Below are 71,318 nucleotides of genomic sequence, written 5' to 3' on the forward strand. Positions count from 1 at the left end.
ATTGGTCCTCTATCAGATGTAGGATTGATAAAGATCTTTTCTCAATCTCTTGGTTGCTGTTTTGTCCTAAAGTACAGTGTCCTTTGCCTTACAGAAGCTTTGCAATCCCCTTTGTCTATTCTTGGTCTTAGAGCATAAGCCATTGGTGTTTTGTTCAGGAAATTTTCCCCAGTGCCCATGTGATCGAGACTCTTCTCCACTTTTTCTTCTATTAGTTTGAGTGTATCTGGTTTGATATAGAGGTCCTTGATCTACTTGGACTTAATCTTTGTACAGGGTGATAAGAATGGATCGGTTTGCATTCTTCTACATGCTGACTACCAGTTGAACCAGCACCATTTGTTGAAAATGATGTCCCTTTTTCACCGGATTGTTTCAGTTCCTTTGTCAAAGTGACCATAGTTGTGTGGGTGCATTTCTGGGTCTTCAATTCTATTCTTGATCTACCTACCTGTCTTTGCACCAACACCCTACAGTTTTTAAACATGATTGCTCTGTAATACAGCTTGAGGTCAGAGATGGGGATTTCATTGAGTCTGTAGATTGCTTTCAGTAAGATGGCCAGTTTTAGTATATTAATACTGCCAATCATGGGAGATCTTTCCAACTTCTGAGGTCTTCTTTGATTTCTTTCTTCAGAGACTTGAAGTTCTTGTCATACAGATATTTCACTTGCTTGGTTAGAGTCACACCAAGATATTTTATTTTATTTGTCACTATTGTGAAGGATATGATTTCCCTTATTTCCTTCTCAGACTGTTTATTCTTTGAGTAGAGGAAGGCTCCTGACTTGTTTGAGTTAATTTTGTATCCAGCGACTTTGCTGAAGTTGTTTATCAGGTTTAGAAGTTCTGTAGAGGAATTTTGGGGGTCACTTAAGTATACTATCATATTATCTGCAAATAGCGATATGTTGACTTCTTCCTTTCCAATTTGTATCTTTTTTCTTTTTTTTGAGAACTATATTGAGAAGGTAGGATGTTGTGGGAAATTCTAAAACTACACCATCCTACACTACACTGGGCACTGGTGGGTCTCATGACACTGGCAGGCTGTTTTTATCTTGGCAGACTGTCTGGCCTGGAGCTCCTGAAAACTTTCCACCCGATTCACTAAGTTCCCATGGTGCATCACTACCACACCAGCCCCATGTATCCAAATTCTGCAGCTGGCTCGGGTGCTCTGTACCTTTTCTCTGGAACTCAGTTTATTCACAGTGTGAAGGAAAATACCACTCAAACTTAGTTTAAAATCAACAGGTAACTCAATTGCTGGGAGCAACTACTAACATCCTAATTAGTAAGTCAAACTATATTAAATCCTCCGATGGTGGATCCACAAGGATCCTAACCGGGGGCTTCTAGTTCATTATATCTTCCACCCCAAGCTCTCCCTCTGTCCCTTTTCTCCTCCTCTCTTCCCACCTCCAACCTGGAATTTGTGCCTATTTCTTGCTCAGTGACTGGTCTTCTGAAATCTTTATTCATTAGGGGAAGCTCCTTGCCATGTCTCACCCTTTCTGCGCAATTAAAAAGGAACTTTTCTCTCAAGTGTAAACTGAGCACAACTTTACCATTCTGAAATTTACAAAGTACAAAATATGCCTAACACCCAGTCCATCATTTTTGTCAACTAAATAGAACACTCTGTTATCTATCCTAACTTAAGAAAGACTTAAAATCTATGTTGTGTCCTGGCTAGCTTATATACTATCTGAAAACTATCGAGTTAAATATGTTTCTCAATGCTAAATAGCCTGGGTAAGCTATGAGACTATAATTAGTCTTCATCAGAAATCTGAGAGCGACTAATATTAACTGAAAATAAAGGAAACCTAACACAGCTTCTAGAACTGAGACAAATTGTAGAGATAGCTGCCTATCTATACAGTCCCCTGTTAGCAACACATTGGAGCATCAGTCTTCAGCCTTCTGGTCCAGGATCATCTGACAGACCTCATGAAACAAGAATTATTAAGGACTGGCTTAGTCTGTCTTGGCAGAACTAAGCTGTCCTATCCTGTAACTGTGTGCTCTCATGAACAATATAGGTCTGTAGAAGAAATAGGCAATTTCTGCTCAGTGGCTACCTTGCCACAATGTATAACCTCACCTGGAGGGAGATGATCAGTTTCTTCTTTGAATCTATGAAAGGGGAGCTGTTAGGAACAGATATGTTTCAATAAATGATAAATAACATTAAATGTCACATTCTATGGATTTCTGACATTTTTGAAAACTATCTATGTAAAGTAATCTGGACTGTTGTCCATTAACTACTCTCAGCTGTTTTTTGTTTTTGTTTTTGTTTTTGTTTTTTTTAAGTTTACTTTGTATCTTTTTTTAAGATTTATTTATTTTACATATATGAATATACTGTAAATTCAGACCCACCAGAAGAGGGTATCAGATCCCATTACAGATGGTTGTGAGCCATCATGTGGTTGCTGGGGATTGAACTCAGGACCTCTGGAAGAGCATTCCGTGCTCTTAACTGCTGAGCCTCTCAGCTGTTTTCAAATAAAATATCTATCAAGAACCCTAGCAATTGACTCAGAGCTGAGAATTGGCAATCTGGCCCTTAACTCATATTGTTTAATTATCTAAAGACATTTTGTAATGGCATTAATAGAACAGCTGTGTTCAAGTCTTGTATTTTTACATTTTTGTAACAGTAGAGGAAATTTATGCCAATGAAAACTCTTGATTCTGAATCAAAACAAATTCTGTACCAATGTGAGAAATTATAACTTCAACTTAATAACAATTATAAGGATTTCTACCAAATGAGATTAAGTTTGTACAATCAATTCTAGCTAATTCCTCCCTGTTAAATTATGACCATTTCCAAATTTCCCAGAAAGACAACCTTAGAATAACCACCTCCAACCCTCCAAAGTCCAGGGAACCAGGGCAATGACTCTTCAAAGCTACTTACAGCTGTATATGGGTGCTGAGATATCTCGAGGGGGTGGAGGGTAGGGAAAATGGGGGAGTTGTTTGGCCTTAAGAAGGCCACATCAACAACTGTTGTAGTCTCTGATGTCTGTCCTGACTGGATCCCACTGAAAGTCCCTGAGATAAATAGTTCACGCAGGTCAGTTCAGTACATCTGACGATGAGACTCACCATAGCTGTACATTCTAGAATATATGAATCTCAAAACAAAATTTTAGCATCATCAAGATATCTGTTTTGTTTGATTCTCTGGAATCTAGTCTTCAGGGGGCCTCCCTTCATCATATCTGATCCATATACCTCTGGAAGGTGTATAGATACTAATCACCTTTTCTAAAAATGCAAAGACAAAACCTTTCTCCCAAAATAGCATGTCCCTAAGCCAGTAAGAGAAAAACCTTTAGCTTGACCTCTCTTATAGAGAAACAATATAACCACAAAACTCAAAATCACACCCATTTTGAAAATTAAAACAATCTAAAACAAAGTAAACTGAAACACTGTATGAGACTATTCTTAGGCTTTCCCAATTTGTCATGCCAGGAAATTAACCCAAAATTCCCATGGAGCACACAAAGAATGAGTTTCCTGCATAAGTTAATATACCATCTATCTGTCACGCTTTCTATCTGGAGCTATAGAATTCTATTTGTTAATAACTTTTATAGCAGGTTATTATCACTGCTCTCTACTTGGAGTCAGTGACTAATTTTCCCTATCCTAGTTCTGACCATGTGTGAAGTTCCCCATGTGATTTGGACAAACTCTGTGTATAAATCTGTCCTGAAAGCACATAAACCAGACTTTGAATTAAATCATACTCTAATTGACATCTGCTGAGGAAGCAGGCAGCTTCCATTCTCTGGCTCTCTGACTCAGAGCCATCTTGCCTCTTCTCACAGCAGAACCTCAGAGCCCTCTTTCTTTGTTTCAAGTTCCCACTCTAGGCCATCACGAGACCTGACTCTGCCCCACGCACCAAACCTCCAAATCTCTAACTAAATTTATGACCCTATTGAGGCCTTTCTAATTTGTCATGCCAGGATATAACCCCAAAATTCCGGTGGAAGCACATTAGAGAATATGAGTTTCCTGCAGACTTTAATATACCATGTATCTGTTATGTTCTCTACCTGGAGCCACAGACTTCTACTTATTTTTGTTGTTGTTATTGTTGTTTTGTTTTGTTTTTTTGTTTTTTTTTTAATTTTTTTTATTAACTTGAGTATTTCTTATTTACATTTCGAGTGTTATTCCCTTTCCCAGTTTCCGGGCCAACATCCCCCTAACCCCTCCACCTCCCCTTCTATATGGGTGTTCCCCTCCCCATCCTCCCCCCATTGACGCCCTCCCCCCAACAATCTAGTTCACTGGGGGTTCAGTCTTAGCAGGACCCAGGGCTTCCCCTTCCACTGGTGCTCTTACTAGGATATTCATTGCTACCTATGAGGTCAGAGTCCAGGGTCAGTCCATGTATAGTCTTTAGGTAGTGGCTTAGTCCCTGGAAGCTCTGGTTGCTTGGCATTGTTGTTCATATGGGGTCTCGAGCCCCTTCAAGCTCTTCCAGTTCTTTCTCTGATTCCTTCAACAGGGGTCCTATTCTCAGTTCAGTGGTTTGCTGCTGGCATTCGCCTCTGTATTTGCTGTATTCTGGCTGTGTCTCTCAGGACAGACTTCTACTTATTAATATCTTTTATCACAGGCAAATATCACTGTTCTCTACTTGGAGTCAGTGAATAATTTTTCCTATCCTAGTTCCAAACCACGGGTGAAATTCCCCATATGATTTAAACAAACTATCTCTCTCTCTCTCTCTCTCTCTCTCTATATATATATATATATATATATATATATATATATAGATATAGATATAGATATAGATATAGATATATATAGATATAGATAGATATAGATAGATATAGATATAGATATAGATATAGATATAGATATAGATATAGATATAGATATAGATATAGATATAGATATAGATATAGATATAGATAGATATATTAAACCAGCCTTTGAATTAAATCATACTCCACTCAACATCTGCTGAGGAAGCAGGCAGCTTTCGTTCTCCAGCTCTCTGATTCAGTGCTGCAAGCAGAGTTTGCCCTGTGTTCCATTGTTTTAAGGCTCTCACACTTGAGTGAGTCCACATGACTCCTCCCAGTGCCACCTTTCTCTTACTTAAAAATAAAACTCTAACTCTCAGACTGATAATCTTAAATTTCTTGTAGATTCTCGCCTAACATGTTGTATTGCCGCCTGTTAATGGAAATACTAAAAAATATATATACCATCCTAGACTATGCTGACAGGCATCAGTGGGTCACATGGCACCAGCGGGTCAATATCATCTTTGCAGACTCTCTGTCCTGGAGCTCCTGAAAACTCTCTACTCAAGTCACTAAATTCCCATGGTGGGTCTCTACCACGACAGCCCAATTAGGGAGAGACTGGGCAGCCTTGTCTAGTCCCTGAGTTTAATGGGATTGCTTCAAGCTTCTCTCCATTTAGTTTGGATACTGGATTGCTGTATAATTCATTTACTATGTTAGGTATGAGCCTTGAATTCCTAAACTTTCCAAGACTTTTATCATGAAAGAGTGTTGACCTTTGTCAAATGCTTTCTCAACATCAAATGAGATAATCATGTGGGTTTTTTTCCCTTGAGTTTGTTTATAGAGTATATTACTTAGAAGGATCGCCATATATTGAACCATCCCTGCATCTGTGAGATGAAGCCTATGTGATCATGGCGAATGATCATTCTGATGTGCTCCTGGATTTGGTTTGCAAGAATTTTATTGAATATTTTTGCATCAGTATTCATAAGAAAATTTGGTTTGAAGATTTCTTTCTTTGTAGGGTTTTTGTGCAGTTTAGGTATAATTGTGGCTTCAAAGAACCAATTAGGTACTGTTCCTTCTGTTTCTATTTTGTGGAACAGTTCGAAGAGTATTGGTATTAGGTCTTCTTTGAAGATCTGATAGAACTCTGCACTAAACCCATCTGGATCCTGGGTTTTGTTTTGTTTTGTTGTTTGTTTTGTTTTGTTTTTGATTGGGAGACTCTTAATGACTGCTTCCATTTTTTTAGGGGTTATGGGACTGTTTAGATGGTTTTTCTGATCTTGATTTGACTTTGATACCTGGTAGCTATCTAGAAAATTGTCCATTTCCTCCAGATTTTCCAGTTTTGTTGAGTAGAGACTTTTGTAGTAGGATCTGATGATATTTTGAATTTCCTCAGTTTCTGTTGTTATGTCTCCCTTTTCATTTCTGATTTTATTAATTTACATACTGTCTCTGTGCCCTCTGGTTAGTCTGGCTAAGAGTTTATCAATCTTGTTGATTTTCTCAAAGAACCAGCTTCTGATTTTGATGATTCCTGGTATAGTTCTTTTGTTTCTACTTGGTTGATTTCAGCTCTGAGTTTGATTATTTCCTACCATTTACTACTCTTAGGTGTGTTTGCTTCTTTTTGTTCTAGAGCTTTTAGGTGTGCTGTCAAGCTGTTAGGGTATGCTCTCTCTAGTTTCTTTTAGGAGGCACTCAGAGCTATGAGTTTTCCTCTTAGAACTGCTTTCATTGTGTCCCATATTTGGGTTTGTTGTGGCTTCCTTTTCATTAAATTCTAAAAAATTCTTTAAATTCTTTATTTCTTCCCTGACCAAGTTATCATTCAGTAAAGTGTTGTTCAACTTCCATGTGTATATGGGTGGGCTTTCTGTTATTTTTGTTGTTATTGAAGACAAGACTTAGTTAGTCTGCTGTGATCTGATAGGATAGATGGGATTATTTCAATCTTCGTGTATTGATTGAGGCTTGTTTTATGTCCAATTACATGGTCAATTTTGCAGAAGGTATTATGAAGTGATGAGAAGAATGTATACTCTTGTTTTAGGATGAAATGTTCTAGAGATATCTGTTAAATCCATTTGGTTTATAATTTCTGTTAGTTTCATTGTGTCTCTGTTTAGTTTCTGTTTCTATGATCTGTCCATTGATGAGAGTGTGGTGTTGAAGTCTCCCACTATTATTGTGTGAGGTGCAGTGTGTGCTTTGAGCTTTAGGAAAGGTTTTGTTTGTTTGTTTGTTTGTTTGTTTTATGAATGTGGTTGACCTTGCATTTGGAGCATAGATGCTCAGAATTGAGAGTTCACCTTAGTGGATTTTTCCTTCGGTGAGTATGACCTGTCCTTCCTTAACTTTTTCGATGACTTGTAGTTAAAGGTCAATTATATTTGATATGAGAATGGACACTTCAGCTTGTTTCTTGAAAGAATTTGCTTGGAAAATATTTTTCCAGCCTTTTACTCTGAGGTAGTGTCTGTTTTTGTCACTGAGGTGCATTTCCTATATGCAGCAAAATACTGGGTCATGTTTAAGTATCCAGTCTGTTAGCCTATGTCTTTTTTTTTTTGTTTTTGGTTCTTTTTTTCAGAGCTGGGGACCGAAACCAGGGCCTTGCGCTTCCTAGGTAAGTGCTCTACCACTGAGCTAAATCCCCAGCCCCAGCCTATGTCTTTTTATTGGGGAATTGAGTTCATTGAGGTTAAGAGACATTAAGGAATACTGATTTTTGTTTTCTGTTATTTTTGTTGTTAAAGGTAGAATTATGTATGTGTGAGTATCTTCTTTGGGGTTTGTAAAATAAGATTAACCTCTTGCTTTTGCTAGGGTGTAGTTTCTCTCCTTGTGTTGGAGTTTTTCATCTATTATCATTTTAGAACTGAATTTGTAGAAAGATACCGTGTAAATTTGGTTTTGTCATGGGATGTGTTGGTTTCTGCACTTATGTTAATTGAGAGATTTTTCTGGATATACTAGCCTAGGCTGGCATTTGTTTTCTCTTCAGGTCTATGTGAAATCTGCCCAGGATCTTCTAGCTTTCATAGTCACTGTTAAGAAGTCTGCTGTAATTCTGAAAGGTCTGCCTTCATATGTTATTTGACCTTTTCCCTTACTGCTTTTAATATTCTTTGTAGGAGGAATTTCTTTGAAGGCCCAATCTATTTGGAGTTCTGTAGGCGTCTTGTATATTCATGGGTATCACTTTCTTTAGGTTAGGGGAGTTCTCTTCTATAATTTTGTTGAAGATATTTACTGGCCCTTTAAGTTGGGAGTCTTTGCACTCTTCTATAGCTATTATCCTTAGGTCTGGTCTTCTCATTGTGTCTTGGATCTCCTGAATCTTTTGAAGTAGGAGCTTTTGGCATTTTGCATTTTCTTTGACTATTGTGCCAATGTTTTCTATGGTGTCTTCTGCCCCTGAGATTCTCTCTTCTATCTCTTGTATTCTGTGGTGATGCTTGCATCTATGACTCCTGATCTCTTTTCTAGGTTTTGTATCTCCTGGCTTATCTCCCTTTGTGAGTTCTTTATTGTTTTTATTTCCATTTTTCATCCTGGATGATTTTGTTCAATTCCTTTGCCCATTGGTTGTTATTTCCTGTAATTCTTTAAGGGATTTTTGTGTTCCTCTTTAAAGTCATCTACCTTTTTAAAACCTGTGCTGTCCTGTACTTTAAGGGAGTTGTTCATGCCCTTCTTTAATTTCTCTATCAGTATCATAAGATGTAATTTTAAACCCAAATCTCACTTTTCCAATGTGTTGAGCTATCCAGGACTTGTTGTGGTAGGAAAACTTGGTTGTGATGATGTCAAGGAGTCTTGGTTTCTGTTTCTTAAGTTCTTCCCCTTGCCTCTAGCCATCTGGTTATCTCTGGTGTTAGTTGTTCTTGCTGTCTCTGATAGAAGCTTGTCCTTCCTGTGGGCCTGTGGGCCAGCGAGCCTGTGACCTTAGAAGTGAGAACACTCCTGAGAAACCAGCTCTCTCCAGGCAGAATGTGGGACTGTAGGGCTGTGGGACAGCCTTAGCTCCAGGAGGAGATGGAGAAAGGAAGGATCCTGTCCTCAGCTGCTCCATGGTTCCTGTGCCCTGTGTGCTCCTGGAGGGTCCCTCTTTGGACAGTTATTGGAGCAAAAGTGATGGTTTCAACTGTGGGCTTCAGAATGACAGCACTCCTGGGATACCAACTCTCTCTGGGCCGAGACTCAGGATTTTGAATGTACCCATGGTCCTCCTCTGTTATGTATTGTCACCATATCTGAATGGGGAAATGAGAGTGCCTCAGGCATGTCCCATTGCATCCCTCAGAGGAAATGCTGAGTGGAGTTAGGGGGAAATGAGGTGGGGGATATAAACAAGCATGTGTGTCCAGGACTCAGGTGTAGTAAGCACGGTTCCTCCTTGCACTCTCTGTGTCAATAATGTCATCCTGTTGTGTCACATGAGGAAGGGCATGCATAACCTGAACTTCTAAACATGGTAAGCCTTGAAGGGTTCTTTAAAGAGAATACTTAATAATGTCAAGGCAGACTGTTTAGCATCCACCCGGTTTTATAAAGATAACAAAACCATCTATGGTGGGTGTTTATTTACAGTTTCTAAAATGTTTATCTTGAAACGTGAAGAATAAGATGGCAAACACCTTCATTTCTTCTACTGCCATAGTTACACACACACACACACACACACACTGCCATAGTTACACACACACACTGCCATAGTTACACACACACACACACTGCCATAGTTACACACACACACACTGCCATAGTTACACACACACACACTGCCATAGTTACACACACACACACTGCCATAGTTACACACACACACACTGCCATAGTTACACACACACACACACTGCCATAGTTACACACACACACTGCCATAGTTACACACACACACTGCCATAGTTACACACACACACACATACACACTGCCATAGTTACACACATACACACAGCCATAGTTACACACACACACACACTGCCATAGTTACACACACACACACACACACACACACACTGTTATTTTTATACTTACTTATTTTTTGATACAGGGTTTCTGTGTGTACCAATCCTTGTCTGATAGAACTGATTGTGTAGACCAGGCTGGCCTTGAACTCACAGATATCTGCCTGCCTCTGCCCCCCATCCCCCAGTGCTGGGATTAATGATGTGTACCACCAGGTCCAGGGTTCTTTTGTTTTGTTTTGTTTTTTTAAAGAGGGTGTTGCATGTGGCCCAGGTTAACCTGGAATTCACTCTGCAGTCCAGGTTTACTCACTATAAACCTCGAACTTCCTACTTTTCTGCCTGGATTACGGGCATGTCCTTGTCTTATCCTTCTGATACTGCTTCTCAAGTGATGGGATTACAGTCTTTAGGTAACTGATCAGTTAATAGCCCAACTATTTTAAATGTAAGGCTTCTCTTTAGAAGAAATGTTAGGTGTCAAGAGGGAAGTGCTAGGGGTAACTGGGAATAGGGCACAGAAAAGGGACAGAGACTTGCTGCTTACCCATACCTGCACACTAGGGTGATTCCATTAGAGGGAAAGGGTTGTAGAATTCTGAGTGAAAGAGACATAGATGTCTGTATTTTATTATGTTCTTCAGTATTTAAATAATTCTAAAAACAAGATAAAATAAAATATGCATATCAAAAACAACCAAAATCCTTCTTACCAGGAGGCTGAAAATGTGTCTTTAAAACATACACACACACACACACACACACACACACACACACACACACACACCACACACACACACACACACACACACACACACACACACACATAAATTAAATAAGTAGGTCAAAAGAAGACCAAAATTAAATGGAATTCATGATTCTGGACTGAACCACGGTAATAAAGGACAATATTGCAACATCTTGAGAAGCTTCAGTAGTACTTGGAAACTAGCTCTCAGGATGCCGTCAGTGGTCGTTTCCTGCTCTTGATTGTTGGTTTTGGCTGAGTAGGAGAATGGCCTTGTGGGAAGTGTATACTACTATTTGTGCTAGTGAGCATTAGTAAGCATTTGTTGGTGACGGAAAAAAATGTAATTGACTATCAAGCATGAGAGAAACATGGGGGTGGCGGAAAGGGCAGCTTCTTTATCATATATGATTGTTTCAAAACATGTAAAACACCGAACTAATTTTCAAATATGAAAGAACAGATGACATGCTGGGTTCTGGCCAACTAAAGGGATAAAGTAAAGTGCTTCCTTGACACCCACCTGACAGCCACCAATGCACCTGCAATGAGTTGGGGTGATAAGATCCTTTCTTCAATTACAACTGAGCTGTGGTTTTTATAATGTTTCCATGTATCCACAATGTATCAACAATTGTGGGTTGTCTACCCTGAACCAAAAACACTGTGCTCTCTTTAGTAGCATGTATGTTTTACTTTGGAAGGATACAGAAGTTACCATGGCCCTTGCCCAAGGATGACACAAAGATACATGAAACATTCCATATTTAAAAATAATTGTCTAGAGAGGAAAAGTTAACACAATACTGAGCAATAAGGAGGAAACAGTTATTTCACAAATGCTTCTTTATTGGTGGCTGCATCTGTTTACAAGGAGAGGAATCAGGTCAATTTAGAGTTTGCTGCTTAGAAGTGGGTCAGCTCATCATTCTTGGTTTTGTTAGTCTGGTAACCACTAAGTTCCAAATCATCCTTTCCAGAAAGACCCTGGAAGACTTTTATGTGGGTGAAACAACCATGCCCCACATCCATCTGAAAAACATAAAAGAAGAAAAGAAGGAAGAGAGGGAGAGAGAGAGAGAGAGAGAGAGAGAGAGAGAGAGAGAGAGTTCATATGGTTATCAATTGAATGACAAACCTTCTTTCTAATCAAGAGAAGACGTGCCAAGTTCTCCTGAACCAACACTTCCAGTACAAGGCAGCATGCATAAACTGAAGTTCTATCAACCAGAGAGAGCAGCTGACAGGATGGCAGAAAACATATTTCCTAGATGTATTTTAACACAGTTTGAAAAAGATTTTATTCAATTTTTTTTGTATAAATGTTTTGCCTGCTTGTATTTAAGTGCATCACATGAATGCAGTACCTGAAGATGTCAGAAGAGACTGCTAACTCCCCTCACGCTAGACTCAGATGTCTTCAGAACTGCCATGTGGGTGCTGAGACCCAAACCCAGGTTCTCTACAAGAACACTCAGTGCTCCTACCCACTTATCCATTTCTCCATCTCGATTTCATTTTTGTACTTTTCATTAAAATCTTAGAACAGATACATTCCTGGGTTACATTTTATTTTCATGATGCCTGGAAGAGAGCAGAAGGCAGCCTGTGCTTTTTGGTGATTCATTTTCCTGACTTCTAAGTTGGACAAAAATTTATCACTAAGTTTGATAAGGGAAAAGAAACTCAGATTTGATATACAAAATATAGACTATATGGTACCCATATCTTTGCTGTCTTACAACATACTTTGTGAATGCCCACCGGACTGCCTCCTTTGAGAAGGAGGAGGAGGAGGAGGAGGAGGAGGAGGAGGAGGAGGAGGAGGAGGAGGAGGAGGGGAGGAAGAAGAAGAAGAAGAAGAAGAAGAAGAAGAAGAAGAAGAAGAGGAGGAGGAGGAGGAGGAGGAGGAGGAGGGGAGGAAGAAGAAGAAGAAGAAGAAGAAGAAGAAGAAGAAGAAGAAGAAGAGGAGGAGGAGGAGGAGGAGGAGAAAAGGAAGAAGAAGAAGAAGAAGAAGAAGAAGAAGAAGAAGAGAAAAGGAAGAAGAAGAAGAAGAAGAAGAAGAAGAAGAAGAAGAAGAAGAAGAAGAAGAGAAAAGGAAGAAGAAGAAGAAGAAGAAGAAGAAGAGAAAAGGAAGAAGAAGAAGAAGAAGAAGAAGAAGAAGAAGAAGAAGAAGAAGAAGAAGAAGAAGAAGAAGAAGAAGAAGAGAAAAGGAAGAAGAAGAAGAAGAAGAAGAAGAAGAAGAGAAAAGGAAGAAGAAGAAGAAGAAGAAGAAGAAGAAGAAGAAGAAGAAGAAGAAGAAGAAGAAGAAGAAGAAGAAGAAGAAGAAGAAGAAGACGACGACGACTAGGAACCATCTGAGTAACACGCCCAATGGTATTGTTTGTTGGTTTGGTTTGGTTTGGTTTGGTTTGGTTTGGAATTTTTGGCATGAACCTAGGACCTAGACTAACCTGATTAAGAACTGTCAGTTTGTTCTTTATCCGAACGACAAAATTTGGTGTTCTATAGTAGACACTGTTCTCTGATATTCCTCCCCACTAAACAAAGTATTCCATTATATATGGAATTAGAGGTGCACATGCACATGCATGCGTGGTGTGTGTGTGTGTGTGTGTGTGTGTGTGTGTGTGTGTGTGTGTGTGTGTGTGTGTGATCATACTGACTTCTAAACACAGAGCTGAAGAAAGTTTTCTGTATTCACGAGGTAAAACAATAGATCATATATTGGATTTGGGGATCTTCCACTTGCAAGTGTCTTAATTAAAGACCAGTGGTAGAAATGAAGCTACAGTTGCAGCAACAAGAAACAATCACATCCCTGCTTGAAGGAGGTCTGTGTCTAACCTTAATGAAGTAATTTCGTCCAGCGACGACTTGAACTTTATACTGGATGGCTTCGAATTTTTCATATTTCCCATTGGTTTTCTCTTCAAGCAGAGTTTTGACCTAATGAGGAGAAAGTAAGAGATGATATTAGGGCTGTGTTGACTCAGTTTATCTAAGTCACAAATCTGGGAACCTCATCCTGCTGAGAGTCCTCAGAGATGCTGATGACCCTGAGCTGGCTGCTCAAGCTTCTAGCCTCTAATTCCAGAATTTGGAAGACTGAGGCAGGAGAGTGTTATTCAAGGGCAGCTTGAGATATATAGAAAGTTCAAGGCTAGTTGGGGCTACCTATTGAATCTTGCCTCAAAAAACAACACACACACACACACACACACACACACACACACACACACCCTTTAAAAAGTAAAACAAAGGAAAAAAACATACATAGTCACAATTTACAATGAAAGAGCTCCAATAGGTATGTCTATATTTGATCAGTAAATACAAAAGTCAATGACACATAGTGGAGATTTCTCTGGGGTTCCAAAGATCATTATAGATACAATAACCCCCTCTGGCCTGACTGTGTGTGGGGACACAACAGAGAAGACTATTGGAGGAAAAGATTGTATTTCCTGACTTCACAAGGGCTTTCTGTAGTATCTGCCCTGTGGTGTTCTTGGAAGAAGAATGATTACTGTGATTGAGAAAACGCTCCCTAAAAATAAACAGTTTACTGTCTGTTTCTCAGCCTCCCAACACTTTAGGGGGAAGTGTCACCTCAGGCTTTCTCCTGCAAGACAGGACAGATGAGTGACATCTGGGAGCTGAGCCACCACCCTGCACCTGCTCACCTGCCATAAAGGGATTGGCAGCAGTGCCTAATGTCCTTTTTAGTCTTAAATCTGTGGTCATGAAAAAGTACTTAATTAGTGTTTTATTTTATAACATTCCTTTGATATCTTGATTTCCTCTACGCTATTAATTTGGGAGAATGGAGGCCATTTATTTCAGCCACTTATGTAGCTCCTACAGTTTGTAGCCTGATGCTTGACACCAAGCAGAGACTCAGGAAATGCCTAGATGAACTGGCTGTTGGCTGTGCATTCTCTCATAGTGATTTAAGTCAGAGAACCTGGCTACCACAGAGAAGGCAAGTTTGGACAGGCAGTTTCTTATCTGGTGACTCCCAAGCATCTTGAGTCTTGGTTCAATCATCTAAACATAGGATGGAATACATCTTTGCCTGCCTGGGGGCTTTGAAGACCAACTTAGAGGTGGGAAAGAAATCAAGGCTTTTAAAACAGCAAAGCTCCTTCCCAGGTGAGGTGGCCTTGTTAATATCTGTGTCTCATTCTGCTTCTCTGGAACTGCAAGAGCACAATTCTAAATTAATTTTATTACTGAAGATGTGGTCTACAGATGGTGTAATTATCAAGGTAAGCCATTCCAGTAGCTGCCTAACTTAAAAATTATATGACCAAACTATATTTTATATATGTATGAAATCCTCAAAGATCTAATGAGGATACCATATTCAAAAGTTACCCTAGTCAGGCAAGATGACACGTTTCTGTATTCCAAGGTACTTGGGAGGTTAGAGGCAAAAGGATTATTTGAATATGTGAGGTTTGGACCACTCTGAGAAATCACTAAACCCCCTTTGCAAAATAACATTTATTCTAGATAATCAGATGATCAACGATTAAAAATCATGAAAAATTTCTGTAACCTTTTATTACAAATACCTTTTTCACAATATATCCCCCTAGAGTCCTGGTTCATTTCAGGGGATTTTCATTCAGTCAATGTGAATATTAACTATGATTCGTCCCTGTATATTTGCTTTTTAAAAACTTTTTATGCACACTATTATTTACACTTGGAGTGTTAAAAATTTCTCTGAAAGGCTTAATGTTCTGCTGTGTAAAAGTCTGAACAAAACCCATATATTTCACTTGCTATCATCTCCCACATTCTTAACTTGTGGCCAAATTATGAATCAAATTCTGGAAGTTTGTTTTGGGGATCAAGCTTTTTCCTGAAGTACATCAACTCACCTTGTCAGCGATCTCCTGGATTTCTGGTGTGGCAGGTCTGGCCTCCGACAAGCCTCCTGTTATTACTATGGTGTCTTGATTCATTGTTGGAGAGGACAGTTAGAAGAATGATCCAGCAAGCACTGAGAGTCAGGGTTTTAAATGTATCTGTAAACTCCTCCTCTAATGTATCATCTCCACAATATCAGAGGAACTAGGGAAATGAGTGTGGCCTCAGGCAAGACTGATTGCATCCCTGAGAGGAAATGCTGAGTGGAGTTGGGGGGAAATATGGTGGGGGACATGAGCAAGTGTGTGCCATGGTGTCATCCTGTTGTGTCATCTGAGGAAAGACATGTATAACCAGATTTCCTAAATATGTTAAACCTTGAAGTGTTCTTGAAAGAGAATACTCAATAATGACAAGGCTGGTTGCTTAAGATCCACCCAACTTTATAAAGATAATAAACTGTCTACAGTGGATTTTTACTTGTAGTTTCAAAAATGTTTATCCCCAAATACAAAGAATAAAATGACAAACACCTTCATTTCTTCTGCTGCTGTTCATCTCATTTTATGGTTTTTTTTGTTGGGTTTTTTTTGGGTTTTTTTTTGTTTGTATTTTTGTTTGTTTTGTTTTGTTTTTGAGATTCGATTTCTCTCTGAAATACCACCTGGCTATTCTAGAATCCACACTCTTTCCAGGCTGACTGCAAACTCACAGAGATCCCCCTGACTCTGCCTCACAAGTGCTCAGAATAAAGGCATGCATCACCAGACCTGTTAATTACATTTTTAGAAGGTACTTCATGTAGCCCAGGCTATCCTGGAACTCACTATGAACCAACCTTGAGCTTCTGAGTCTCCTGCCCCCACCTGTAGAGCACTGAGATTACAGGCATAGCCTAGAATGCCTGGTTCTTCTGACTCTGCTTCCCAAGTGATGGGTTTCCAGCCAGCAGGTAACTTATCAGGTAATAGCTCAATCATGTAAAAGAAAAGGCTACTTTATACAATAATTGCAGGATGTCAAGAGGGTAGTGCTAGGGATACCAGGGTCTAGGGCAGAGCAAAGCGACAGAAGCTTACTGCTCAACCATCCCTACCCACTGGGGAGATTCTACTAGAGAGATAGGCCTGGATCAATGTCAGTTCTGAGTGACAGACCCATTGATATCAGTTATTTTATTGTGTTCCTCTGTATAAACAATTATAAAAATTAAGATAAAAGTGGAATACACATATCTTAAAACAAACAAACTCTTTCTTTCCAGGATACTGAGACTGTTGTAAAGAAAAAGAAAGAAACCTGCTAAAATACCTTTCTTTACAAGAACAGAACTCAGATTGTCTGGTAAGCTTTGAATAATATGACAATCTTAAGATTCTTCTTTTAATACTATGTGTCAACTGACAAAGCCTCACTGGGTCAGTTTTATAGATTCCTGTGAGGTTTGACTTACAGAAAAGAAATACCTTCTAAAAAGTAGGGAAGTGACCTTGGCTTGAGGGTCCACTGACTGTTGGTATGTTCTGATACTTTGGAGAAGGAAGCAAACCCATGGGCCCTGAATGATGCAGACACATTGCACGCTTCCGTTTCTGCTCTGTGCTTTCCCCTATACAACCTCTTTGTACCCTGTGAGTTGGCCAATATGGATCTTTGCAGATGACAGCCCCCCTCTGCTGGCATGTCCCCAAGCAGTGCTCCTTGGGTAAACCCTGAACTTCTCCCTATCAGCTGTCATCTCATGAACATTGACCTGTAAGCACTGAGAGATCAGGACTTCAGTAACCATTGGAACTTTGGCTCATGATTCCAGAATACATTTGTCAAGGTGAAGAAGGCATGGTGGTAGGTGAGGGGCAACTGATCTCATGTGTCAGGAGTCAGAGAAGGACAAGTGCTGGCTTTCAGCTCATTTTCTCATTTTTGTTCAGCCTATGACCATGGTATGATGTCAACTACATATGAAATGTGTCTTCCAAACTTAAAAGATCCAATATTGAATGTGTTTCAGTGACATAGAAATTTATATGCAAAAACTTTCTAACTGTATCATATCAAGTTGTCAGAATTAATAATCAGGATTGTCAACCAGAGTTCATAAAAATGCATGCATTGGAGACAGACCTGTGCTACTATGATGCACAGGCATTACCTGAACTCCCTGTGTACCCCTTCTTGATTTTGATCTCAAGATCATCTTGAATCTGCCTCTTAATTTCTGGAATTATCAGCATGTGCCTTTGTACTCAGTGCTAACGCCTGCCAATTTTAAATGGTTTGTTCTCATAAATTTCTTTTCCAAATGATGAGACTCAGTAAATGTCACATTAAGTTTGAAGATGTAGCTCAGTGGTAGAATCTTTGCCAAGTTTGCTCAAGACCCTAGGTTCAATCTCTACTACCACCAAGAAAAATATATTTGTTCCCAAGAGAGATCACAGAACATTTCTCTTGAAAACATCTGTAAAACAAAACAAACAAACAACCTTGTTCAAAACTTCCCTGCCCTTTCATATAGGTCTTTACCCTGAGCAGGTTGCTTGACCTGTCATGCCTAGTAGTAAGTCATAAATTCTTCACTCTAGGAGAGGTTCTGCCAAGTACCATAGAGATGGACTTCTTCACAAATAGACCAAGGATCTGAACAGACCAGTCTTGCTGTTTCTCATACCCAGTCTTTCACCAGTAGGCCATGAACCTCCTTGTCCAGTCACATTTATAGTTAGCTGTCCATTTCTGGCCAAATAAAAACAGAAAGGATGAACAGCTATTCCTGGGAACTTAGGACTCCATTTCCAAAGTGTCCTGTGTCATTTAAAACTTTGATTACATAAACCTATCCCACTTTTTTTTCTGTGCTGTGTGTTGTCATAGGAGTGTGAAACCTAGAAAGAAGAGAATGAGTGTTACCCTCTTGCATGCTCCTACATGATATTAATTTTAATGATTCATTTTGAAATATGCTTCTTTGACACAACCTTCTTCATTTGTTTTCTTTTTTGTGACAGTGTTTCCCTGAATAGCTATGGCTGGTGTGGAACTCAGTATGTAGATGAGGCTAGCCTTGATCTCACAGAGCTCCAACATGCCTCCGCCTCTAAAGTACTGAGATTAAAGGCCTGGGCCACCATATCTGGCTGACAACCTTCAATGTCAACATAAATTTTCTGTCATTTGTCAACCTCAAGAAGCAGGCATCCACTTGTTTCTAAGCCCTCAGCCTCTCAGATGTGATTCAGCTGATGTTGCAGTTTTAATAAGTGACTCAACCAGGTCTTTACTATGGATATTTGCATATCAATGGTTCTTGTCCTCTTGAGAATCCTGACTCATACTCACTCCCCACTGGAGTATCCTCCTATCTGGTTAAGTGCACTGGCAGTCATCCAGCAAGCTGTTAAATGCCAAAGCCTAAGGGTCATACTTTATCTTCTTATTTCTGAATATGATCCATCCAACACAATTGTCCTTTCTTCTTAAAAATAATCACATGTCCTATTTTCTTCTCATGGTAGTCAGGGTGACCTTTTGTAAACAGAAACTGGATGATGTTATTTTCACTGATTTAAGAAGAGAAAAGGGTTAGAGATATAGAGACAAACACAGACACACACACACACACACACACAGAGAGAGAGAGAGAGAGAGAGAGAGAGAACACAAAATCCAACCTCGAACAATTAAGACTTAGTTCTCAGATTTTACATAACCTTATCTCAATGTAGTTTCCCTGTTGGTGCATTCTAGATGCTGTCCTCATTCAATTCTACTGGATACACCAAGCTCTTCTCCATCCAGAGTCTGTGCACTTGACTCTGCAATACAGAAACCCTCCCTCTTGAGTTCTTATACATCCTCTCATAACAAATGTTGAATATATGAAGGGATGGAAGAATTAACTTGCTGGATTTAATTATTTCATACTGTATTCTGAACGTAAAAATCAATTTCTATTTCATAAATTGTTAGAATGACCCACAGATATAGTACTCATTGACTATGAAAAATTATGTCACTTTTACTCCACTGTGTTCATAGCAGCTTTATTCATAATAACTAGAAATTGGAGGCAACCCTCAAACAAAGAATGGATACAGAAAAATTGGTTCATTAATACAGTAGAATACTATTCAGCTATTTAAAAACAAGGATTCCATGAATTTTGCAGGTAAATGGGTAGAACTAGAAAATATCATGCTGAATGAGGGAAACGAGACCCAAAAATACACAGATGGTATAAACTTATGGTTAAGTGGCTATTAGCCCCATGAAGAATACCCTTGATACCTCCCACAGAACCAAAGAAAGAAAAGAAAAAGAAAGTCCAAAGCGAGGATGCATAAGTCCCACTTTTATAAGGTAGAACAAATTGGTCATGGGAGGCACAAGGAGGGAATGATCTTTGTGGTAGAGAAGAGGGGAAGAGAAAGTAAGGGTCGGATGAGGAGAGACAGAAGCAATGCACAGAGGGCCAGAAGAATGGATAGAAATATGTACCTGCATGGCTTGGGGGTTGAGGGTTAGGATTTAGGGTTGGGTGTTGGGGTGGGGAAATCTCAGAGGACTGGGATGAGGCAGGCAGGCTCCCAGGACTAACTGCAGGTACCTTTGGCCGAAGGGCCAAACAGTTGATATATGAAACCTGAAAAGACCACCTCTACTAGCCAGACAGAACCCATAGTGCAGGCATGGGGACACCAACACACTTACCATATTTTAGACCCAAAATTGCTTCAGTCTCAAAGAAATATAATGGAAAAAATTGGAACAAACACTGAAGGGATGAATGGCCAACCAATGACTGGTCCAAGTTGAGATCTATCCCATGGACAGTCTGTAATACTATTACTGATTCTATGTTGTACTTGCAGACAGGAGCCTAGCATGGTTGCCCTCTGAGAGGCTTTGCCCAGAGGCTGACTAAGACAGTTGCAGACACAAAGAAGCAATCACGGGGACAGAGGTCTGGGACCCTAATTAAAGAGTTGAGGAAAGGATTGAAGGAACTGAAGGGATGTCAACCCCACAGGAAGATCAGCAGTGTCAACTGACCTGGACCCCTAGAGGCTCCCAGAAAATAAATCTCAACCAAAGAGTACACAAGGGCTGCTCCTAAGTCCCAGGCACATATGAAACAGAGGGCTGCCTTGTCTGGCCTCAGTAGGAGAAGATGGGCCTCATGATGTAAAGTCTTGATGCCTCATGGTGGGGGAATCCCAAGGGTGTGAACCACCCTTGCAGAGGTGAAGGGGATGGGAGATGGGAGAAAAACTCTGCAAAGGGTAACCAGGAAGTGGGGGTAGCATTTGGGATGCAAATAAATACAATCATTTGTTAACTAATAGAGAATAAAAATGAAAACAAAAGAAAAATGCCAAACCAAAAAGACAGAAGAAAGAAAGAAAGGAAGGAAGGAAGAAAAGAAAGAGTGTATTGCTGTGTTTTCAATTGTTAATTGCTTTGATGCCAGCCTAGTAGGATATATAAATGTTTATCACTTTCTCAATTGTTCAAAAATGAAAGGCAAGCTGCAGTGAAGAAGATTGTGTAGCATCCAGAGCCAACTGGTTGAATAAGGAGTGTGACTTTTTGTGTAATAAAGGACTGCTGTCTTAAACAGGGGCAGTAGAACATGGAGAAATATTGGACAGGCAGGAACCCTGGCAGATACAGTATGAAGACTAAAGGGAGACAGAACAAAGCTGAGAAGTGTACAGTGAGAAATGTGGAGAGATGAAATAGTGGAAAGGCTGGGGTAAATTAGAGGCTAGCTCAAAGATGGCCCCAGCAAAAGGCCAACAGCCTTACCTAATGTAGATGTCTCCCTGTCTTTATTAAACCTCAAAGAGCATCCCACAAAAGTCCTCCAATACCAAGCACAACAATGTAGGGCATGAGATCGCGACTAAGAATATGAACTCTAGATACAAGACTCAGAGTAGAGAATCTAGACACAGGAGCATGATATGAAGGCAACCGGAGTCAGATGAGCTGAAATTCCAAACCTCAGAGTCAGTAATGTATGCTCAGAGTTGACAGTACACAGAGGACGGTTTAGAAAAGATTAGGTACTGAAATAAATATTATGATTTGATGCAGTAAAAGAGAAATAAGAAAAAAGGTTTTGTAAATGTTCATTGATGTTACAAAGGGAAAAAAACTAAGTATAAACAGTCATAACAAGAAGTTTCAAGTTTTATACTTGAAAATGAGGTAAATTCTCCAAAAAAAAAGAAAGAATGGGAAGATTAAAAACTGAAAATATTTTCTGTGTTAAAAATGGAAAACACTATGTCAGAGGGTATTTGTACCCTGTATAGTTTCATTTTAATTATCATCAAAGAGCTAATTAAATTGATCACAGTTATTTTCCATATTCTCTATGAAGCATCACAATAAAGAAGGAAAAAGATAATCTCCTTGTCCTTATCCCTCAAATTAGTGTTAGTCTCACTCATTTGAAGCTAATCAGCCTAGAGAAAAACTGAACAAATTTTAATATGAACCTTACATATGACTATTACAAAAGGTATATTAATTTTTCCAGCTACATAAAACAATTACCTCAAGAAGAGTAGCCCAAAGATTATGATGAATTTGGATGGTAGTCCATAAGAATGCAAACTCTAAGGAGATTTAAAGAGATGATTGTAGCCTATAGCATGCACTCACCTTATGTGAAACAGGTACCAAATAATTAAGCCATGCCAAATAATGTAATTCCAAAAGATTGGAAAGATTTAAAAACAGCCATCTTAGAAGCTGGCCTTTAACTACAGTGGCTCATCTGGTGGAGAGAGGAGGCTTTGGCTATGGCACAGCTAGGACTAGAAGGGTTAATATTCACAAGTATCAGTTGCTAGGTAAAGGTAAATATAATGAGGAACAAATACAAATTTTGTTTTAATATGTCACCTTAGAGCAATGCCTTACAGTAGCTTTAAATGCTTGGGACAAGGTTGAACCACAGTGAAGACAATCTGAATCATTTACCAAGATAACCCAGGGCTCAGATGAAACTTTGAGTGGTTTTTTTTTCCAGTGATTAACTTCAACTGTGAATAGAGCAGTATCAGATCCAGGTACAAGAGCAGGATTAATTGAACCTTTAGCTTTAAGGACAATAATGCTGAATGCAAAGAGGCTATTAGACCTTTAAAGAGCAGAATTACACCTATGTATGAATGCATTAATACTACTGTAGATATTGGATCTAATGTGTTCAATGCAGCTATGATAGGACGGGCGGTTGCGAAAAGCGTGAGAGCCTAGAATGTCTGATTCTGTGGCTAGGGAAGACCAGGTTATTTCTTAATGGGGTGTAGACAAATAATTCCTTAGGATAATAGTTTCCCTGATTTTAATCCAGGGAGAAAGCTTCCTGGGATATAAAAAAGATGTGGAAAGTGCAGAATAGGGCTCAGATTATGCAGAGATATACAAGGCAATCCCTTTCAATCAGGAAATACTGCCTAAGGGGATTTGCTCAGACCCTACCAAAATCGTCATGAATCATTTTTTCCAAGTGAGCCAAGGGGAGCCTGTTGTAGAGAGCAACTGGAAAAAATTAGTGCCTGACAGACAGACAGTGCTATTCTACACTTAGCTACTCTGATAAATAGAACAAGAGACTTTAAATGTACAAGAAGCACACATTTTGGCAAAGTGCTATAAATAATTAGAGACCAAAATTAAAATCACATTTAGATGGAATTGATATTAAATATCTAGTGCAGATGTAACAATAATTGCACAAAATTTTTGGAATCCGACTTGTCCACTTCAAAAGGTATCTACACAGCTCCTGTGACAATGTCTTAAGTGAAACGGAGTCTACAATAAGTTAAGTGAAGAGGAGCAGAAGTTTACTTTGGAAGATTAAGGCCATGTGTGGCAGACGTGTGCTCTGGAAGGATGGCTAAGAGCACTGACTGTGCATCCAGAAATCCTGAATTCAATTCCAGGTAATCACACGGTAGCACACAACCATCTGTAATGGGATCCGATGCCCTCTCCTGGTGTGTCTGAAGACAGTGACAGTGTACTCATAAAATAAAATCAATATTAAAGAAAAAACATACAGGTTAAAAGTCTTGCTACAAGGAATATTTGTGTCACTACTTTGTTTAACATCCTTAAGAATAATTTTTAAACAGTTGCCTCAATCTATAGTTTATCACTATATGGATGATTTCTTTTCTTTTCTTTTTTCTTTAATTTAATTTAATCTTTTTTATTTTTTTACTTTTGTTTTATTGGATATTTTTTATTTACACTTCAAATGTTATTCACTTTCCAGGTTTCCCAGATATAAGCTCCCTATCCCATCCCCCTCCCCTTCTTCTATAAGGGTGTTCCCCTCCCCAATCCCCAACCCCTTCTACCCCCACCCCGCCTCCCGCCCACATTCCCCTACACTAGGGATCTAGCCTTGGCAGGACCAAGGGCTTCTCCTTCCTTGGGTTCCCAACAAGGCCATCCTCTGCTACATATACAGCTGGAGCAGTGGGTCAGTCCATGTGTAGTCTTCGGGTAGTGCTTTAGTCCCTGGGAGCTCTGGTTGGTTGACATTGTTGTTCTTATGGGGATACAAGCCCCTTCAGCTCTTTAAATCATTCTCTACTTCCTCCAACAGGGGTCCCGTTCTCAGTTCAATGGTTTGCTGCTAGCATTCGCCTCTGTATTTGACATGCTCTGGCTATGTCTCTCAGGAAACATCTATATACAGCTCCTGTCAGCATGCACTTTCTTAGCTTCATCAATGTTATCTAGTTTTGGTGGCTGTGTAAGCCACATGTGGGACAGGCTCTGAATGGCTGTTCCTTCAGTCTCTGCTCCGAACTTTGCCTCCATATTCCCTCCCATAAATATTTTTGTTCCACCTTTTAAGAGTGAAGCATCCACATTTTGGTCGTCCTTCTTCATGAGCTTTATGTGGTCTGTGGATTGTATCTTGGGTAATTCGAGCTTTTGAGTTAATATCCACTTATCAGTGAGTGCATACCATGTGTGTTTTTCTGTCATTGCGTTACCTCATTCAGGATGATAATTTCTACTTCAATCCATTTGCCTATGAATTTCATAAAATCATTGTTTTTGATAGCTGAGTAGTACTCCATTTTGTAGATGTACCACATTTTCTGTATCCATACCACTGTTGAAGGGCATCTGGGTTCTTTCCAGCTTCTGGCTATTATAAATAAGGCTGCTATGAACATAGTGGAGCATGTGTCTTTGTTATATGTTGGGGCATCTTTTGGGTATATGCCCAGGAGAGGTATAGCTAGGTCCTCAAGTAGTGCAATGTCCAATTTTCTGAGGAACCTCCAGACTGATTTCCAGAATGGTTGTACCAGTTTGCAATCCCACCAACAATGGAGGAGTGTTCCTCTTTCTCCACATCCTCTTCAGCATCTGTTGTCACCTGAGATTTTGATCTTAGTCATTCTGACTGATGTGAGGTGGAATCTCAGGGTTGTTTTGATTTGCATTTCCCTGATGACTAAGGATGTTCAACATTTCTTTGGCACTTTTCAGCCATTCAATATTCCTTAGCTGTGAATTCCTTGTTTAGCTCTGTACTCCATTTTTAATAGGATTATTTGGCTCTTTGGAGTCTAACTTCTTGAGTTCTTTGTAAATTTTGGATAATAGCCCTCTATCATACGTAGGATTGGTAATAATCCTTTCCCAATCTGTTGGTTGCCGATTTGACCTAATGACAGTGTCCTTTGCCTTACAGAAGCTTTACAGTTTTATGAGGTCCCATTTGTTGATTCTTGATCTTACAGCATAAGCCATTGGTGTTTTGTTCAGGAAATTTTCTCAGTGCCCATGTGATCAAGACTCTTTCCCTCTTTTTCTTCTATTAGTTTGAGTGTATCTGGTTTGATGTGGAGGTCCTTGATCCACTTGGACTTCTTGGACTTAAGCTTTGTACAGGGTAATAAAGATGGTTTGATTAGCATCCTCTACATGCTAACCTCAAGTTGCACCAGCACCATGTTTTGAAAATGCTATCCTTTTTCCATAGGATGGTTTTAGCTTCTTTGTCAAAGATCAAGTGACCATAGGTGTGTGGGTTCATTTCTGAGTCTTCAATTCTATTGATCTACCTACCTGTCTATGTACCAAAACCATACAGTTTTTTAACATGATTGCTCTGTGATAGATACTGCCTGAGGTCAGGAATGGTGATTCCCCCAGAAGTTCGTTTATTGTTGAGGAGAGTTTTCACTTTCCTGGATTTTTTGTTATTCCAAATGTATTTGCAAATTTCTCTTTCTAACTCTATGAAGAATTGAGTTGGAATTTGGATGGGGATTGCATTGAATCTGTAGATTGCTTTTGACAAAATGGCCATTTTTACTATATTAATCCCCCAATCCATGAGCAAGGGAGGTCTTTTCATCTTCTGAGATCTTCCTCAATTTCTTTCTTCAGAGACTTGAAGTTCTTGTCACACCAAGATATTTTATTTTAATTGAGACTATTGTGAAGGATGTCATTTCCCTAATTTCTTTCTCAACCTGTTTATACTTTGAGTAAAGGAAGGCTACTGATTTGTTTGAGTTAATTTTATACCCCAACTTTGCTGAAGTTATCAGGTTTAGTAGTTCTCTAGTGGAAAACATGGGGTCACTTATATCATCTGCAAATAGTGATATTTTGACTTCTTCCTTTCCAATCTGTATCCCTTTGATCTCCTTTTGTTGTCTCATTGCTCTGGCTAGGAGTTTGAGAACTATATTGAATAAGTAAGGAGAGAGTGGGCAACCTTTTCTAGTCCCTGATTTTAGTGAGATTGCAAGTTTCTCTCCATTTAGTTTAATGTTAGCTACTTGTTTTCTGTATATTACTTTTACAATGTTTAGGGCTTCGAATTCCTGATCTTTCCAGGACTTTTATCATGAAGGGGTGTTGAATTTTGTCAAATGCTTTCTCAGCATCTAATGAAATGGTCATGTGATTTTTTTCTATGAGTTTGTTTATATAGTGGATTACATTAATGGATTTCTGCATATTAAATCATGCCTGTATCCCCGGGATGAAGCCTACTTGATCATGATGGAAAGTCATTTTGAAGTGTTCTTGGATTTGGTTTTTGAGAATTTTATTAAGTATTTTGGTGTCCACATTCATAAGGGAAATTGGTCTGAAGTTCTCTTTCTTTGTTGGGTCTTTAGGTATAAGCATAATTGTGGCTTCATAGAAGGAATTCAGTAGTGCTCCATCTGTTTATATTTTGTGGAATAGTTTGGACAGTATTGATATGAGGTCTTCCATGATGGTCTGGTAGAATTCTGCACTAAACCTGTCTAGTCCTGGGCTCTTTTTGGTTGGGAGACTTTTAATAACTGCTTCTGTTATTTAGGAGCAGTTTAGGAGTTATGGGGAAGCTTAGATGGTTTATCTGTTCCTGATTTAAATTTGGTACGTGGTATTTGTCTAGAAAATTGTCCATTTCCTCCAGATTATCCAGTTTTGTTGAATATAGGCTTTTGTAGTAGGATCTGATGATTTTGAGAATTTTGTCAGATTCTGTTGTTATGTCTCCCTTTTCAGTTCTGATTTGTTAATTTGGATACACTCTCTGTGCCTTCTGGTTAATCTGGCTAAGGGTTTATCTTTCTTGTTGATTTTCTCAAAGAACCAGCTCCCGGCTTTCTTGATTCCTTTGTATAGTCCTTTTTGTGTCTACTTGGCTGATTTTAGCCCTGAGTTTGAATATTTCCTGCCTTCTACTCCTCTTCAGTGTATTTGCTCCTTTTTGTTTTAGAGCTTTTATGTGTGCTGTCAAGCTACTAATGTATGCTCTCTCCTCTTTCTTTTTTGAGGCACTAAGAGCTATGAGTTTTCTTCTTAGCACTGCTTTAATTGTGTCCCATTAAACTTATGTGTACCATAAGTTTTGGTATGTTGTGCCTTCATTTTCATTAAATTCTAAAAAAGTCTTTAATTTCTTTCTTTATTTCTTCCTTGACCGAGTTGTTATTGAGTAGAGCATTGCTCGACTTCCAGGTATATATGAGCTTACTGTCGTTTTTGTTGTTATTGAAGACCAGCCTTAGTCTGTTGTGATCTGTTATGATGCATTGAGTTATTTCAATCTTCTTGTATCTTTGAGGCCTGTTTTGTGGCTGATTATGTGGTTGATTTTGGATAAGGTACCATGAGGGGCTGAGAAGAAGGTATATCCTTTTGTTTTAGGATGGAATGTTCTATAAATATCTGTTAAGTCCATTTGGTTCATAACTTATGTTAGTTTCTCTAGTTTTAATTTCTGTTTCCATGATCTGTCCATTGATGAGAGTAGGGTGCTGAAATATCCTACTGTCATTATGTGAGGCGTAATGTGTGATTTTGAGCTTTAGTTAAGTTTCTTTTATGAATGTAAGGTGCCCTTGCATTTGGAGCATAGATATTTATGATTGAGAGTTCTTCTTGGTCGATTTTTCCTTTGATGAATATGAAGTGTCCTTCTTTATCTTTTCTTGATGACTTTTGGTTGAAAGTCGATTTTATTCGGTATTAGAATGGCTACTCCAGCTTGTTTCTTTAAACCATTTTCTTGGAAAGTTGTTTTCCAGCCTTTTGCTCTGAGGTACTGTCTGTCTTTGTCACTGAGGTGTGTTTCCTGCATGCAGCAAAATTCTGGGTCCTCTTGGTATCCAATCTGTTAGTCTATGTCTTTTTATTGGGGAATTGAGTCCATTGATGTTAAGAGATATTAAGGAATAGTGGTTGTTGCTTCCTGTTATTTTTGTTGTTTGGGGTGGAATTATGTTTTGTGTCTCTCTTCTTTTGCTTTTGTTGCAAGGAGATTACTTTCTGCTTTTTTCTAGAGTGTAGTTTCCCTCCTTTTGTTGAAGTTTTCCATCTATTGTCCTTTGTAGGAATGGCTTCGTAGAAAGATATTGTGTAAATTTAGTTTTGTCATGGAATACCTTGGTTTCTCCATCTATATTAATTGAGAGTTTTGCTGGATATAGTACCCTGGGCTTGCATTTGTGTTCTCTTAGGGTGTGTGACATCTGCCCAGTAACTTCTGGCTTTTATAGTCTCTGGTGAGAAGACTGGTGTAAATCTGATAGGTCTGCCTTTATTTTGCCCTTAATGCTTTTAATATTCTTTCTTTATCTTGTGCATTTGGACTATTATGTGATGGGAGGAATTCTTTTTCTGGTCCAATCTATTTGGAGTTCTGTAGGCTTCCTGTAAGATTATGGCCATCTCTTTCTTTAGGTTAAGGAAGTTTCCTTCTATAATTTTGTTGAAGATATTTCCTCAACCTTTAAGTTGGGAGTTTTCACTGTCTTCTATACCTATTATCCTTAGGTGTGATCTTTTCATTGTGTCCTGGATTTCCGGGATGTTTTGGTCTAGAAGCTTTTTGCATTTTCATTATCTTTGACAGTTGTGTTGATGTTTTCTATGGTATCTTCTGCCCCGAGATTCTCTCTTCTATCTCTTGTATTCTGTTGGTGATGCTTGCATCTATGACTTCTGATCTCTTCTCCAAGGTTGTCTCCCTTTCTGCTTTCTTTATTGTTTCTATTTCCATTTTTAATTTCTGGATGGTTTTGTTCTATTCCTTCACCTTTTTGGTTATGTTTTCCTATAATTCTTTCAGGGAATTTTATATTTCCTCTTTAAGTGCTTCTACTTGTTTCCTTGTGCTGTCCTTTATTTCTTTAAGGGAATTATTTATGTCCTTCTTAAAGTCCTCCATCATCATAAAATGTGGTTTTAAATCTAAATCTTGCTTTTCCAGTGTGTTTGATATCTTGTATTTGCCATGGTGGGAGAACTGGGCTCTGATGATACCAAGTAGTCTTGATTTCTGTTGCTTAGGTTCCTGTGCTTGCCTCTCACCATCAGGGTGCCTCTGGTGTTAGCTTGTCTTGCTGTCTCTGACAGTGGCTTGACCCTCTTGTAGGCCTGTGTGTCAGCACTCCTATAGACCTGTTTTCTTTCATCCAGATCTGGCAACAGAGAGCTCTGCTCTCAGCTGTGTAGGCGCTCCTGGTGACTGGCTTTCAGCTCTCAGCTCAGGCAGAAATCAGAAGGGTCTTGCCCCTGAATGCTCCTAGGTCTCTGTGCCAAGGGGGCACATATGGCACTAGGTGGTTTTCTCTTGGGTCAGGAATGTGGCAGAAAGTAGTTGTCTCCTCTGAGTTTTTTTGGGGTATCTGTATTCTTGACCATCCAGCTTTCTCCCCCACGGGATTTGGGTGCAGGGAATTGTGGGACCAGTTCAGTTCAGTTTCTGGCACAGGCAGAAACCAGCAGGTTCCTTCAGTTGACTGCTCCTATATTCCTGTATCCAGAGGCACTATGCAGTTTCCTCTTAGGCCAGAAATGTGGGCAGAAGTGGCAGTTTGTCCTGCAGTCTCAAATTGTCCACACTTCTGGAGTTCAGCTCTCTCCCCCATAGGATTTGGGTTCAGAGAGCTGTGGGATTGGTTCAGGTCAGTTCCAAGCACAGCCAGAAACCAGAAGTGTCCTGTCCCAGACAACTACTGCATTTGTGTGTTCTGGTGCTACTAGACAGGTCACTTGGAGCAGAAAAGTTGATCTTACCTCTGCTCTCAGGTGTGTAGGCACTCCTGCTGATGGGCTTTCAGCTCTTAGTTCAGGCAGAAACCTGAAGGGTCCTGCCCCTGACTGCTCCTAGGTCCCTGTGCACAGCGGACACAGATGGTACTAGGCGATTTCCTATTGGGTCAGGAATGTGAGCAGAAAGTAGTTGTCTCCTCTGAGTTGTCAGGAGTGTCTGCACTTCTGAGGGTCCAGCTCTCTCCCCCACAGGATTTTCAGATGATTTCTTAATGAGGAATTGTAATACAGATACCTTCCAAAAGATGTTTGTTGAAGTAAAGGTGATTTAGCATTACTGGGTAGTTAAAAGTGCTCCTGAAAAATACAAAAAAGAGATTATATCAACAATCTAGGATACAAGATAGGTCTTTAGAAAATCCAGCCACGGGCTGGAGAGATGGCTCAGCCATTAAAGGCTAGGCTCACAACCAAAAATATATGAAAATTCAGCCACAAAATTGCAGATCAGAAGACACTGATTACAAAACCTTAAAGATTTTCAAAAATTGCTGGTATAAACTAATTGGCTATAGCTCATAATTCAATTAACTACTCAAGAGTTAAGTAATTTATTTCATACCTTACCTGGTGATTCAATGTTAAACAGTCTGATAACCACAGAAATTATCTAATATCTCTCCCAATAGACACACTGGAGGTGTAAACTGTGTTATAACCCTGCTCTCTCATCAAGGTAACATTATTTTCTTAACTATATACAAAATATCTATGTAAAAAACCTGATCCTAACTAAACTGTTATCTCTTTAAAAATCCTTTTATCTCTGTCATTCTATAGAGCTAGTCTACATTTCTCTTGAGGTCCTCAAAACCTAAGAGAGCTACTTAGATTGGTAGTATTCAGCTAAGATATCAGTCTGGAGGTAAGCCAACATGGGAGGGAGCCTCTCATATAGGATCTCAAATGCTTTGGGTATGTTCTTAGCCCTAGATAAGGAATAAAGTAGAAGACATCTCTCCTTCTGTCACCACCAGTATTAAGAGTTAATTTGGTCAAGGCCTCCTTCAGGGTCTGATTTATCTTCTCTATTTATCCTGAACTTTGGGATCTGTATGTACAATGTAATTTTCAATTGGTCCCCAGAAACTGTGTTGGAGATTGAGTTCCTGAAAATGAATGTTTGTCTACTGTCAGACCAACCAGGGTAGGCAAACTAAATCTGTGAATGACACCTTCTAGAAGTTTCTTTGTCGATACATTGGCAGTCTCTTTTTTGTAGAGTAGGCTTCCAAGTATCCTGAAAAATGTATTCATAAACACTAGCAAACATTTGTATCCACATGTTCTTGGTTTTATTTTTCTATAATCTGTTTTTCAATTAGCCCCTGGCCATTGGCCCCAGATTCTTTTTTTTTTTTTTTTTTATTAACTTGAGTATTTCTTATATACATTTCGAGTGTTATTCCCTTTCCCGGTTTCCGGGCAAACATCCCCCTCCCCCCTCCCCTTCCTTATGGGTGTTCCCCTCCCAACCCTCCCCCCATTGCCGCCCTCCCCCCATAGACTAGTTCACTGGGGGTTCAGTCTTAGCAGGACCCAGGGCTTCCCCTTCCACTGGTGCTCTTACTAGGATATTCATTGCTACCTATGGGGTCAGAGTCCAGGGTCAGTCCATGTATAGTCTTTAGGTAGTGGCTTAGTCCCTGGAAGCTCTGGTTGCTTGGCATTGTTGTACTTTTGGGGTCTCGAGCCCCTTCAAGCTCTTCCAGTTCTTTCTCTGATTCCTTCAATAGGGGACCTATGCTCAGTTCAGTGGTTTGCTGCTGGCATTCGCCTCTGTATTTGCTGTATTCTGGCTGTGTCTCTCAGGAGCGATCTACATCCGTTGGCCCCAGATTCTTAATCCTGGAGTGGCTCGTTGATTTGGGGCCTAAGGAGTTCATAGCTTGGCAGGTGGCACAGTCTAAGGTTCCCTGATCAGTCAATTGTCCTAAGTACCTTGTCTCTCACAGAAATTCTTTCAGGTTTCAGTGACCAGGTCACTTGGTGAATCTAATAGATGATTTTTCTAGCCAACTCCTTAGGTAGGATCATGCAGCCTTCAGAGTTCAGCAAGGATCTGTCTCTTCTGTAAACTCCTTGGCATTTCACCTGATCTCCTTTGTCTTCAGCAGTATATTCATAGATGGCTCAGAGTGCAGAGGGTGGCAATGCTACCAGATTGTCAAGAGTGGAAGCTTGAGTGGCCTCCCTTTCAGCTTTATCAGCTAGCCTGCACCCCTTGGCTAGTTCTGATGTCCTTCTCTGGTGCCTGGGGCAAGGAATTATGACCATGTTGAGAAGAAGCTATAATGTCTCCAATAAAGTATATATATATATATATATATATATATATATATATATATATATATATATATCACTAATTTTTGATGGTTTTTCTTTCAGCAATCAGTAATCCCATCACTGTTAGTGTAAATATTAGCTATGGCTCCTTTTGCCAGTTTTAAAGCCTGTGTTAGAGTCTTTAGTTCAGCTCTCTGGGCTGAAGTTTCCAATGCCAAAGCAGTTGCCGAAATAACAGAGTCCAAATCTATTATTGTTGCCCCTGTATACCAGATTTTACTCTGGATAATGCATCAATCTGTGAAGTAGAGACATTCTGCATCTGGCCATGACATATAAGTCAAGTCTGGCATGATGTTCTGGATGTGCGCCAGAACTATACAGAATTATTTTGCACATCTGAGGAAGGGTCAAGTAGCAAGGTGACTGACTTTAGGTCAAATGTTCAATCATATCTTTTGTGGGGGGTATTCAAAAGTAGACCCTAAAAGTGTACCAGTCTGCTGTTAGATGCCCATTAGCTGTGTTAATTCTTGAGGATCCCCTCAATAACATTGGGCATGGTGATAACAAATTCCTGCCCAATGTTTATTTTGTCAGCATCCTTGACTAGGAGGGTAGTAGCAGCTATGATCCAGAGGCAGGCTGGCCATACTTGGGCCACCAAGTCCAGCTTCTTAGATGAATAAACCACAAGTCATTCCAATGGTCCCAAACTTTGGGTGAGCATCCCTTTTGCCTTACCTATATATAGTTGGAAAGGTTTGTGAATGTCTGGGAGGACAAAAGATGGCACCTCTAATAAAGCCCTTTATAGAGTCTTAAAAGCCATGTTTATCTCAGGGGTCCATTTAACTTTGTCTTCATGGCCCCTGACCTCATATAAAGGCTTAGGTATTTCAATGAATCCTGGAACCCAAAGTCTGCAAAATCTGGCAGATTCCAGAAATTTCAGTTGTCTTCTGTTTGATGGAACTGGGATGGAATGGATCTTTTGCTTCTGGGAGTCTGACAGCTTGTGTTGGCCCCCTTGAGTATGTACTCCATATAGGCGACTTCAAGTTGACAAAGCTGAACCTTCTTAGTAAATGCTGAAGAATTATACCCCAGATTCAAATACTATATAAAAGCAAACATGGCTTTATTTTGTAGAAATCTAGCAGGTTGGGACCTCTATCTTAAACTGTTGACTCTATAGCTAGGGACATTATAGAACCCTTAGTGGACCATAGAGGCTGGAAACTGTTGTTGGAGAAGTTTGGAAACAATTGCTGAGGAAGTCTTGAAATTGTTGTTGACCCATTGCCCTTGTCTCAGACTGAAAGACTCCTGGAGCGGGGAGACCCTCACTCAAGTCTTGGGATGATGTGACCTCCCAAGAACTCACGAGAGACCGTCCTTGCTGTAATCACACGAGGTTTATTGATAGGAACCAGTGCACTGGGGTCAAGACTTGTATCCCATGCAGAGGTAGAGGAGTTCGACCCCGGGTAGCTTGGAGAAGGGGTATTTAAAGGAAGAAACCACAACCTAAGGGTGTAGGGATGGTGTCATTGGAAAATGTCGAGAATACCAGTGAAAAATCACAAGGAGGAGCTTCCTGTTCTCAAGATTGTTTTCAAGATTGTAATCTAACTTTATGGTCAGCTAGTTCCTGGAGTAGAGTCACTGAGCTAGCTAACCTACATTTTTGGCTCTATTCTGTTTGCTAGGGGGGTCTGAATTTTTCCTGGTCCTTCAAGACCAGGTGGATCGGTAGCTGCAGATGGCAGGGCACATTGTGACCAGCTGGCTGAAGGCATGGGGTTGTTTTGTTTTGTTTTGTTGTTTTGTTTTGTTTGACTAACTGACTTGCCTGGGCTTGCCTGAACTTGTCCAGTTCTTAGGCATAGTCTCCTTAACTCACAACTTGAAGCTTGTGATGGAATTAGTCTAGCCTTCTCAGTCTGTAATCAATCTTATGCTCAAAGGGCAGAGGCAGGAAGATCATGAGTTAGATTGAATTGAAGATTGATCTGGGCTACACATAGCAGCCATTGGTCTCAAACAAACATAAAAACAGCAAACCAAACATAGTATACATATATATTCACAAAGTATGTTACAAAAGGTGCTCTATTAAGTATAAAAACGTATAAAATGATATTAATGAATATTTAAAATCATTCAAAACTTCAGTTACAAATTATTAATGAAACACTTCCATATGTGTTTATATGTGTGCATCCATAGAAACATACATATGTAGTGTCTATAATTGGCAAATGCATTAATTAGAAAGTAGTGGCTGCTTAGCACTGAGGGGGTAAGAGAAGAGGAAGGAAGTTAGAGGAATGACCTTACTTCCTTGTGTGTGGAAAGAAAAAATATTATGAAATGACATGGTGAGGTTTGCACACATTTATGAATATGCTGAAAGTCCCTGAACAGATCCCTTGAAATATCTGAACTGCATGGTTTCTATGGCATATAAGTTGTTCAGTAAAAGTATTCAATGGGTCAGTGGATGAGGACATTGTCACCAAGCCTAATTACCTTAGTTTGGGCCTTGGACCCATGTGGTGGAAAGAACACAGATTTCCTCAAGTTATCTTTTGACCACAAGTGGGATGTGGTACAAAGGTACACACACACACACACACACACACACACACACACACACACACACACAAATAAAAGAAATAAGAATTTTTTAAAAAGATGGAATTAAATAGAATAACACAAGAAGTTTGAGTGGTACCTGGGGACAAGATATCACTGTGCGATATCAGTGTTCATATCCTGATCTTGATTGTTGCTTTTTGGCTGTGTAGGAGGATGGCCTTGTGGAAAGTACTCACTGCTATTTACACTACTGATCACCAGGAAGTATTTATTCCTGATGGGAAAACTCTGCAATTGACTCTTATGTGCAAGGGAAGCATGGTGGAGGGGAGAGGGCCTTCTTTATATGTTACAATTGTTTTGAAACATAACCTGTAAAATACAAATTTAATTTCAAATATGAAGGCACAGATGACATGCAGGCTTCTGGCCAACACAAGACATCAAGGTGTGTGATTCCCTGACAGCCACCAATGCACCTGTTGTGAGGATGGGGTGGTACAAACCTTTATTCTACTGCAAGTGAGGTCTAGGTTTTCAGAAGCTTTCCAGTTGGTATCTTTTTGATGAAGATTCTACTCTGAACCAAGAACACTGTGCATGCTTTGGCAGCATGTGTATTGAAAGTTGAAAAGATACAGGGATTGCCATGATCCTTGACCAAGGATGCCATGCAAAGGCATGAAACATTCCATGTTTTAAAATACTTTTCTAGAGAGACCTGTACTCCGTCCAGTGTGGACCTGTGCTGGGAACAGGGCCTCTACTCTGATTTCCAACCCATTGAGGCAGAAATTCTTGTCAGGCAAATATACTGGAAGATGTAATGAAAGATCCCCGTTTAATATTAGTGCAGCCATTTCTTCCCCCCCTCCCTCAAGCAAAGCACTTATAAATTATTTATTTCTTCTGCCAACAGCCATTTCTTAAGAATAAGAATCTTTTTTTTTATTAACTTGAGTATTTCTTATATACATTTCGAGTGTTATTCCCTTTCCCAGTTTCCCGGCAAACATCCCCCTAATCCCTCCCCCTTCCCTTCATATGGGTGTTCCCCTCCCCATCCTCCCCCCATTGAGCCCTCCCCCCAACTATCTAGTTCACTGGGGGTTCAGTCTTAGCAGGACCCCCTTCCACTGGTGCTCTTCTTAGGATATTCATTGCTTCCTATGAGGTCAGAGTCCAGGGTCAGTCCATGTATAGTCTTTAGGTAGTGGCTTAGTCCCTGGAAGCTCTGGTTGCTTGGCATTGTTGTACATATGGGGTCTCGAGCCCCTTCAAGCTCTTCCAGTTCTTTCTCTGATTCCTTCAACAGGGGACCTATTCTCAGTTCAGTGGTTTGCTGCTGGCATTCGCCTCTGTATTTGCTGTATTCTGGCTGTGTCTCTCAGGAGTGATCTACATCCGGCTCCTGTCAGCCTGCCCTTCTTTGCTTCATCCATCTTGTCTAATTGGATGGCTGTATATGTATGGGCCACATGTGGGGCAGGCTCTGAATGGGTGTTCCTTCTGTGTCTGTTTTAATCTTTGCCTCTCTATTCCCTGCCAAGGGTATTCTTGTTCCCCTTTTAAAGAAGGAGTGAAGCATTCACATTTTGATCATCCGTCTTGAGTTTCATGTGTTCTATGCATCTAGGGTAATTCAAACATTTGGGCTAATAGCCACTTATCAATGAGTGCATACCATGTGTGTTTTTCTGTGATTGGGTTAGCTCACTCAAGATGATATTTTCCAGTTCCAAACATTTGCCTACGAATTTCATAAAGTCATTGTTTTTGATAGCTGAGTAATATTCCATTGTGTAGATGTACCACATTTTCTGTATCCATTCCTCTGTTGAAGGCCATCTGGGTTCTTTCCAGCTTCTGGCTATTATAAATAAGGCTGCGATGAACATAGTGGAGCACGTGTCGTTTTTATATGTTGGGGCATCTTTTAGGTATATGCCTGAGAGAGGCATAGCTGGATCCTCAGGCAGTGCAATGTCCAATTTTCTGAGGAACCTCCAGACTGATTTCCAGAATGGTTGTACCAGTCTGCAATCCCACCAACAATGGAGGAGTGTTCCTCTTTCTCCACATCCTCGCCAGCATCTGCTGTCACCTGAGTTTTTGATCTTAGCCATTCTCACTGGTGTGAGGTGAAATCTCAGGGTGGTTTTGATTTGCATTTCCCTTATGACTAAAGATGTTGAACATTTCTTTAGGTGTTTCTCAGCCATTCGGCATTCCTCAGCTGTGAATTCTTTGTTTAGCTCTGAACCCCATTTTTAATAGGGTTATTTGTCTCCCTGCGGTCTAACTTCTTGAGTTCTTTGTATATTTTGGATATAAGGCCTCTATCTGTTGTAGGATTGGTAAAGATCTTTTCCCAATCTGTTGGTTGCCGTTTTGTCCTAACCACAGTGTCCTTTGCCTTACAGAAGCTTTGCAGTTTTATGAGATCCCATTTGTCGATTCTTGATCTTAGAGCATAAGCCATTGGTGTTTTGTTCAGGAAATTTTTTCCAGTGCCCATGTGTTCCAGATGCTTCCCTAGTTTTTCTTCTATTAGTTTGAGTGTATCTGGTTTGATGTGGAGGTCCTTGATCCACTTGGACTTAAGCTTTGTACAGGGTGATAAGCATGGATCGATCTGCATTCTTCTACAGGTTGACCTCCAGTTGAACCAGCACCATTTGCTGAAAATGCTATCTTTTTTCCATTTGATGGTTTTGGCTCTTTTGTCAAAAATCAAGTGACCATAGGTGTGTGGGTTCATTTCTGGGTCTTCAATTCTTTTCCATTGTTCTATCTGTCTGTCTCTGTACCAATACCATGCAGTTTTTATCATTATTGCTCTGTAATACTGCTTGAGTTCAGGGATAGTGATTCCCCCTGAAGTCCTTTTATTGTTGAGGATAGTTTTAGCTATCCTGGGTTTTTTGTTATTCCAGATGAATTTGCAAATTGTTCTGTCTAACTCTTTGAAGAATTGGATTGGTATTTTGATGGGGATTGCATTGAATCTGTAGATCGCTTTTGGTAAAATGGCCATTTTTACTATATTAATCCTGCCAATCCATGAGCATGGGAGATCTTTCCATCTTCTGAGGTCTTCTTCAATTTCTTTCTTCAGAGTCTTGAAGTTCTTATTGTACAAATCTTTTACTTGCTTGGTTAAAGTCACACCGAGGTACTTTAAATTATTTGGGTCTATTATGAAGGGTGTCGTTTCCCTAATTTCTTTCTCGGCTTGTTTCTCTTTTGTGTAGAGGAAGGCTATTGATTTATTTGAGTTACTTTTATACCCAGCCACTTTGCTGAAGTTGTTTATCAGCTTTAGTAGTTCTCTGGTGGAACTTTTGGGATCACTTAAATATACTATCATATCATCTGCAAATAGTGATATTTTGACTTCTTCTTTTCCGTTCTGTATCCCCTTGAACTCCTTTTGTTGTCTCATTGCTCTGGCTAGAACTTCAAAAACTATATTGAATAAGTAGGGAGAGAGTGGGCAGCCTTGTCTAGTCCCTGATTTTAGTGGGATTGCTTCAAGTTTCTCTTCATTTAGTTTAATGTTAGCAACTGGTTTGCTGTATATGGCTTTTACTGTGTTTAGGTACGGGCCTTGGATTCCTATTCTTTCCAGGACTTTTATCATGAAGGGGTGTTGAATTTTGTCAAATGCTTTCTCAGCATCTAATGAAATGATCATGTGGTTTTGTTCTTTCAGTTTGTTTACATAATGGATCATGTTGATGGTTTTCTGTATATTAAACCATCCCTGTATGCCTGGGATGAAGCCTACTCGATCATGGTGGATGATTGTTTTGATGTGCTCTTGGATTCGGTTTGCCAGAATTTTATTGAGTATTTTTGCATCGATATTCATAAGGGAAATTGGTCTGAAGTTCTCTTTCTTTGTTGGGTCTTTGTGTGGTTTAGGTATAAGAGTAATTGTGGCTTCATAGAAGGAATTCGGTAGTGCTCCATCTGTTTCAATTTTGTGGAATAGTTTGGATAATATTGGTATGAGGTCGTCTATAAAGGTCTGATAGAATTCTGCACTAAACCCGTCTGGACCTGGGCTCTTTTTGGTTGGGAGACCTTTAATGACTGCGTCTATTTCCTTAGGAGTCATGGGGTTGTTTAACTGATTTATCTGTTCCTGATTTAACTTCAGTACCTGGTATCTGTCTAGGAAATTGTCCATTTCCTGCAGATTTTCAAGTTTTGTTGAATATAGGCTTTTATAGTAAGATCTGATGATTTTTTGAATTTCCTCTGAATCTGTAGTTATGTCTCCCTTTTCATTTCTGATTTTGTTAATTTGGACACACTCTCTGTGTTCTCTCGTTAGTCTGGCTAAGGGTTTACCTGTCTTGTTGATTTTCTCAAGGAACCAACTTTTGGTTCTGTTGAATCTTTCTATGGTCCATTTTGTTTCTACTTGGTTGATTTCAGCTCTGAGTTTGATTATTTCCTGCCTTGTACTCCTCCTGGGTGTATTTTCTTCTTTTTGTTCTAGAGCTTTCAGGTGTGCTGTCAAGCTGCTGACATATGCTCTCTCCTGTTTCTTTCTGCAGGCACTCAGCGCTATGAGTTTTCCTCTTAGCACAGCTTTCATTGTGTCCCATAAGTTTGGGTATGTTGTACCTTCATTTTCATTAAATTCTAAAAAGTCTTTAATTTCTTTCTCTATTTCTTCCTTGACCACGTTATCGTTGAGTAGAGCATTGTTCAATTTCCACGTATATGTGGGCATTCTTCCCTTATTGTTATTGAAGACCAGTTTTAGGCCGTGGTGGTCCGATAGCATGCATGGAATTATTTCCATCTTTCTGTACCTGTTGAGGCCCGTTTTTTGACCAATTATATGGTCAATTTTGGAGAAAGTACCATGAGGAGCTGAGTAGAAGTTATATCCTTTTACTTTAGGATAGAATGTTCTATAAATATCTGTTAAGTCCATTTGGCTCATGACTTCTCTTAGTCTGTCTACGTCTCTGTTTAATTTCTGTTTCCATGATCTGTCCATTGATGAGAGTGGGGTGTTGAAATCTCCTACTATTATTGTGTGAGGTGCAATGTGTGTTTTGAGCTTTAGTAAGGTTTCTTTTACATATGTAGGTGCCCTTGTATTTGGGGCATAGATATTTAGGATTGAGAGTTCATCTTGGTGGATTTTTCCTTTGATGAATAGGAAGTGTCCTTCCTTATCTTTTTTGATGACTTTTAGTTGAAAATTGATTTTATTTGATATTAGAATGGCTACTCCAGCTTGCTTCTTCTGACCATTTGCGTGGAAAGTTGTTTTCCAGCCTTTCACTCTGAGGTAGTGTCTGTCTTTGTCTCTGAGGTGTGTTTCCTGTAGGCAGCAGAATGCAGGGTCCTTGTTGCGTATCCAGTTTGTTAATCTATGTCTTTTTATTGGGGAGTTGAGGCCATTGATGTTGAGCGATATTAAGGAATAGTGATTATTGCTTCCTGTTATATTCATATTTGGATATGAGGTTATGTTTGTGTGCTTTTCTTCTCTTTGTTTTGTTGCCAAGACAATTAGTTTCTTGCTTCTTCTAGGGTATAGCTTGCCTCCTTATGTTGGGCTTTACCATTTATTATCCTTTGTAGTGCTGGATTTGTAGAAAGGTATTGTGTAAATTTGGTTTTGTCATGGAATATCTTGGTTTCTCCATCTATGTTAATTGAGAGTTTTGCAGGATACAGTAACCTGGGCTGGCATTTGTGTTCTCTTAGGGTCTGTATGACATCTGTCCAGGATCTTCTGGCTTTCATAGTTTCTAGCAAAAAGTCTGGTGTGATTCTGATAGGTCTGCCTTTATATGTTACTTGACCTTTTTCCCTTACTGCTTTTAATATTCTTTCTTTATTTTGTGCGTTTGGTGTTTTGACTATTATGTGACGGGAGGTGTTTCTTTTCTGGTCCAATCTATTTGGAGTTCTGTAGGCTTCTTGCATGTCTATGGTTATCTCTTTTTTTAGGGTAGGGAAGTTTTCTTCTATGATTTTGTGAAGTTATTTACTGGTCCTTTGAGCTGGGAGTCTTCACTCTCTTCTATACCTAGTATCCTTAGGTTTGATCTTCTCATTGAGTCCTGGATTTCCTGTATGTTTTGGACCAGTGGCTTTTTCCGATTTACATTATCTTTGACAGTTGAGTCAATGATTTCTATGGAATCTTTCTATGGCTCCTGAGATTCTCCCTTCCATCTCTTGTATTCTGTTGGTGAAGCTCGTATCCATAGCTCCTTGTCTCTTCTTTTGGTTTTCTATATCCAGGGTTGTTTCCATGTGTTCTTTCTTGATTGCTTCTATTTCCATTTTTAATTCCTTCAACTGTTTGCTTGTGTTTTCCTGGAATTCTTTCTGGGATTTTTGTGACTCCTCTCTATGGGCTTCTACTTGTTTATTTATGTTTTCCTGAAATTCTTTCAGGGATTTTTGTGATTCCTCTCTGTAGGCTTCTACTTGTTTATTAATGTTTTCCTGTGTTTCTCTAAGGGAGTTCTTCACGTCTTTCTTGAAGTCCTCCAGCATCATGATCAAATATGATTTGAAACTAGATCTTGCTTTTCTGGTGTGTTTGGATATTCCGTGTTTGTTTTGGTGGGAGAATTGGGCTCCGATGATGCCATGTAGTCTTGGTTTCTGTTGCTTGGGTTCCTGCGCTTGCCTCTCGCCATCAGATTATCTCTAGTGTTACTTTGTTCTGCTATTTCTGACAATGGCTAGACTGTCCTATAAGCCTGTGTGTCAGGAGTGCTATAGACCTGTTTTCCTGTTTTCTTTCAGCCAGTTATGGGGACAGAGTGTTCTGCTTTCGGGTGTGTAGTTTGTCCTATCTACAGGTCTTCAGCTGTTCCTGTGGGCCTGTGTCTTGAGTTCACCAGGCAGGTTGCTTGCAGCAGAAAAGTTGGTCTTACCTGCGGTCCTGAGGCTCAAGGTTGCTCGTGGGGTGTTGCTTATGAGCTCTCCTCGGCGGCAGCAACCAGGAAGATCTGCGCCGCCCTTTCCGGGAGCTTCCGTGCACCAGGGTTCCAGATGGCGTTTGGTGTTTTCCTCTGGCATCAGAGATGTGTGCAGAGTGCAGTCTTTTCTGGTTTCCCAGGGGTGTCTGCCTCTCTGAAGGGTCAGCTCTCCCTCCCATGGGATTTGGGTGCAGAGAACTGTTTATACGGTTGGTCCCTTCAGGTTCTGGTGGTGTCTCAGACGCAGCGGACCTGCTGCTCCTGGGCCCTCCTCTACGGGAACCCAGAGGCCTTATACAGTTTCCTCTTGGGCCAGGGATGTGGGCAGGGGTGGGCAGTGTTGGTGGTCTCTTCTGCTCTGCAGCCTCAGGAGTGCCCACCTGACCAGGCGGTGAGGTCTCTCTCCCACGGGGTTTGGGAGCAGAGAGCTGCTGCGGGCAGAGATCCGCGGGTTTGGAACTCCCGCTAACCACCGGAAGTGCCCGGTCCTAGAGGAATTTTGCCTCTGTGTGTCCTGAGTTCACCAGGCAGGTTGTTTGCAGCAGAAAAGTTGGTCTTACCTGTGGTCCCGAGGCTCAGGTTTGCTCGTGGGGTGCTGCCTACGAGCTCTCCACGGCGGCAGCTACCAGGAACGAATAAGAATCTTTTAAGCTGCCCCTTGCTTAGCCCCTAGACGTTAGACAATAGACCAGAAAGTATAGAAAGCACATTCCCACCCACTCTCTAGGAAGCTGCCCGACCATAAGAACAGAGGGTATAGATCGTATTTGCTGCAAGGCAATTACAAGGCAGGAAACATCTCTGGGAAGCTGACTGACCATTATAGATTGTGCTGCAGAACAAAAAACATTTGCCAAGTCAGATATCCTTGGTCCTTGTTCTGGGAACCCCAGGACAGGAAAACATATATCAAGTCAGACTGAAATGGCTGCGTTGATATGGTTGCAGCCTTGTCCTGAGAACTCCAGGATGGAAAACATCTGCCTAGTCAGATATCCTTGGCACCGAAATAACTGAGCTAATGAAGCTGTGTGACTATATAAACTATACATTTCTGCTGTTTAAGGCTCTTCACATCCCTCATGCGTGAGGACCATGTCGAGCCCCAATGCATTTGGTATCCCAAAGTAAACCTCTTGTTTTTACATCAATACTGAATCTTGCGCATTTGTGCAGTGGTGGGTGTCCTCAGGATTGGAGTGAGAGTCTCCTCAACCTGAGGGTCTTTCAGTAGAAGGAAGACTGAAAGGAGAGAGGACAGAACTGGGAAATGTACAATGAGAACCACATGGAGCAATGCAATGGTGGAGAATTTGAGTTGAGGTAGAGGCTAGCTGAGAGCCTGTTCCAGGTAAAGGTCAGCAGCTTTAAATTGCAGATGTCTACCTGTCTTTATTAAACCTGGAGCAGGATCCCACAAAAGCCCTACAATACCAGTTACAACAATGGAGGGCATGAGATCCAGACTAAGAATATGAATTCTAGACAGAAGAATCAGAGGAGTGGATCCAGGCACAGGAGCATGAAGGGAAGGCATCAGTTGTAGTTGCAGATTCTGTAATCCCAGACCTCAGAATCAGTAATATCTGCTCAGAGTGGATAGCATCTGAGGACAGTTTAGAGAAGCTTATTTACTGAAATGAGTATTATGTTTAGTAACAATACAGGAAAATAAGAAGAAATATTTTGTAAATGGGCATAGATGATACAAAAGGAAAGAAACTGAGTATTGACAATCAGAGAAAGAAAATTTAAGCTTGAATATAATGAGGTAAATTCTCTGAAGAAAAGTGAAAATTGGTAAGATTAAAAATTGCAAATGTTTTCTGTGTTAAAATGGAAAACACTATAGCAGAGGACATTTATATCCTGTACAGTTTCATTTTAATTATCATCATAGACCTAATAAGACTAATCACAGTTTTCTCTGTCCTCTGTAAGGAACATCAAAACAAAGAAGGAAGGAGATAATCTCCCTGTCCTTCACCCTCAAAATTAGTGTTCCTCATTTGAGAGTTAGGCAGGCTACAGAAAAAGTAGGCAACTTTTAAAACTACCCTTATATATGACTATTGAAAAAGCTACAGTTTTTTCAGCTACCATAAAACAAATACCCCCAGAAAAGTAACACACCTCTTATGATTAATTTGGATGGTAGTCCACGGGAATGATAGATCTAAGGAAATTAAAATTGGCAATTGTTGCCTATAGCATGCACTCACTGTATGTGAAACAGGTACTGGATGATTAAGCCATGCAAAATTGTATAATTCCAAAAGACTGGAAAAATTTAATAACAGCCATCTTAGAAGCTGGCTCATATGCTGGACAGAGGAAGCTTTGGTTATGGCACAACATAATAGGACTGGAAGGGTTGATATTCCCAAATATCAGTGACTAGGTGAAGGGGAATATGCTGAGTTTCAAGTGAAGATTCTGATTGATAATCTCACCTTAGACCAATGTCTAATGGTAGGATTAAATGCTTAGGACAAGGTTGAAAAACTTGAAGGCAGTTTTACCAAGATAACAGAGGGCTCAGATGAAGCTTTGAGTGGGTATTTAAAAAAAAAAGATTAACTTCAGCTGTAAATAGAGCAGTATCAGATCCAGGTTCAGGAGCAGGATTAATTGAATCTTTAGCTTTTAAGAACAGTAATGCTAAATGCAAAGAGGCTATTATACCTTTAAAGACCAGAACTGCATCTGTGTATGAATGCATTAATACTACAGTAGATATTGGATCTAATGTGTTCAATGCTGCTATGATAGGACAGGCAATTGCTAAAAGTATGGGAGTTCTGAATGTCTGGTGCTGTGCCTGTGGAAAACCAGGTTCTTCTTTTTTTATTGGATATTTTCTTTACTTCCATTTCAAATGTTATCCTTTTTTTCCGATTCCCCTCTGGAGACCCCCTATCCGTTCCCCCTTCCCCTGCCTCTGTGGGAGTGTTCACCCACACAACCCCCCACACACTCCCTCCCATCTCCTGACTTTCCCCTACATGGGGGCATTGAACCTTCACAAGGCAAAGGGCCTCTCCTCTCATTGATACCCAAAAAGGCCATCCTCTGCTACATATATGGCTGGAGCCACGGGTTCCTCCAAGTGTACTCTTTGGATGGTGATTTAATCTCTGGAAGCTCGGGGGATCTGGTTGGTTGATATTGTTGTTCTTCCTATGGGGTTGAAAACCCCTGCAGCTCCTTCAGTCCTTTCTCTAACTCCTCCATTAGAGACCCTGTTCTCAGTTCAATGGTTGTCTGCGAACATTCACCTCTGTATTTGTCAGGCTATGGCAGGGCCTCTCAGGAGACAATTATACCAGTCACCTGTCAGCATACACTTCTTGGCATCCATAGTATTGTCTGAGTTTAGTGACAGTATATGGGATGGATCCCCATCTGGGACCTTCTCCAGATGACTTTCCCTCAGTATCAGCTCCAAAATTTGTCTCTGGATTTCCTCCTGAGAATATTTTGTCCCCCTTCTAAAAGGACCGAAGCATCCACTCTCTGGTCTTCCAATTCTTGAACTTCATGTGGCCTGTGGATTGTATCTTGGGTATTCCAAGCTTTTGGACTAATATCCACTTCTCAGTGAGTGCGCAGCATGTGTGTTCTTTTGTGATTGGATTACCTCATTCTGGATGATATTTTCTAGTTCAATCTATTTGCCTAAGAATTTCATGAAGTCATTATCTTTAATAGGGGAATAGTACTTCAGCCAGATTTTCCGTATCTATTTATCTGTGGAAGAACATCTGGGTTCTTTCCAGCTTCTGGCTATTATAAATAAGGCTGCTATGAACAATGTGGAGCATGGGACCTTGATATATTTTGGAACATCTTTTGGGTATATGCCCAAGAGTGGTATAGCTGGGTCTTCAGGTAGTATCATGTCCAAATTTCTGAGAAACCTCCAGACAGATTTCCAGAGTGGTTGTACCAGATTGCAATCCCACTAACAATGGAGGAGTGTTCCTCTTTCTCCACATCCTTGCCAGCATCTGCTGTCACCTGAGTGTTTGATCTTAGCCATTCTGACTGCTGAGGTGGAATCTCAGGGGTGTTTTGATTTGCATTTCCCTGATGACTAAGGATGTTGAACATTTCTTTAGGTTCTTCTCTGCCATTTGATATTCTTCAGTTGAGAATTCTTTGTTTAGCTTTGCCCTAAGTATTTAATAGGGTTATTTGATTCTTTGTAGTGTAACTTCTTGAGTTCCTTGTATATATTGGATGTTAGTCCTCTATCTGATGTAGCATTGGTAAAGATCTTTTCCCAATCTGTTGTTTGCTTTTTTGTCCTATTGACAACATCCTTTGACTTACAGAAGCTTTGTAATTTTATGATGTCCCATTTGTCAATTCTTGATTTTAGAGCATAGCCCACTGGTGTTCTCTTCAGGAAAATTTCCAACTGTGCCTATAGCTTCAAGTCTCTTCCTCCACTTTCTCTTCCATTAGTTACAGTGTATTAGGTTTTATGTGGCGGTCCTTGATCCACTTGGACTTCAGCTTTGTACAAGGCCATTAAAAATAGATCAATTTGCATTTTTCTACATCAATTCTACATTTTTCTAACCACCAGTTGAATCAGCACCATGTTTTGAAAATGCTATCTTTTTTCCATTGGGTGGTTTTAGCTCCTTTGTCAAAGATCAAGTGACCATAGGTGTGTGGATTCATTTCTGGATCCTCAATCCCATTCCATTGATCGACCTGCCTATCTCTATACTAATACCATACAGTTTTTATCTTGATTGCTCTGTGATACTGCCTGAGGTCAGGGATGGTTACCTCCCCAGAAGTTCTTTTATTGTTGAGGATAGTTTTTGCTATCCTGGGTTTTTTGTTATTCCAAATGAATTTGCAAATTGCTCTTTACAACTTTATGAAGAATTGAGTTGGAATTTGGATGGGGATTGCATTGAATCTGTAGATTGCTTTTGGCAAATAGTGATATTTTGACTTCTTCCTTTTTCAATTTGTATGGCTTTGACCTATTTTGTTGTCTAATTGCTCTGGCTAGCACTTCAAGTACCATACTGAATAGATAGGGAGAAAGTGGGCAGCATTCTCTAGTCCCTGATTTTAGTAGAATTGCTTCAAGTTTCTCTCCATTTAGTTTGGTGTTGGCTACTGGTTTGCTGTACATTGCTTTTACTATGTTTAGGTATGGGCCTTGAATTCCTGTTCTTTCCAAGACTTTTAACATGAAGGGGTATAGAATTTTGCCAAATGCTTTCTCAGCATCTAATGAGATGAGCATATGGGGTTTTTTTCTTTGAATTTGTTTAAATAGTAGATTACATTGATGGGTTTTTGTATATTGAACCATCCCTGCATCGCTGGGATGAAGGCTACTTGATAAAGATGGATGATAGTTTTGATGTGCTCTTGGATTTGGTTTGCAAGAATTTTACTGAGTATTTTGCATTGATGTTCATAAGGAAGATTGGTCTGAATTTCTCTCTCTTTTTGGAGTCTTCATGTGGTTTAGGTATAAGTGTAATTGTGGCTTCATAGAACAACTTAGGTAGTGTTCCTTCTGTTTCTATTTTGTAGAATAATTTGAAGAGTATTGGTATTAGGTCTTCTTTGAATGTCTGATAGAATTCTGCATGAAATCTGTCTGGTCCTGGGATTTCTTTGGTTGGGAGAGTTTTAATGGCTGCTCCTATTTCTTTAGGTGTTTTGAAACTGTTTATATGACTTATCTGATCCTGATTTAAATTTTGTACCTGATATCTATCCAGAAAATTGTCCACTTCCTTGAGATTTTCCAGTTTTGTTGAGTATAGGCTTTTGTAGTAGGATCTGATGATTTTTTCTGAATTTCCCCAGTTTCTGTTGTTATGTCTCCCTTTTTATTCCTGTTTTTGTTAATTTGGATACTGTTTCTGTGCTGTCTGGTTTGTCTGGCTAAAGGTTTGGCAATTTTATTGATTTTTTTCAATGAACTATCTCCTGGTTTTGGTGATTCTTTGTATACTTCTTTTTATTTTTATTTGGTTGATTTCGACCCTGAGTCTGACTAGTTCCTGCCTTCTACTCCACTGGGGTGTATTTGCTTCTTTTAGTTCTAGAGCTTTCAGATGTGCTCTCATGGTGGCGGTGGATGCTCTCTCCAGTTTCATTTGGAGGCACTCAGATCTTACTGATTTTGTCAAAGAATCAGCTCTTACTTTTGTTGATTCTTTGTATAGTTCTTTTTTTTCTACTTAGTTTATTTTAGCTCTGAGTTTGATTATTTCCTGCCATTCACCACTCTTGTGTGTATTTGCTTCTTTTTGTTCTAGAGCTTTCGGTTGTGCTGTGAAGCTGTTAGTGTATGCTCTCTCCAGTTTCTGCTTCAAGGCCCTCAGAGCTATGAGTTTTCCTGTTAGCACTGTTTTCATTATGTCCCATAAGTTTGCTTATGTTGTGCCTTCATTTTCATTAAATTCTAAAAAGTCTTCAATTTCTATCTTTATTTTTTCCTTGACCAAGTTCTCATTAAGTAGAGCATTGTTCAGTTTCCATGTGTATGTGAACTTTCTTTTGTTTCTGTTGTTATTAAAGACAAGCCTTAGACTGTGGTGATCAAATAGGATACATGGGATTATTTCATTCTTCTTGTATCAGTTGAGGCCTGTTTTGTGTCCAAATATATGGTCAATTTTGGAGAAGGTACTGTGAGGTGCTGAAAAGAATGTATATTCTTTTGTTTTAAAATGAAATGTTCCACAGATGTCTGTTAAATCTATTTGATCATAACATATGGTAGTTTCATTGTGTCTCTGTTTAGTTTCTGTTTCCATGATTTGTCCATTGATGAGAGTGGGGTGTTGAAGTCTCTGATTATTATTGTGTGAGGTGCTATGTGTGCTTTGAGCTTTAGTAAAGTTTCTTATATCAATGTGGGTGCCCTTGCATTTGAAGCATAGATGTTCATAATTGAGAGTTCACCTTGGGGATTTTTTTTCTTTGATGAATATGAAGTGTCCTTCCTTATCTTTTTCATAACTTTTGGTTGAAAGTCAAATTTATTCAATATTACAATGGCTACTCCAATCTGTTTCTTGGGAGCATTTGCTTGGAAAAAAATTTTTTTCAGCTTTTAACTCTGAAGTAATGTCTGTCTTTGTCTCTGAAGTGTTTTTCCTGTATGTAGCAAAATCCTGGGTCCTATTTAAGTATCCAGTTTGTTAGTCTATGTCTTTTTATTGGGTAATTAAGTCCATTGATGTTAAGAGATATTAAAAAATAGTGATTTTATTCCTCTTGTTATTTTTGTTGTTAGAGGTGGAATTAAATATGTGTGGATATCTTCTTTGGGGTTTGTTGAAATAAAATTAATTTCTTGCTTTTTCTATGGTGTATTTTCCCTCCTTCTGTTGGAGTTTTCCATCTATTATCATTTTAGAGCTGAATTTCTGGAAAGATATTGTGTAGATTTGGTTTTTCAAATGGAATATCTTGGTTTCTCCATCTATTTTAATAGTTTTCCTGGATATACTATCCTTGACTGACATTTGTGTTCTCTTAGGGTCTGTGTGACATCTGCCCAGGATCTTGTAGCTTTCACAGTCTCTGTTGAGAAGTCTGTGGTAAATCTGATAGGTCTGCCTTTATATGTTACTTGACCTTTTTCCCTTAATGCTTTTAATATTCTTTCTTTGTTTTGTGTGTTTGATGTTTTGACTATTATGTGACAGGAGGAATTTCTTTTCTGGCCCAGTCTATTTGGTGTTCTGTAGGCTTCTTGTATGTTCACGGGCATCTCTTTCTTTAGGTTAGGGAACTTTTCTTCTATAATTTTATCTCTTGTATTCTGTTGGTGATGTTTAAATGTTTACATCTATGACTTCTGATATCCTTCCTCTGTTTTCTATCTCCAGGGCTGTCTCCCTTTGTGATTTCTTTATTGCTTCTATTTCCATTTTTGTATCCTGGTTGGTTTTGTTCAATTCCTTCACCTGTTTGGTTGGATTTTCCTGTAATTCTTTAAGGGATTTTTGTGTTTCCTCTTTAAGGGCTTCTACCTGTTTACCTGTATTCTCCTGTATTTCTTAAAGTTCTCTATCATTATAATGAGATATGGTTTTAAATCCAGATCTTGCTTTTCCAATGTGTTGGGGTATCTAAGACTTGCTGTGGTGAGAGAACTGGTTTCTAAAGATGCCAAGTGGCCTTGGTTTCTATTGCTTAGGTTCTTCTGCTTGCCTCTTGCCATCTGGTTATCTCTGGTGTTAGTTGGTTTTGCTGTCTCTAACTAAAGCTTGTCCCTCCTGTCTGCCTGTAAGCCTGTGGTCTTAGGAGTAAGGGAACTCCTGGGAAACCAGCTCTCTCCAAGGCAGGATATGGCTAATAAGAGCTGTGGCATAGCCTTAGCTCTGGGGTGCAAATGAAGACCAGAAGGATCCTGTCCCTGGATGCACCAAGGTTCCTGTGCCTGTTGTGTTCCTTGGGAGTCCTTCTTTGGATAGTTATTAGAGCTAAAGTGGTGGTCTAACCTGTGGGCTTAGGAGTGAGAGCACTCCTGGAAGACCAGCTCTCTCAGGGCTGAGACTCAGGATTTTGAATGTACCCTTCTCTATTATGTATTGTCACCACAGAGTATGAAGGAATGGGGCAATGAGGGTGGCTCCAAGCATGTTTTATTACATCCCTTAGAGGAAATGTTGAGAGGAGTTTGGGAAAAATGAGGTGGGGGTTGTGATCAAGTGTGTCTGTCTAGGACTCAGATGTGGTGAGCAAGGTTCCTCCCTACACTCTTTGTGCCAATTATGTCATCCTGTTGTGTCATATGAGGAAGGGCATGCATAACCCGAGTTTCTAAATATGGTAAACCTTGAAGAGTTCTTCAAAGAGAATACTGAATAATGTCATCACAGGTTATTTAGCATCCACCCAGTGTTATAAAGTAATAAAACTATCTACAGAGGATTTTTACTTTCAGTTTCTAAAACCTTTATCCCCAAACATGTAGAATAAATTGGCAAACAACTTCATTTCTTATACTGCTGTAGTTTCCCCATGCCCACTCTCATTTTTATGTTTATTATTATCATCATCATCATCATCATCATCATCATCATCATCATCATTATTAAAACTTTTTGAAATACGGTTTCTGTGGGTACCAATCCTTGCCTGTGATGGAACTGATGGTATAGACCAGGCTAGTCTTGAACTCACAGATATCTGCCTACCTCTGCCCCCACCCCTACCCCCCACCCCCACCCTCCACCACCCAGTCCTGGGATTAGGGATGTATTCCACCAGGTCCAGTGTTTTATTTTTTTAAAAGAGGGGATTGCATGTGGCACAGGTTGACCTGGAACTCACTCTGTAGTCCAGGTTAACACAATACTGAGTAATGAGGGAGTAAAACAGTTATTTTATGAATGCTTCTTTATTGACAGCTGCCTCTGCTTACAAAGAGAGGAATCAGGTTACTTTAGAATTTGCTGCTTAGAAGTAGGACAGCTCATCATTCTTGGTTTTGTTAGTCTGGTAATCACTAAGTTCCAAATTATCTTCTCCAGAGAGTCCTCTGAAGACTTTTATGTGGAGGAAACAACCACCCCCTACATCCATCTGAAAAACATAAAAGAAGAAAAGAAGAGAGAGAGAGAGAGAGAGAGAGAGAGAGAGAGAGAGATCACATGGATCTCAATTGAATGTCAAATCTTCATTCTTGTCAAGAGGAGATGTGCCAAGCTCTCCAGAAACATCACTTCTGGCCCAAGGCAGCACCGATGAACTGAAGTCCCATCAACCCTTACTTTAGTAGAGAGCAGCTGATAGGATGGCAGAAAACATATTTCCTAGATTATTTTTAATAACTTTTGATAAAGATTTTGTTCAATTTTTTGTATCAGTGTTTTGCCTGCGTGTATTTAAGTGCAGCACATGTATGCAGTACCTGAAGATGTCAGAAAGACTGTTAACTCCACTTGAACTGGACTCAGATGTTTTGAGAACTGCCATGTGGGTGCTGAGACCCAAACCCAGGATCTCTACCAAGAACATCCGGTGCTCCTACCCACTTATCCATTTCTCCATCTGAATTTCACTTTTATACCTTCAATTAAAATCTTAGAACAGATCACATTCCTGAGTTACATTTCATTTTCACGGTACCTACAGGAAGAGCAGACAGCAGCCTGTGCTTTTTGGTGATTCTTTTTCCTGACTTCAAAATTGGAAAAAAAATTACCACAAAGTTTGATAAGGGAAAAAATCTCAGATTTGATTTATAAAATATGAACTATATGGTGCCCATATCTTTGCTGTATTATAGCATACTTTGTGAATGCCCACCAGGGCATTCCTTTGGAAAGTTAAAAAAAAAAAAAAGAATCCTAGGAACCATCTGAGCAACACACACAATGGTTTTGTTTGTTTGTTTGTTTGCTTGGTTGGTTGATTTGGGTTGGGTTGGTTTGGGTTTTTGGCATGAGTCTGGGACCTAAAATAACAAGATTAACAATTGCCACTTTGTTCTTTATTAAATAACAAAAGTTTGATGTAGCACAGTTGACATTGTACTCTGATATCCCTCCCTTCCTTAATTTAAAAATGCTACTAACCAATGTATTACATTATATACGGCGCTATGGGTGCTTCTCTCTCTCTCTCTCTCTCTCTCTCTCTCTCTCTCTTTCTCTCTCTCTCTCTCTCTGTGTGTGTGTGTGTGTGTGTGTGTGTGTGTGTGTGTGTGTGTGTGTGTTTGTGAGATCATTGACTTCTGAACATAGAGCTGAAGAAAATTTTCTGTATTCACAGGTAAAACAAGATCACTATCCTGTCATCCAATGGATTTGGGGATCTTCCACTTGCAAGTGTCTTAATTAAAGACCAGTGGTAGAAATGGAGCTACAGTTGCAGCAACCAGAAACAATCACATCCCTGCTTGAGGGAGGTCTGTGTCTAACCTTAATGAAGTAATTTTGTCCAGCAACGACTTGAGATTTATACTCAATGGCTTTGAATTTTTCATATTTTGCATTGATTTTCTCTTCAAGCAATGCTCTGACCTTATAAGGAAAAAAATAAAAGATAATGTTAAGGCGGTGTTGTCTCAGTTTATCTGAGTCATAAATCTGGAAACCTTATCCTCCTGAGAATCCTCAGTGATGCTGATGAGCCTGGGCTGGCTGCTCAAGCCTCTAGCCTCTAATCCCAGAACTTGGAAGACTGAGGCAGGAGAATGTTAGTCAAGAGCAGCTTGAGCTACATAGAAAGTTCCAGGCTAGTTGGGGCTACCTATTGCATCTTGCCTCACAAAACAAAACACACACACACACACACACACACACACACACACACACACACACACACACACACAGAGGCTCAAAATGAAAATAAAGCAAAAAAACCATATAGTCATAATTTGCAATTGGTTCTCCAATAGATACATGTAAATTTGATCAATAAATTCAAAGTAAACGACACATAGTGGAGATATGTTAATATCAGGTCTCATTCTGCTTCTCTGGAGCTGCAAGAGCACAATTCTAAATTAATTTAGTTACTGAAGATGTAGTCTACAAATGGTATAATTATCAAGATAAGCCATTCCAGTAGCTTCCTAACTTAAAAATTATATGACCAAACTTTATTTTATATATGTATGAAATCCTCAAAGATCTAATGAGAATATCATATTCAAAAGTTACCCTAGCCAGGCAGGATGACACGTTTCTGTATTCCAAGGTACTTGGGAGGCTAGAAGCAAAAGGATTATTTAAACATGTGAGGTTTGGACCACTCTGAGAAATCATTAAACCCCCTTGGCAAAATTACATTTATTCTAGATAACCAGATGACTGTTAAAAAATCATGAAAATGTGCTGTAATCTTTTATTACAAATAACTGTTTTTCACAATACATCCCTCTAAAGTCCTGGTTCCTGAAACATTTCAGGGCGATTTTTATTTCAGCCAATGTGAATATCAACTATGATTCATCTCTGTATATTTGTTTTTTAAAAAATTTTATGAACATTATTTTTGTTAGTCATTTTAGCTCTTTCTTCTTATAGGGAAAATGGATGTCTTCTCCCTGGCATTTTATTTTAAGGCCCTAGGTCCCCTAAGCCTTCTAGGATGACAGATATATCTGGTCCTACAGAAAAGTAAGTCATGGGTAGGAGGATAAACACTTCCAGAGACCTTAGAAGAAATGTGGACACATACACCTGTCTAACCCTCTTCAGTCAGACTTGCATTTTGTCTAGAACAACAAGTGACTCGTGTGCACATCTGAAGTTGAGAACACCAACTTGATGTGAGGATTCTAATGAAGAGTTAATGATTAGATAGTCCTCAAAAATAAAATGCTCCAAAATATTTATTGAAATAAACCTATTGGGTGAGAACTATTTACCTTTAAATATTTAGTCACTGAATTTTAGGCCTGTGATCCCTCTAGGATGTTCAATGCCCCAAGCATGAAGACTTCCATCTAATCTACTCACTTAGAAGCTGATGGTACCTACCATAATGACACATGCCTGTAATCCCAGAACGTGAGAAGTTGAAGCACCAGGAGTGCCTGGAGTTTGAGGCTAGCCTGAATAACTTAAATGCTAGACCATCTAGCAGACCAAGTCTCAAAGAAACACACAAACTGACAAATAAACAAAAACAAATACAAAACAAAAAGAACCCAAACTGTCCTGTCCTCCAGGATGATTACTTTCAAGGCCAAAACTATGTGATGTAAGAAAATAGGCGACAGATTTCAAACCTACCTCCATAAATTTGTAGGCATTTCACCTTTGTAAAACAGGTAACATGATACATCATTTTATATAGTTTTTACATAGTTAAGCAAGATGTACGAACTTGAGCTGTATTTTTACTGTCATGGTTGGGTGGTCATAGCATCCTGGAATCAGCTTCAGAGATCTTTAACAACCTTAGGTGCCATCACACATCATCATAAAATGTTAAGATTGGAGAATTCTATCAGTAATTAGAGCTCCTGGGATCAGATATTTGAGGTGTAGGGACGATCCAGCATGAATTTATCTTCAACTCCTAGGAAACTGAGGCTGCAGTGGGAGTGTGGCTTGGTCGATTTTACACTTGGGGTGTTAAAAATTCTCTGAAATGCTTAATATCCTGCTTTTAGCTGTGTAAACTTCTGAGCAAAACCCATGTGTGTCTGGTTGCTATCATTTCCCACACTCGGAACAAGGGGCCAAATTATGAATCAAATTTTGGAAGTTTGGTTTGGGATCAAGTTTTTTCCTGAAGTACATTGACTCACTTTGTCAGCAAGGTAGATTTCTGGTGTGGCAGGTCTAGCCCCTGACAAGCCTCCGGGCATCATGATGATGAGTTGCTCCTTTGCTGGGCAGGACACTGAGAAGGAATGATCCGGCAAGCACTGAGAGTCAGGGTTTGAAAGGTATGTGTAAACTCCTCCTCTAATGTATCATCTCCACAGTATCAGAGGAACTGGGGAAATGAGTGTGGCCTCAGGCAAGTCTTACAGCATCCCTGAGAGGAAATACTGAGTGGAGTTGGGGGGAAATGTGGTGGGGGACATGAGCAAGTGTGTGTCATAATGTCATCCTGTTGTGTCATCTGAGGAAAGACATGTATAATCAGATTTCCTAAAAATGTTAAACCTTGAAGTGTTCCTTAAGGAGAATACTTAATAATGTCAAGGCTGGTTGCTTAGGATCCACCCAACTTTATAAAGATAACAAAACTGTCTACAGTGGATTTTTACTTGTAGTTTCAAAAACATTTAACTGCAAATATTTAGAAGCAAATGGCAAACATCTTCATTTCTTCTGCTGCTCTTCATTCTCTTGTTTTATGTTTTTATTTAGTTTTGTTTTAGACTTGGTTTCTCTGGGAAACACCGTGTGGATATCTTGGAATTCACACTCTCTCCACACTGGCTGCAAACTCACAGAGATCACCCTGCCTCTGCCTCAGTGTTTGGATTAATGACATCCACCACTATACTCACTGATTACAGTTTTAGAAGGTACTTCATGTAGCCGAGGGTATCCTGGAACTTACTATAAACCTTAAGGAGGCATCTCCTGCCTCCGCCTGCAGAGGGCTGGGATTACAGGCATAACCTAGAATGTCTGATCTTTCTGACTTTGCTTCGGAAGTGTTGGGTTTGCAGGCAAATAGGTAACTTACCAGGTATTTTCCCAACCATGTCAAAGGAAAGGCCACACTTTAGAAGACTTGCTATGTGTCAAAGGCGAAGTGCTAAGGATACCAGGGAATAGGGCACAGCAAAGTGACAGAAGTTTACTACTCAGCTATGCCTGCCTACTGGGGTGATTCCTCAAGAGAGATAGGCCTGGATACATGTCAGTTCTGAGTGACAGACCAACGATATCTGTTATTTTATTGTGCTCGTCTGTATTTAAACAATTATAAAAATTAAGATAAAAGTGAAATAGACATCTAAAAACAAACAAAATCCTTCTTACTAGGGTACTGACACTGTTGTAAAGACAAAGAAAGATACCTTTGTTAAATTACCTTTCTTTGCAGATTTTCTGGAAGTTTTGAAAAACATGAGAATGTTAAGATTCATCTTTAATGCTATGTGTCAAGTAACAAAGCCGTACTCGGTCAGTTTTGTAGATTCCTGTGAAGTTTGACTTACAGAAAAAAGATGCCTTCTAAAAGGAAGGCAAGCAGGGTTGGGGATTTAGCTCAGCGGTAGAGCACTTGCCTAGCAAGCGCAAGGCCCTGGGTTCAGTCCCCAGCTCCGAAAAGAAAAAAAAAAAGGAAGGCAAGCAAACTTGGCTGAGGGTCCACTGACTGTTGGTATGTTCTGATGCTTTGGAGAAGAAGGAAACAAACCCATGTGCCCTGAATGATGCAGACACATTGCACGCTTCCTTTTCTGCTCTGTGCTTTCCCCTATACAACCTCTTTGTACCCTATGAGTTTACCAAGATGGATCTTTGCAGATGACAGCCCCCCTCTGCTGTCATGTCCCCAAGCAGTGCTCCTTGAGTAAACCCTGGACTCCTCCCTACCAGCTGTCATCTCATGAACATTGACCTTTAAGCACTGAGAGACCAGGACTTCGGTAACCATTGGAACTTTGGCTCATGATTTCAGGGTACTTTTGTCAAGGTGGAGAAGGCATGGTGATAGGTGGGAGGCAACTGATCTCATGAGTCTGGTGTCAGGAGGGAGAGAAGGACAAGTGCTGTCTCTCAGCTCATTTTCTCATTTTGTTTCAGCCTATGGCCATGGTATGATGTCAACTACATATAAAATGGGTCTTCAAAACGTAATGACCCAATATTGATTGTGTTTCAATGAGGTAGAGATTTGTATCCAAAGACTTTCTAACTGTATCACACCAAGGTGTCGGGATTAATAATCATGAAGGTCAACCAGAGTTCATATAAATGAATACACCGGAGACAGATCTTGCTACTATAAGGCAAAGGCTTTACTTGAACTCCCCATGTACAACATCTTGATTTTGAACTCAAGATCCTCTTGAATCTGCCTCTCAATTACTGAACTAATAAGCATGTGCATTTGTACCCAGTGCTAACATCTGCCAATTTTAAATGATTTGTTCTAATAAATTTCGTCTCCTGATGATGAGGCTCCGTAAATATCACAGTAAGTTTGAAGACGTAGCTCAGTGATAGAGCTCTTTGCCAAGCTTGCTGAAGACATTAGCTTCAATCCCTAGTGCCACCAAGAAAAACATATTCTTTCTCAAGGCAGATCATGGAAAATTTCTCTTGAAGACAGCCATAAAACTGAAACATCTTGTTCAAAACTTCCCTGTCCTTTCATGTAGGCCTTGTCCCTGAGCAGGTGGCTTGACATGCCTTACCTAGTAGTTGTAGTAGTTCATTCTAAGAGGGGTCCTGCCCAGTACCATAGAGATGGACCTCCTCACGCATAGACCTAGCATCTAAACAGAGCAGCCTTGCTGTTTCTCATACCCAGTCTTTCACCAGTAGGCCATAAAACCTCCTTCTCCTGTCACATCTACTGTTCACTGTCCATTTTAGGTCATATAAATATTAAAGATGAACAGGTGTTCTTGGGTATTTAGGACTGAATTTCCAAAGTATCCTATTATTAAAAACTTACATTACATAGACCTGCCCCACTTTTTTTTTCTATGGTGTCTGGTACCATAGGAGTGTGAATCTTAGAAAGAAGAGAATGAATTCTTACCATCTTGCATGCCCCTACATGATATTCATTTTAATGATCCATTTCGAAATATGCTCCAATGACACACCTTTCTTAAGAAACAATTTATGACTCTGTTTCACTGAATAGCTACGGCTGGTGTAGAACTCACTATGTAGATCAGGCTAGCCTTGAACTCACAGAGCTCCATATGCCTCTGCCTCTAAACTGCTGAGATTAAAAGCCAGGGCCACCATACCTGACTGACAACTTTCAATGTCAACATAAAATTTTCTGTAGTTTTTCAACCTTTTCAAGAAGAAATCCACTTGTTTCTAATCCCTCAGCCTCTTAGATGTGATTCAGCTGATATTGCAGTTTTAATAAAGGTGACTCAACCAAGTCTTTATTATGGATATTTGCATCCTACAGGTTCTTGTCCCCTTGAGAATTCTGACTCATACTCACTCCCCACTAGAGTATCCTCCTATCTGGTTAAGAGCACTGGCAGCCATCCAGCTAGCTGTTCAATTCTGAAGCCTGAGGGTCTTATTTACCTTCCTATTTCTGAATATGATCAATGAGACACAATTGTCCTATCTTCTTAAAAATAATCATGTGCCCCTTTTTCATGGTAGTCAGGGTGACCTTTTGTAAACAGAAACTGCATGATATTATTCTCACTAATTTAAGAAGAGAAATGGTTTTGGAGAGACAGTGACAGAGAGACAGACAGACACACACACATATGCACACATGCACACACACACACACACACACACACACACACACACACGAGAGAGAGAGAGAGAGAGAGAGAGAGAGAGAGAGAGAGAGAACACAAAATCCAAACTCGTACCAAGAGGACTTAGTGCTCAGCCTTTGCATAACCTCATCTCAATGAAGCTTCACTTTTTTTGCATGTTAGATGAGGATTCAATTCTAGTGAAATATGTCAGGCTCTTCTCCATCCACAGTCTGTGCACTTGGCAGTGCAAGACAGAAACCCTCCTTCTTGGGTTCTTATTCATCCTCTCATTACAATGTTGAATAAATGAAGGGATAGAAGGACTAACTTGGTGGATTCGATTATTCTACACTGTATTCAGAACCTGAAAATCAATTTCCACTTCATAAATTATTGGAATGACCCACAGATATTGTATTCATTGATTATGAAAAAGTATGTCACTTTTATCCACCATGTTCATAGCAGCCTCATTCATAATAACCAGAAGCTGGAAGCAAGCCTCAAAAAAGAAGGGGCACAGAAAAGGTGGTTAACGCAATGGAATACTATTCATCTATTTAAAAACAAGGATATATTGATTTTTTCAGGTAAATCAATGGAACTAGAAAATATCATTCTGAGTGAGGTATACCAGACCCAAAAAGACATAGAGGGTATCTACTCACTGATAAGTGGATATTAGTCCAAAAGTACAGAATACCCATGATATAACCCACTGATACAAAGAAGGAAAACAAGAAGAATGTCCAAAGTGAGGATGCATAAATCACGCTTACAAGGTGGAACAAATTGGTCATGGGAAGCACAATGAAGGAATGATTTTTGTAGGAGAGAAAAGGGGAAGGGAAAGTGAGGGTAGAATTGAAAGAGACAAGAGCAAGGCACAGAGGGACAGGAGAATAGAAATATGCACTTGCTTGGTTTGGGGATAGGGGGTTGGGGTTTTGAATGGGTTGTTGGGTTGGTGAAATCTATAGGAAGTCCCAGAGACTTGGAATGAGGCAGGCAGGCTCCCAGGAGTAACTGAAGGTAACCTTAGCCAAAATGCCAAACAGTGGATATACGAAACCTGAAAAGACCACCTCTACTAGCCTCAGTGTAGGGATGGGGACACCAACACACCTACAAAATGTTAGACCCAAAATTGCTCCTGTCTAAAAGAAATATAGGGGGTGGGAATGGGGGGGGAGAGAGCAGATACTGAAGGAATGAATGGGCAACCTGTGACTGGCTTAACTTTAGATCAATTCCATGGGCAGTCTGTAATACTACTACTGATGTTATGTTGTACTTGCTGACAGGAGCCTAGCATGGCTGCCCTCCAAGAGGCTGTACCCAGCAACTGACTGAGACAGGTGCAGATACAAAGAAGCAAACATGGGACAGAGGTCTGGGACCCTTATTAAAGAACTGGAGGAAGGATTAAAGGAATTGAAGGGATATCAACCCCACAGGAAGACCAGCAGTGTCAGCTACCCTGGACCCCTAGGAGCTCACAAAGACTGAGCCTCAACCAAAAACTATATAAGGGCTGGCCCAAGGCTCCAGGCACATATGTAAAATAGGACTGCCTTGTCTGGCCTCAGTAGGAGAAGATGGGCCACATCTTGCAGAGATTTGATGACTCATGGTGGGGGAGTTCCAAGAGTTGTACCACTCTTGCAGAGATGAAGGGGATGGGAGATGGGGAAAGAAATCTGCAAGGGGTGACCAAGAAGTGGGGGCAGCATTTGGGATGCAAATAAATACAATAATTTATTAAGCAATAAAGAATAAAAATAGAAACAAAATAAAAACTCAACCCACAAAACAGATAGAAAGAAAGAAAAAAGAAAGGAGGAAGAAAGAAAGAAAGAAAGAAAGAAAGAAAGAAAGAAAGAAAGAGAAAGAAAGAAGGAAAGGAGAAAGAAAGAAAGGAAGGAAGGAAGGAAGGAAGGAAGGAAGGAAGGAAGGAAGGAAGAAAATGTCCCCGTGTTTCCAATTGTTAACTGCTTCGATGCCAGCCTAGTAGGATACATAAATGTTTATCATGAGGTTTCTGCCTGTGCCCAGAGCTGAACCTGTCCCACAGCTCTCTGTACCCAAATCCTGTGGGAGAGAAAGCTGGACTCTCAAAAGTACCGACAATCCTGCAAGCTCAGAGGAGACAATTACTTCTGCTCACATTCCTGGCCCAAGAGGAACCTGCCTAGTGCCTTTTGGGCATGGGAAGCTAGGATCAGTCAGAATCAGGACCCTTCCCGTTTCTGCCTGCATTGAGAACTGAAAGTCAGTCACCAGGTGTGCTGACACACCTGAGAGCAGAAGTAAAACCAACTCTTGTGTGACCCATCTAGAAGTCTCAGGACACACAAACCCAGGAGCAGTCTGGGACAGGACCCTTCCAATTTGTGCCTGGGCTTGGATCTGAACCCATCCGACAGCTCTCTGTACCCAGATCCTATGGTAAGAAAACAGGTCTGCAGGAGGGTGGACACACACTTACAGGACAGTCAAGCCACTGTCAGAGACAGCAAGACAATCTAACACTAGAGACAACCTAATGGCAAGAGGCAAGCATAGGAAATTAAGTAAATTAAGGGAAATGCAGACCAATTTCCCTTATGAATATTGACACAAAAATACTCAATAAAATAATTGCAAACTGAATCCAAGAATATCTCAAAATCATCAACCATCAAGATCAAATAGGAATTCTTTCTGTTGTTATTGTTGTTGTTTTTAAAAGAAATTCTCAGCCCCCTGGGAAAGTTTTTAGTTGTTTGAAGATGTGTGTAATTCATATTTAGGTTGATTTCTAGATTGTTTAAAATACAGAACACAATAAAGTAACAGACATCAACGTCTCTGTCACTAAGAACTTAACCCAGTGCCTTATTACCTCTTATCCCTAGCAATTCCCTCTTGACACCCAGCAGTTCTAAAGAGGAGCCTTACTTATTACATCGTTGAGATATTACCTGAAAAATTACCTTCTGATTGTGATCCCATCACATAGGAAGCCGAGGCAGAAGGATGAGAAACTCAATGCTGTGCCTGTAATCCAAGGGCTCTGAGATCAAGGTAGAAGAATGAGACGTTCAAGGTTCATAGACAGTTCTAGGACAACCTGTACTACAGAGTGAGTTTCAGGCCAGGCTAGGCTAATAAAGCCCATTTTTAAAAAAAAATCAGTCCCAAATCCACAGATCCCGGCCCGCAGCAGCTCTCTGCTCCCAAACACCCTGGGAAAGAGACCTCACCGCCTGGTCAGGTGGGCACTCCTGAGGCTGCAGAGTGGAAGAGACCACCAACACTGCCCACCCCTGCCCACATCCTTGGCCCAAGAGGAAAATGTATACGGCCTCTGGGTTCCCGGAGAGGAGGGCCCAGGAGCAGCAGGACCGATGCATCTGAGACACCGCCAGAACCTGAAGGAACCTAGCGCATAAACACTTCTCTGCACCCAAATCCCGTGGGAGGGAGAGCTAAACATTCAGAGAGGCAGACACGCCTCCAGACACAGGCCCACAGGAACAGCTGAAGACCTGTGGATAGGAAAAACTACACGCCCGAAAGCAGAACACTCTGTCCCCATAACTGGCTGAAAGAAAACAGGAAAACAGGTCTACAGCACTCCTGACACACAGGCTTATAGGACAGTCTAGCCACTGTCAGAAATAGCAGAACAAAGTAACACTAGAGATAATCGGATGGCAAGAGGCAAGCACAGGAACCCAAGCAACAGAAACCAAGACTACATGGCACCATCGGAGCCCAAGTCTCCCACCAAAGCAAACACGGAATGTCCAAACACACCAGAAAAGCAAGATCTAGTTTCAAATCATATTTGATCATGATGCTGGAGGACTTCAAGAAAGACATGAAGAACTCCCTTAGAGAAACACAGGAAAACATAAATAAACAAGTAGAAGCCTACAGAGAGGAATCACAAAAATCCCTGAAAGAATTCCAGGAAAACACAATCAAACAGTTGAAGGAATTAAAAATGGAAATAGAAGCAATCAAGAAAGAACACATGGAAACAACCCTGGATATAGAAAACCAAAAGAAGAGACAAGGAGCTGTGGATACGAGCTTCACCAACAGAATACAAGAGATGGAAGAGAGAATCTCAGGAGCAGAAGATTCCATAGAAGTCATTGACTCAACTGTCAAAGATAATGTAAATCGGAAAAAGCCACTGGTCCAAAACATACAGGAAATCCAGGACTCAATGAGAAGATCAAACCTAAGGATACTAGGTATAGAAGAGAGTGAAGACTCCCAGCTCAAAGGACCAGTAAATAACTTCACAAAATCATAGAAGAAAACTTCCCTACCCTAAAAAAAAGAGATAACCATAGGCATGCAAGAAGCCTACAGAACTCCAAATAGATTGGACCAGAAAAGAAACACCTCCCGTCACATAATAGTCAAAACACCAAACGCACAAAATAAAGAAAGAATATTAAAAGCAGTAAGGGAAAAGGATCAACTAACATATAAGGGCAGACCTATCAGAATCACACCAGACTTTTCACCAGAAACTATGAAAGCCAGAAGATCCTGGACAGATGTCATACAGACCCTAAGAGAACACAAATGCCAGCCCAGGTTATTGTATCCTGCAAAAATCTCAATTAACATAGATGGAGAAACCAAGATATTCCATGACAAAACCAAATTTACACAATATCTTTCTACAAATCCAGCACTACAAAGGATAATAAATGGTAAGGCCAAACATAAGGAGGCAAGCTATACCCTAGAAGAAGCAAGAAACTAATCGTCTTGGCAACAAAACAAAGAGAAGAAAAGCACACAAACATAACTTCATATCCAAATATGAATATAACAGGAAGCAATAATCACTATTCCTTAATATCTCTCAACATCAATGGCCTCAACCCTCCAATAAAAAGACATAGATTAACAAACTGGATATGCAACGAGGACTCTGCATTCTGCTGCCTACAGGAAACACACCTCAGAGACAAACACAGACACTACCTCAGAGTGAAAGGCTGGAAAACAACTTTCCAAGCAAATGGTCAGAAGAAGCAAGCTGGAGTAGCCATTCTAATATCAAATAAAATCAATTTTCAACTAAAATTCATCAAAAAGGATAAGGAAGGACACTTCATATTCATCAAAGGAAAAATCCACCAAGATGAACTCTCAATCCTAAATACCTATGCCCCAAATACAAGGGCACCTACATACGTAAAAGAAACCTTACTAAAGCTCAAAACACATATTGCACCTCACACAATAATAGTAGGAGATTTCAACACCCCACTCTCATCAATAGACAGATCATGGAAACAGAAATTAAACAGAGACATAGACAGACTAAGAGAAGTCATGAGCCAAATGGACTTAACAGATATTTATAGAACATTCTATCCTAAAGCAAAAGGATATACCTTCTTCTCAGCTCCTCATGGTACTTTCTCCAAAATTGACCATATAATTCGTCAAAAAATGGGCCTCAACGGGTACAGAAAGATAGAAATAATCACATGTGTGCTATTGGACCACAACGGCCTAAAACTGGTCTTCAATAACAATAAGGGAAGAATGCCCACATATACGTGGAAATTGAACAATGCTCTACTCAACGATAACCTGGTCAAGGAAGAAATAAAGAAAGAAATTAAAGACTTTTTAGAATTTGATGAAAATGAAGGTACAACATACCCAAACTTATGGGACACAATGAAAGCTGTGCTAAGAGGAAAACTCATAGCGCTGAGTGCCTGCAGAAAGAAACAGGAGAGAGCATATGTCAGCAGCTTGACAGCAGACCTAAAATCTCTAGAACAAAAAGAAGAAATACACCCAGAAGGAGTAGAAGGCAGGAAATAATCAAACTCAGAGCTGAAATCAACCAAGTAGAAACAAAAAGGACCATAGAAAGAATCAACAGAACCAAAAGTTGGTTCTTTGAGAAAATCAACAAGATAGATAAACCCTTAGCCAGACTAATGAGAGGACACAGAGAGTGTGTCCAAATTAACAAAATCAGAAATGAAAAGGGAGACATAACTACAGATTCAGAGGAAATTCAAAAAATCATCAGATCTTACTATAAAAGCCTATATTCAACAAAACTTGAAAATCTGCAGGAAATGGACAATTTCCTAGACAGATACCAGGTATCGAAGTTAAATCAGGAACAGATAAACCAGTTAAACAACCCCATAACTCCTAAGGAAATAGAAACAGTCATTAAAGGTCTCCCAACCAAAAAGAGCCCAGGTCCAGACGGGTTTAGTGCAGAATTCTATCAGACCTTCATAGAAGACCTCATACCAATATTATCCAAACTATTCCACAAAATTGAAACAGATGGAGCACTACCGAATTCCTTCTACGAAGCCACAATTACTCTTATACCTAAACCACACAAAGACCCAACAAAGAAAGAGAACTTCAGACCAATTTCCCTTATGAATTTCGACGCAAAAATACTCAATAAAAGTCTGGCAAACCGAATCCAAGAGCACATCAAAACAATTATCCACCATGATCAAGTAGGCTTCATCCCAGGCATACAGGGATGGTTTAATATACGGAAAGCCATCAACATGATCCATTATATAAACAAACTGAAAGAACAAAACCACATGATCATTTCATTAGATGCTGAGAAAGCATTTGACAAAATTCAACACCCCTTCATGATAAAAGTCCTGGAAAGAATAGGAATCCAAGGCCCATACCTAAACATAGTAAAAGCCATATACAGCAAACCAGTTGCTAACATTAAACTAAATGGAGACAAACTTGAAGCAATCCCACTAAAATCAGGGACTAAACAAGGCTGCCCACTCTCTCCCTACTTATTCAATATAGTTCTTGAAGTTCTAGCCAGAGCAATCAGACAACAAAAGGAGGTCAAGGGGATACAGATTGGTAAAGAAGAAGTCAAAATATCACGATTTGCAGATGATATGATAGTATATTTAAGTGATCCCAAAAGTTCCACCAGAGAACTACTAAAGCTGATAAACAACTTCAGCAAAGTGGCTGGGTATAAAATTAACTCAAATAAATCAGTAGCCTTCCTCTACACAAAAGAGAAACAAGCCGAGAAAGAAATTAGGGAAACGACACCCTTCATAATAGACCCAAATAATTTAAAGTACCTCGGTGTGACTTTAACCAAGCAAGTAAAAGATCTGTACAATAAGAACTTCAAGACTCTGAAGAAAGAAATTGAAGAAGACCTCAGAAGATGGAAAGATCTCCCATGCTCATGGATTGGCAGGATTAATATAGTAAAAATGGCCATTCTACCAAAAGCGATCTACAGATTCAGTGCAATCCCCATCAAAATACCAATCCAATTCTTCAAAGAGTTAGACAGAACAATTTGCAAATTCATCTGGAATAACAAAAAACCCAGGATAGCTAAAACTATCCTCAACAATAAAAGGACTTCAGGGGGAATCACTATCCCTGAACTCAAGCAGTATTACAGAGCAATAGTGATAAAAACTGCATGGTATTGGTACAGAGACAGACAGACCAATGGAATAGAATTGAAGACCCAGAAATGAACCCACACACCTATGGGCACTTGATTTTTGACAAAGGAGCCAAAACCATCAAATGGAAAAAAGATAGCATTTTCAGCAAATGGTGCTGGTTCAACTGGAGGTCAACATGTAGAAGAATGCAGATCGAGCCATGCTTATCTCCCTGTACAAAGCTTAAGTCCAAGTGGATCAAGGACCTCCACATCAAACCAGACACACTCAAACTAATAGAAGAAAAACTAGGGCAGCATCTCAAACACATGGGCACTGGAAAAATTTCCTGAACAAAACACCAATGGCTTATGCTCTAAGATCAAGAATCGACAAATGGGATCTCATAAAACTGCAAAGCTTCTGTAAGGCAAAGGACACTGTGGTTAGGACAAAACGGCAACCAACAGATTGGGAAAAGATCTTTACCAATCCTACAACAGATAGAGGCCTTATATCCAAAATATACAAAGAACTCAAGAAGTTAGACCGCAGGGAGACAAATAACCCTATTAAAAAATGGGGTTCAGAGCTAAACAAAGAATTCACAGCTGAGGAATGCCAAATGGCTGAGAAACACCTAAAGAAATGTTCAACATCTTTAGTCATAAGGGAAATGCAAATCAAAACCACCCTGAGATTTCACCTCACACCAGTGAGAATGGCTAAGATCAAAAACTCAAGTGACAGCAGATGCTGGCGAGGATGCGGAGAAGGAGGAACACTCCTCCATTGTTGGTGGGATTGCAGACTGGTACAACCATACTGGAAATCAGTCTGGAGGTTCCTCAGAAAATTGGACATTGAACTGCCTGAGGATCCAGCTATACCTCTCTTGGGCATATACCCACAAGATGCCCAACATATAACAAAGACACGCGCTCCACTATGTTCATCGCAGCCTTATTTATAATAGCCAGAAGGTGGAAAGAACCCAGATGCCCTTCAACAGAGGAATGGATACAGAAAATGTGGTACATCTACACAATGGAATATTACTCAGCTATCAAAAACAATGACTTTATGAAATTCATAGGCAAATGGTTGGAACTGGAAAATATCATCCTGAGTGAGGTAACCCAATCACAGAAAAACACACATGGTACGCACTCATTGATAAGTGGCTCTTAGCCCAAATGCTTGAATTACCCTAGATGCCTAGAACAAATGAAACTCAAGACGGATGATCAAAATGTGAATGCTTCACTCCTTCTTTAAAAGGGGAACAAGAATACCCTTGGCAGGTAATAGAGAGGCAAAGATTAAAACAGACACAGAAGGAACACCCATTCAGAGCCTGCCCCACATTTGGCCCATACGTATACAGCCACCCAATTAGACAAGATGGATGAAGCAAAGAAGTGCAGACCGACAGGAGCCGGATGTAGATCGCTCCTGAGAGACACAGCCAGAATACAGCAAACACAGAGGCGAATGCCAGCAGCAAACCACTGAACTGAGAATAGGACCCCCGTTGAAGGAATCAGAGAAAGAACTGGAAAGCTTGAAGGGGCTGGAGACCCCATATGTACAACAATGCCAAGCAACCAGAGCTTCCAGGGACTAAGCCACTACCTAAAGACTATACAGAACTGACCCTGGATTCTGACCTCATAGGTAGCAATGAATATCCTAGTAAGAGCACCAGTGGAAGGGGGTCCTGCTAAGACTGAACCCCCAGTGAACTAGATAGTTGGGGGGAGGGCTCAATGGGGGGAGGATGGGGAGGGGAACACCCATAAAGAAGGGGAGGGGGAGGGGGATGTTTGCCCGGAAACCGGGAAAGGGAATAACACTCGAAATGTGTATAAGGAATACTCAAGTTAATAAAAAAAAAAAAAAAAAAAAAAAAAAAAAAAAAAACAGGGCATGAAGGCCCATGTCTGTAATCCCAGCAATTGGGAGATAGATGAAAGCAGCTGTCTGTGAGTCTCAGGCTAGCCTGGACTACAGAGTTAGTTCAAAAACAGCAAAGGGCTGTTAAACAGAGAAACTCCAACTCTAAAAACACAACAACAACAATAACAACACACCCAATAAAATCAACAGCGTTAGAAGAAATAAAGGTGTTTGACATTTTATTCTTCTTGTTTGGTGATAAACATTTTTGAAACTTCAGTTAAAAATCCACCAAAGGCAGTTTTATTTTATCTTTACAAAGTTGGGTGGATCCTAAGCAACCGGCCTTGACATAATTAAATATTCTATTAAAAGAAGTTATATCAGATTTAGAAATCCTGGTTCTACATGGCCTTCCTCATATGACACAACATAATATCATTTTTGGCACAGAGAGTGCAGGGAGGAACCATGAACCACACCTGAGTCTGGGGCCCAAATGCTTGCCCAATTCCCCCAACTCATTTCCACCCAACTGCACTCAATACTTCCCCTCAGGGACATAATCAAACTTGCATAAGGGCAGACTCATTTCCCAGGCCCCTCAGATATTGTGGAGATAATACATTAGAGGAGGAGTTTACAGATACATTTAAAACCCTGACTCTCAGTGCCTGCAGGATCATTCCTTCTCAGCACCCTGCCCAGCCATGGAACAAGAACCCTTAAGAACAGTGGGAGGCCTGTCAGAGGCCAGACCTGCTACAGCAGAAATCCAGGAGATTGCTGACAAGGTGAGTTGATGTACCTTGATCCCAAATCAAATTATCATGATTTGATTTATATTTTGACACTGCAGTTAGAGTGTGGGAAATCACAGAAACCAGGAGTATATAGGTTTTGTTCAGACTTGATAGAGCTAAAAGAGGAACATTAAGCCTTTCACAGTAAATTCCCAGAAGTAAAATCTGGGAAGCTGCACTCTTTACCATGCCCTCTTACTCTCCCGCTGGGGAAGGTGAATTCATGCTGCATCGTCTCTAGACTTTGCATGTCTCATCCCAGTGATTACGTGTGTGTGTGTGTGTGTGTGTGTGTGTGTGTGTGTGTGTGTGTGTGTGTGTGTGTGTTGATTTTTCAGGCAAGATTCAACAGGTAACCACAACTAACCTGGAACTTTCTACATGCCCCAAGCTGAATAACAATCTTGAATGGCATTCTCCTGCCTCAGTCTTCCAAGTTCTGGGATTAGAGTCTTGAGCTGCCAGCCCTGGGTCATCAGCATCTCTGAGGACTCTCAGCAGGATGAGGTTCCAAGGTTTGTGACTCAGATAAACTGAGTCAACACAGCCCTAACATCATCACTTTCTCCTCATTAGGTCAAGCCACTGCTTGAAAAGAAAACCAATGGGAAATATGAAAAATTTGAAGCCGTCCAGTATAAAGTTCAAGTTGTCGCTGGATTAAATTACTTCATTAAGGTTGGTCACAAACCTCCCTCAAGCACTGTTGCAGTTGTTACCTGTTGACCCAACTGTAGCTTCATCTCTACCAGTGGTCATTAATTAAGACACTTGTAAGTGGAAGACCCCCAAATCCATTAGATACAGGAGAGTTACCTTGTTTAACCTTGGGAATACAGAAAGCTTTCTTCAGACCTATGTTAAGAAGTCAGTGTGATCACATGCACACACACACACACACACACACACACACACACATGCATGCACACACACACACAGACACACACACAGGCACATACACACAGAGAAACACACATATACACACACAGAGATACACACACACACACACACACACACACACACACACACACACACAGGTCTGTCCTTGTATGGTGCTCATCAGAGTGACATCCGTAATGGGAAACTTTGGTTACTTGCATTAGTAGATTAGGTCAGTAGATTAAGGTAGGAAGGGATATCAGAACACAAATCTACTGTAGAACTCAAAATTTTTATTGTTCCAATAAAGAAAAAATTTGCAGGTCTTATCCAGATTGTCTCACTCCCAGGTTCATGCCTCAAAACCATTGGGCATGTTACCCTGAAGGAACCTAAGCTTCTTTATTTTTACATTAAAAAGAGACAGCCTGGTGTGCATTCTCAAAGTAAGTTGTAACACAGCAGAGATATGGAGACCCTACAGTCCACATGTGCCAAAGCCAGTCTGAGTGTCTTTTCCCTTAGAAAAACATATGCTGTTTTTCCTGTACTTAGAAGTCAGAAAAGAGAATCACTAAAAACAAAGACTGCCTTCTGCACCTTTCCAGACATCATGAAAATAAAATGTAAGTCTGGAATGTAATCTGTGCCAAGAATTTGATGAAAAGTAGAATAAATTAAATCCAGATGGAGAAATGGATTTGTGGGTAGGAGCTATGGTTATTCTTGCAGAGGACCTAAGTTTGGTTCTCGGCTACCAAATAGCAGCTCACAACTATGTCAAACGACAGTTGGTGGGGATTTAGCACCCACTTCTGGTGACTTCAGGCATTGCATGCACAAGATGCACTTAAATACAAGCATTCAAATTGAATAAAAACTTTTTCTAAAAGGTATTAAAAATACACTAGGAAATATGTTTCCTGCCATATTGTTAGACGCTCTTTCTCCTAACATAAGGGTTGATGAGAGTTCAGTTCCTGGGGCTGCCTTGGGCCAGAAGTGTTCTTTCAGGAGAGGTTGGCATATCAAGTCTTAATAAGAGAGTAGATCTGTCATACAATTGAGATCCACATAAATAATTTTCCTTCCATTCTTCCTTCATGTTTTCCTTTTTCTTTCCTTCCTTCTTTTTTTCTTCCTCCCTTCTTCCATTTCTTTTTTCTTTTATGTCTTCCAGGTGGATGTTGGGTGTGGTTGTTACGTCCACCTAAGAGTCTTCAGTGGTATTTCCAGAGAAAATGATTTGGAACTTCATGGTTACCAGACTAACAAATCCAAAAATGATGAGCTGACCTATTTCTAAACAGCAAATCCTAATATGATCTCATCCCTCTCATTGTAAAGAAATGCAGCCATCAATAAAGATACATTCTTCAAATAACTGTTTCCCTCCCTCATTTCTCAATATTCTCTTCACCTTATGTCCTAGAAAAGTATTTTTGTTTGTTTTCTTTTTTATTATCATTACTTTCCTT

The 71,318-nt window shown here is 40.0% G+C and overlaps 3 protein-coding genes, 1 non-coding gene and 1 pseudogene across 5 annotated transcripts; 3 read left to right on the top strand and 2 right to left on the bottom strand.

The window, feature by feature from the left end:
• The first annotated feature begins 11,201 nt into the window (after positions 1 to 11,201).
• Positions 11,202 to 11,306, top strand: LOC120095709 (U6 spliceosomal RNA). Its single transcript, XR_005491508.1, has one exon. It is a non-coding gene; the product is annotated as a U6 spliceosomal RNA (small nuclear RNA).
• A 135-nt stretch (positions 11,307 to 11,441) lies between these two features.
• On the bottom strand, positions 11,442 to 15,511 carry Stfa2l1 (stefin A2-like 1). The gene is made up of 3 exons (NM_001004129.1): positions 15,428 to 15,511; positions 13,383 to 13,484; positions 11,442 to 11,567 (listed from the first exon to the last, which is right to left on the bottom strand). Exons 1-3 carry the CDS (start codon positions 15,509 to 15,511, stop codon positions 11,442 to 11,444), a joined length of 312 nt encoding a protein of 103 aa, NP_001004129.1.
• A 20,014-nt stretch (positions 15,512 to 35,525) lies between these two features.
• Positions 35,526 to 35,626, top strand: LOC120095719 (U6 spliceosomal RNA; annotated as a pseudogene).
• A 15,595-nt stretch (positions 35,627 to 51,221) lies between these two features.
• On the bottom strand, positions 51,222 to 56,497 carry Cstdc4 (cystatin domain containing 4). Of its 2 annotated transcripts, XM_039088909.2 has the most exons (3): positions 55,167 to 56,444; positions 52,825 to 52,926; positions 51,235 to 51,484 (listed from the first exon to the last, which is right to left on the bottom strand). In XM_039088909.2, the coding sequence occupies exons 1-3, from the start codon at positions 55,227 to 55,229 to the stop codon at positions 51,359 to 51,361; spliced, it is 291 nt and encodes a 96-aa protein (XP_038944837.1). In that variant the 5' UTR covers positions 55,230 to 56,444; the 3' UTR covers positions 51,235 to 51,358. The 2 variants fall into 2 exon arrangements, 1 of the variants encoding a protein (XP_038944837.1); XR_005491348.1 differs by lacking the exon at positions 52,825 to 52,926 and having other exon boundaries at positions 51,222 to 51,484; positions 55,167 to 56,497.
• A 12,301-nt stretch (positions 56,498 to 68,798) lies between these two features.
• Stfa2l2 (stefin A2-like 2) lies at positions 68,799 to 71,221 on the top strand. Its single transcript, XM_006248415.5, has 3 exons — positions 68,799 to 68,952; positions 69,538 to 69,639; positions 71,021 to 71,221. Exons 1-3 carry the CDS (start codon positions 68,869 to 68,871, stop codon positions 71,144 to 71,146), a joined length of 312 nt encoding a protein of 103 aa, XP_006248477.2. The 5' UTR covers positions 68,799 to 68,868; the 3' UTR covers positions 71,147 to 71,221.
• Positions 71,222 to 71,318: the final 97 nt, after the last annotated feature.

The sequence above is a fragment of the Rattus norvegicus genome, chromosome 11, assembly GCF_036323735.1.
Source record: "Rattus norvegicus strain BN/NHsdMcwi chromosome 11, GRCr8, whole genome shotgun sequence".
NCBI classification, from domain to species: domain Eukaryota; kingdom Metazoa; phylum Chordata; class Mammalia; order Rodentia; family Muridae; genus Rattus; species Rattus norvegicus.

What these genes read in the sequence shown, in the direction of transcription:
- Stfa2l1 (NM_001004129.1), bottom strand. Translation starts at nt 15,511, where the DNA reads ATGAATCAAGACACCATAGTAATAACAGGAGGCTTGTCGGAGGCCAGA. An exon ending in TCCAGGAGATCGCTGACAAG is followed by an intron (nt 13,485 to 15,427) that starts GTGAGTTGATGT and finishes TCTCCTCATTAG; the next exon opens with GTCAAAACTCTGCTTGAAGA. An exon ending in GACGAAATTACTTCATTAAG is followed by an intron (nt 11,568 to 13,382) that starts GTTAGACACAGA and finishes TATGTTTTTCAG; the next exon opens with ATGGATGTGGGGCATGGTTG.
- Cstdc4 (XM_039088909.2), bottom strand. Translation starts at nt 55,229, where the DNA reads ATGATGCCCGGAGGCTTGTCAGGGGCTAGACCTGCCACACCAGAAATC. An exon ending in AAATCTACCTTGCTGACAAA is followed by an intron (nt 52,927 to 55,166) that starts GTGAGTCAATGT and finishes TTTCCTTATAAG; the next exon opens with GTCAGAGCATTGCTTGAAGA. An exon ending in GACAAAATTACTTCATTAAG is followed by an intron (nt 51,485 to 52,824) that starts GTTAGACACAGA and finishes TATGTTTTTCAG; the next exon opens with ATGGATGTAGGGGGTGGTTG.
- Stfa2l2 (XM_006248415.5), top strand. Translation starts at nt 68,869, where the DNA reads ATGGAACAAGAACCCTTAAGAACAGTGGGAGGCCTGTCAGAGGCCAGA. An exon ending in TCCAGGAGATTGCTGACAAG is followed by an intron (nt 68,953 to 69,537) that starts GTGAGTTGATGT and finishes TCTCCTCATTAG; the next exon opens with GTCAAGCCACTGCTTGAAAA. An exon ending in GATTAAATTACTTCATTAAG is followed by an intron (nt 69,640 to 71,020) that starts GTTGGTCACAAA and finishes TATGTCTTCCAG; the next exon opens with GTGGATGTTGGGTGTGGTTG.